Raw genomic sequence first — 72,089 nt, forward strand, 5'->3', positions numbered from 1 at the left:
GCTTTCAGTGGCTTATTAACGCCATCACAAAAAATTTCAATAATTATACAGTCCGGAAGGGTGGAATAATTAGCAATGGCCAAAAACTCACAGAAGTATTGTTAAAGTGTGCGTGGTACTTGTTTGATCCTGAAAAGAACAACAACTCAATACTCCGTGCCAACGGAGGAAAAGTCTGGGGCTTTTATAGGGCTTCTGATTGGCCACAGGTGTATGGCGCAATCAGCATGGTGGATGATGGGAGATGCAGTCCGGGGTGTAGTGCAACAGTCTGTGTGTAATAATGGAGCGAGAGCGACATCTGGTGGTGAGCGGTCCGCAGAACACCGACCAGATTCGTAACACCTAGAGAATCAGTTGATTACAAGACGGATCTCAAATCTCAAATCTCTAGAAAAGGCAGTATCCTTTCAGCTATGTTCCTTATTAGAGAGAAATGGTATATGTGAGAATTACCAGTCAGAATTTAGATGGTAGTGCAGAGACTGCTCTCATCAGAGTTACAAATGACCTGCTCTTATTCGATTGAGGTTGTATCTCTCTATCACTGCTTCTGAATCTTAGCACTGCGTTTGACAGTATCGACCACAACATTCTTTTGAGTAGAATACAAAGTTATGTTGGCATTAGTGGAATTGCATTTGCATGGTTCAAATCTTGCTTATCTGACTGCCATCAATTTGTAGCAGTGAATGAAGAGGTATAATATAGGTCACAAGTACAATATGGAGTACCACAAGGCTCAGTACTAGGACTGCTGCTTTTCAAGCTTTACATGTTACCCTTGGGAGATATCATCAGGAAACATGGTGTTAGCTTTCACTGTTTTGCTGATGATACTCAGCTCTGTATTTCTTTGCGGCCCGACAAAACCCGTCAATTTACAAAATTAACGGAAGGCGTAGCTGATAAAAATCTGGATGACTTGTAATTTTCTACTACTAAATTCTGAAAAAACAGAGGTATTAATTATTAGACCAAAAACCTATGCATGTAATAACGTAGAACACTGTCTAACACTTGATGGCTGCATTGTTAATTCTTCGTCATCAGATAGGAACCTAGGTATGCTATTTGATAACAATCATGCTAATGATAATAATCATGACAATAATTAAAATCCTTTGAAAACCGTGTTACCTAGTGTCGTTTGGGAGGCAGACACAGTCTGTTAATTTAAATTTAGATTAAAGACCCATCTCTTTAACCTTGCATACACATAACACACTATCATATTTTTATAATTCAAATCTGTTAAAGGATTTTAAGGCTGTATTAATTAGGGCAACCTGAATCGGGAACACTTCCCATAACACCCAATGTACCCGTTACATCGCAAGAAGAATGGTATCTATGCTAATATTAGTCTGTTTCATTCTTATTTCGAAGTCACTATAGCCACTATACCCAGATCCAGGTCTGTTTCCAGACCAGATGGTCACTTTTTCCTTCATTAGATCAAGTAAGAGAGAAAACAGTGTAACTGTCTGGGATGATAGACTTGCCTTCAGATTTACTAAAAAAAGCACCTCGATTTCTGGTATGGTATGCAATCCTTCCACTGAAGTTTAATTGTTAAGAAAAGTTTGACAATCATGAATTAACAAAGCTGGCTGATTCATAACAGTGGGACACATAACACGCTAAGAAATAGATGGCACACCACATACACTGGCACCATATTGAATCAGTGATCATGGTGGATGAACTAATGAATAGAAAGATCCTTTTTTTATTATTGTATATTGTGTTCATTAACATAGGTTTCAGTATTTTGTAATAAAATATCACATTATATATAAATATTTGGCTGACACTTTAGTTTAGAGACAAGTTCTCACTTTTACTAGATGCTTATTAGCATGCATATTACTAGCATATTGCCTGATTATTAGTACTTATAAAGCACATATTAAAGGGCACCTATTACGCCCATTTTTACAAAATGTAATGTGTCACATAACGTCTTTGTAGGAGAACACAGGAGACAATTAAATAGTTTAAACAGTCTTTAATAGTGAAAACGCAAGAAAAGTTAGGTGTGGACTGGACGATGACCTCCGCTTCGCCTTGTCCAATGGAGATCCCTGCTGGACCCTACAATATATCAACCTCATACTGTGTGCATGCGGTTCAGCGTACACAGTAGGTGAAGCGGAGGATGACAGCAACCTCGTTCAGCCATACCTCGCAGACATCTCGCAGCAATACCCAGAGATCAGCCAACCCGCACCCCAACTTACGGAGCCAGAGCCCGAGCCCACCGTGGACGGAGAGCCAGAGCCGAGAGTGACGGGGCCATTGCCAATGAAAGCGACAGATCGCTACGGAGCCTGAGCCTATTGAGTCGGCCACAATGCCCACGACGGTGGATGTTCCAGTGGGGCGTGAGGGTGCTGAGGACAGCACCGCCCACTGCACCGCCACTGAGGGTGAGCAATGTCTGGATCTGGGACATTTAAATATGGAGCAAGATTTGATTGATTTCACTGAGGATATAGAAATGGAACTACCTGCCTGCCTGGAACTATCTTTCTGCCCTGAATGCTATTTGGAACAAGATTTGATTGATTTCTCTGAGAATATATATGTGGAACTTCCTGCCTGCCCTGAACAATCTGTCTGCCTTGAACTGTCTATTTGCTTGAATTTCCCACCCACCCTCCCTCTGTTATCTCCATCTTTTAGCCCTGCTGCTTCAGCTCTGCCACCGCTGTTTCCTGACAGCCCCCTCAGCTCACCTTCAGCCCACAATCTGTGCGGTGGGCTCGCCGCAGGTCTGCCAGTCTCCATCAGCGTCATGGCTGGAGGATCCCCTGTCTTCGCTTCCAGCCTCAGAGTTCCGTACTCCGCCTCGGCCCTCCAACCCAGCGGCTCCACCCCGGCTCCCAGCTCCCTCGTCCACCTCAGCCCTCTGTCGCTCCGGCTCCGCCGTGGACCTCCTGATCTCCGCCTCCGTCTCGGTCACCAGAGCCTTGGGTTCCGCCTTGGCCCTCCGGATCCTTGGTGTCACCCAGGATCATCGGCTCTCTGTCTCCGGCTCGGGCTCCTCCCGGGAGGGGGGATTAATGTCACACCCCTGTGGACTGTTTATGTTGGTTTCTCCCTCTTGTGCCCGTATTTGGTTAATCCTGTTTCCTGTCCTCGTTTAATCATCATTAGTTAACCTTGTATCACCTGTGCCTTTATTATGTTCATCGTAATCACCTGTCTTTATAAGCTGCAATCAGTTCAGTGTTTGTCGTCCAGTCTCGTCAATGTATGCATGCATCTACCCTCCTGCTGTGGATTTTGCTGTTTTGGAATTACCTGTGGAATATAATAAAGACTTTATCTTTGACCTTCGTCTTCGTTCGCCCCTTCCTCACACGATACGTGACACAGGGGAGAGGGGGTGGACACCCTGACGGGGAAGACACAGGAGGCCTCCAGGGCGGATCAGGGTGATCAGGGGACAGTGTTGGAACAGGCAGTCCAACGGGCCATTGCAGGTCAGGCAGTCTCAAGAGCCATGGCGGGTCAGGGAGCTCTGGAGGCCATGGCCAGTTCTATGCTGTCTGCCATTTTCTCTGTGATCAAGCAGCTCTAGCGACAACAGTCTCTCGTAAGCAATGAAGGTGTTTTGTGTTTGGATGTAAAAGTGATCATAAGAGTCTTAATTTCTCCCGATATGAGAGCCACTGAGGACACAGTGCATTAGTTTTGTTTTTGATGGTAATGCGCCACCAAAGACACAATAAATGTTAATAAGATTTAATAAGACGGGTCCCTGTCCCAAAATGGGTCCCTGGGAACAGAGCGGTTTCTGACAAGGTAAAAAAGTTGTTTTACAAGACCATTAAGGTATTTTAACCAAAGTATTTTGCAGACATTTCATGAAGACCTTAAATAATCTTATAAACTTTTGGAAAATGGGCATCCAGTGTCCACTTTAAAGACCATTTTACTACATACTGCGGATTGAGAGAGATTTTACTTTTTCCTTAAATAATACTAAGACAAAACTGGTGAATAAATGGTCCTATAAATAAATTAATAATAATACTCTGCAGGGAAAAACAGTGCACAGTAAATATTTTTTAATATTTTTATCATATTGTGAATGATTGGAATACATGGTGGAATTATATCAGACAGACATCCAACAACATCTTGATTAATGGAAAGTTGCATGGATGAAAACACATCCATTTGAATCCATGTCAAGCTATATGAATCTGTCATGGGAATTCTGATAAGGTGTCAGAAGCTTTTTGTCATGTGTTTTCTTATTTTTTTTTTTTTTTTTTCAGAGATTTACCTATGGAAAATTAAAGATAGTTTTGACATATAACTGACAGAAATGACAGAAATTAGAGAAGTCAGTGTGAAAACATGTCTTGATTAACTAATGATTTTCTCTGTTGAACGGAAGGAATCCAGCTCAAACTGTGTTGATTCAGCATTTCCTTTGGCAGGATGTTAGAATTAAATTAATTCCTTTTATGTTAAACCAGCATTACAGCTTCACCGACACCTGAATATTCAAGAAACTGTGACCTTCATGTAGTGATTTATTTCTGAAGGCATTGCTTACTAAGGGGGTGAGAGGTGTTACAGAGGAAGGCAGTATATGAGGCTTATTTTGGTAGGTCTCCACTTGTAGATTGGTCTCTACAGAGAGAGCACTGCTTGACCACAGTCTTGCTTTGGACTGCAAACACCAGGCACAAAACATACATTCATGTAGATGCCCATGAAACGGAATAAAACAAACAGAAAACAAGAACTTCCCTTCATTTGTTTGCTTTCTTTAACCATGGCTTTTACTCTTGGCAGTCAAATGTCAAACACATAAATGACTGCTGTAATGTTTGTTTGAAATACATATTGGTGAATTTTGGGAAAGAATTACCCAGAAGCCATGTTTTTAGGTAGGTGCCATGGACTGTAGGCTGTGCTATCACATTACAGTTTAAAGAAACTGATATTGGATTAAAGCTTAAGATCAGTAAGACACAAGCTGTGTGCAAAATAAGTAACAGCTGTCTTTCTACCTCACTGCCCATTTAGCCATCAGGACATCACATCTAATGATCTAGAACTAATTCAAGTCCAGGATCAGACATGGACAGGGTAAGTCTTCATCTGAATGATTCACAAGAGCATAAGTATGCTTTTCTTTTTGTGTCAGTGTCACATGAACATCTGCAGGTGCACAGTGTGTTCCAGTCTAGAGACACAATACAGAGCAGATCATATGCACAAGTCGGCACAGAACAAAAAATATACCCGCAATGTTTTGGAGTTAATATGATCCTATAAATGCTCCACGGTACCATAAATATATGGTCTTGCAATTGGACTCAAGACAGTACTACAAATATGAGTACTACAACACTGCTGTAATGCTTATTACAGTCAATGACCCCATTGAACCCCCTAACACACACACATACACACACAATTGTGGGACAATATTGACAGTGTTATGGGCACTATGATAAAATTAAGATACTGGCTTCTGCATAATTTGTAATTTGTCTAAAATGACACAGTTGTGCCACTTCCTCTTAGATTGTCTTAAGGCACTATTCAGGCAACTCTCAGTAGTGTTCTTCAGAGTGAGGAACAAATAAAGTGTGGTCCTCTGATTATTAAAATTAAAATGATTAAAATTATGATTATTGTCTCTAATGATGAGATGTCTAGAAGACAACATATTTTACATAAAACACAAGAAAGTCATCTTATTAAAGATCTTTTATGGACTAACCAACTAAAGTGTGGTAGTATTTGATTTATTTATTTATTTATTTATTTATTTTTAACTCTCTAGACTTTAAGTCAACTCAAATTCATTTCAAATTCACCCAGTGGACCTTGCATGATCACTAATTAGCTCTACTTAGATTTTGTTTTAGTTGGCATAGATGTCCTCAGATAGCCCACTGCAACACATCCAAATTGTACATAAGATTTAACTTTATTCTGTCCTTTTACACATTCTGTCCTACGGTACATATTTGAAGAAGTTTAATTATAGAGATATAACTACATGCACAGTTTGATATTATCATCAGATGGTGTTATGATTACAGTTGGGAATTTATCCAAGTAAGCCTTTTTCCTCTCTCCCCTGCAAAGAGATGTACTGCTGCCAACCGGTTTTCAGTTAAAGTTCCTGTTCTTTTTATTTAAGGAATCAGTTATGGAAATCAATAGTGTTTAGGGCCACATTGTTATCAGTAGATTCATTCTACTGACAGAGGAAGAACTCCATATTAATGTAGTGTACTGTATGTAAATAAACAGTCTTAATGGACTCACAGCTGCCCCTGGTAAATCTGGTTACTCGTGACATATTTGCAAAATGGGGATCTTTTATCAATTAGTCAGAGGGCTGACAACTGAAAAAGCTCTAACAAGAGTTTTGCATGTGAATGACAGGACACAGTTGAATGTTTTTAATACCTTTATACACACATATTAGTCATCCAGTAGATGTTCTCCAAAGAGAGGTGTAGATCAGTGTTCTAGAAACATTTCTGGGGTTGGTGTAAGTCTGCAGAAATCACACTTCTGTTTATAGAAGTGGCCACACATTATCTCAACACTTAACGGATGTCATAATTGTGCTTTTAGTTAAAGTCATCTTAAAATCAATGTGTATACAGTGTATTTTTGCACATGCATGTACATGTACATGTAATCCTGCACACTCCACTGAACAAGCAAAAAACACAAGATAGAAGTGTTTTACATTTGTCATATCTGTGCATAGTTTGGCGTATAGGGGGCTAATCATTTGATGTTTGTGTGTACAGTTACTATGCAAAAACATCATTTTTATAAAGAGCTTGATTTTGCAAGAGATGTGTAATGTTTTGAATATAGAACAGAATTATGAGTTAGGATGTTTCTGCAGTACAGCCCATAGTCCTTTGTTTATTTTACTGACCTTTTACTGTAGCTTGTGCGTTAAGCAGTATAAAAATGGAAAATACAGTAGTCTTCAATGATTCCAAAGCATTGTCATTTTATGATGAGTGATTTTATGATGGCTTTGAAATGGTTTGTAGACTGGCCACATAGAAGCACTGATGGTTGACCTCTTAACACCCACATCATGTCTGCGCATATATCTGTGAAGAAATCCACAATGCCTTACCACAGGTCGGGAAGCCGATCCACGCGTCACTGATGGCGTTGAGAGCTACGTCTGTTTTAGACTGCCTACATGTTGTGGTGTGTCCTATCCCACAACCTTATGAGGTGTGGCCTATATAGCTCCCACTGTTGAAGTAATGAACCACACAGTATGTCAGTAAAATATGCAAAAAGACCACCAAAAGTTCCTAGGGTCTCATGTGAGCCAAAAGTTTATTGCATAAAATAGTGTCTGTTAAAAAAAAAAGGCCCAATGATGAGTGTTTTCTGGAAATGTCTCTATCTCGAGATAATCGTGACAATATACAATACAAATTCACTACTACTAGAGAAGACAATGTGGTTCTCAAAACTGATTAAAATATTTCGATACTGAAATAAAACCATAAAATATTTTGATATATTAATCATTTTAAAATACTAAAATACTAAATTAACTCACCCATACATTATCAAAGTGAAATTCAAAAGTTGAGCTTGTCATTGAGATGAAGGCGTCACCTGGGAAGGGGACATTACAGTGACATTGCAGATCATGGGTGTGCTTTGGGTAGAATCTCCCAGGACACAGTCTGTACTGATTGCATGACCACACAAAATTGCAAACATGCTTTGTGGCTATGTCACAAATTCAGGACTGTTAAAGTACTTTAGAGCTGGTGTCTCTGTTGTCCCCTGTGACCTGAAGCACGTCACTTGGCAGGAATCTTTCATCTCTGAGCTGTCTTATATCGAGGGTGCAGATTGACTTTTCTTAGCCAAAGACCACAGTGAAATTAGGATGCTGGCAATAGTATCCTAAAATAATAGGAAAGCATATAATTGAGAAGTGCTTGTCAAAGTAAATTTACAACAGGCTTATTTATTTTACTCAGTCAAGCCACCAAAGTAGTTTACTGTTAAGGTCATGGTTTAAAATATTTTACAGCAGTATTCATGAACAATGTTTTGGATTTAAAAACAAACAAACAAACAAACAAAAAATCAATTTCCTACACTAAAAAATCTGCCTCCCCTTTTTTAGAACAATGATTGATTTTGATTATGATAATCCTTCCTGAAGAGTATAAAAGTTGTTATCAAAAAGAGGAACGTAAGTGTGTTGTGAACACCAACTTTCTACATTTTTAACTTTCTACAATTTCCCCACAATGGAGGATAAACCTGTATACATACACATACTGTTAAGATCTGTTAAGATGGTAACACTTTACAGTAAAGTTCCATTTGCTGACATTAGTTAATGCATTATGTATTAAGAATGAACAATGGACAGTACAGAATTTATTAATCGGTTATAATTTAACAATGAAATAATATATAATATGATATAATGTTAATTTCTACATATACTAATGTATTACAAATGAACACAAATAAACAGTTAATATATATAGCGAATAAATATAGTATATTTATAATTTAACACAAACGTAATGCTGTAAATGAAGTTGTTCTTTCTTGGTACCTACTGCATTAACTAATGTTCCTTTTTTAAATAAAAATGTTTTATTGAAAATTGGGCTGGGTTGGATTGATGATAAGGGTATAGTGGATGTCATAATAGTCATAATAATGTCATAATAAAAGTAAATGTGATCACTTCACAAAATGTTTGCATAAAAGTTAGCATTGTTTTCAAATAGTTTTACAAACAACCCTGGTTGTCCTTATTTAGGAAGAACTTTAAAGCGTGAAAATGTGATGAAAGTTCTTATCAAGAAATGTCTTGTTGCTGACATAAATAGGAGGAGACCAGGGATGGTTGTAACATTTTTGACAAATCTGTCTGTATCTTGGAGTTCTTTTAAGCCAGTGCATACAAAATGTGTCTCAAACTACAGTAGTTACAAGTGCCTGGTTTTAAATGGCGTAGCTTTTATCTTTGCAGCACAAACAGAAAATGCATGGTTTAGTTTCAAACACGAGGAGTGAAATGTTACAACTCACCCCATAGTCTGGCTTAGTTGTAACATACCCTGGGGTGAGATGTAACATTATAATATCCACGAGGGTAACATAATGCAACAAGGATAATGAAGGAAAAAAAAGATTCTGAAAGCTTTTTATTCAACACTGACTTTTAAGCATTATTAGTGGGTGGGTGGGTGGGTCAGTGAGTGTGTTACATTAGCATTATGATAATAAAATTGAATATCGTGCATGTGTGTGTGTGTTTAAGAATGTTTGTTAATATCAGACATAGTAATTGAGCATAATAAAACTGAACTTGAATACTTGAATATTTAAAGACATCCTTCGGATTTACTTTCTCTTCCAAGACCAAGGCATACTGAAGTTAAAAGAAAACATAAAAAAAAACAAACAAAAAAATTGCTTGGAGTAAGTCATAACATGTTTCATTGATGTTACAATTAATCCAGAGTCTTGTAGCCATGCTACTAGCTCACCTTACAGCTAACAGGCAAAACATTTGCAATGACAACTTGGATAAAAATAGCTACACAGACACCCAATAAACATGATTTAACTTTGATAAGTTTAACAACAAAATTAAAAAATTACAAAAAAAAAAAAATTACAAAAATAAAGTATAAAAAGTTTTTTTTTTTTCCCCTCTAAAATATGCTGTCATCCACAGGGCTCCACTTCCCCACGTGGAATAAGGACTAAATTGAGAATGTGTGAATTGAATTAGGTGATTTGTAATTTGTTCCTTATTTGAGAAATTGGAACACTAACCCGTGTTACAATCATCCCCGGTCACCCCTATAGCCTAAAATATGCCCGTCACCACATTTTCCGAATAATATAAAAATACGCATTTATTTCATAGTTTCTTCGTCAAAATAGTATTTGCAGCAGGTAATAAAGATTTCCAAGCTGGAGAAGCAGCCAGAGGATGGACTCCAGTGCCATAAAGTGGGTGGGCACATTCTGACCTTATCCCTTAGCTATAAGTTTGGAAACGATCTTGTCCATGCGGACTTTGCGAGACGCATGAGTGTGCTAAATATGCCTCCACTGACAGCAGTGAAATTACAGATGGTGAGTATGATGATGGTCTGTTTGCGACACTTAACGAGACCTTTCGCTCAGTTTGTCTTTTCTGTCATTTTTTTTTCATGCTGTTTTACATAATATGAAACGATTATGAATGAAGACGAAACCAGTTTAAAGCACGTTATGTGATGCTGTAACCTTCAGGGACATGTGATTTTTAGTCGAGAGGCTGAGGTGAATGAAACAGCTAATCATTTGGTCTTTTCGTTCAAAGTATATAAAAACGTTCGCATTTTGTGAATCAAACCGGCTTGTTCAGAGTCAGAACGCGCGAAAAATCAAACGTACCTAATTTTTAAGATGTCCTAAATGCCGTCTGCTTACTCACTTGGTTTTGAGACAGAGATATAATTTACCTTGCTTTATTTACTCAGAATAAGCCTAGGCTTCACAGTGAGGTTATTGTGTTGAGTGTATTTGCATGGCTTTGCTGTCAGTGGAACATCTCTTTGAAAGGAAATGTTGCAGCACTAGGTGTATATATATTAACACTAATATTAGAGTAATCTATCTAGATATATTGTTAGGATTGCACTCGATATTGTTTGTATACAAGTAGTGTAATAATAAAGTATTTACGTAGGTACAAAAAGCTTATTTTTAGGTATACTAATTAAATATACAGCATAAAGAATCTTGTAATTTTTATTCTTTTTATTATCTTTCTTTTTCTATTATTGTTGTTGTTGTTATTATTATTATTATATGCAATAAAATATTTTTAACATTATATATAATAAATAGCATAATATTGGCATTTTTTTTTTTATTCATAAAGATGAAGATGTGTTAGTAAAGATAGGAAACAATGGAGAGGAGAGTGTGAAGTCTTGTGAGACTCACAAAGTCTCGCAATGAGCCTACCCCTAAACCCTACCTCTGTCCATACCCATAATGCGAACACAAATTGTTATAGACACAAATATAAATCCCCTGTTAAATTTACAGAGCATTAAGTGTGACCACAATGAGTGCATTGATCATATGCTTTATATTTTAATATAGGTACCAAGTTAGATACTTGATACAAAGTTTGATCTGTATGGTTTTGTCTCTTTCAGGTTAGCCCTGTGTTTTGTTTTTGTATAGCTCTGTATGAACTGTGACTTGTATGACCTATAATTTTCTATGATGTGCATTGTGATGTCAGTGAGTTTCCTGTGATGTGCTTTGCATGTGTAGCTCTTTGTGGTTCTGCAACATTATTTGCATGAATCCATGTTGTAGATAATTATCAAAATTATCAAACATCAATGGACTTTCCATGTGTCTTTTTTAGGAAGACTATATATGGCTATATAATGTGGAATCCCATGAAGGCACTAGAATAATGGTGGCTGAACTTTGGTTTAGTATGAAAAGAGTGGGGTTGTTATCTAAGAGAGGTTATCCGTTATTGGCAAAGTGTGAAAGAGTCTGAACTTCCCTAAATGATATCTCTCTATTTGGCTGTTGCCACAGTATCACCTTGAGGACATATAAAGAGGTAGTTCTTAAAATAAGCACTTGTTTTCATCCATTTGCAGAGGCCATGACTACATTAAATAAGTTATAAACACAATGTCAGAAACAAATAATAGTGAAAGGAAGCAGAAAGTGAGTTCTTCCTCATTAATTTAAAGCTAGTAGTGTCAGTCCAGCTTAAGGCCATTTATAGTGCTTACAAGGCGCACTTGGGTAAAAATCCAGTGAAACACAAGTTATAGTGCCCAGTAAAAATGCCTAAAGCTCTGTAGAAACAAGCTAAAATGGCCTGGCAAATGTGTTTTTATCTCATGTTTGCTTTTGTTACACTGTCGGTTAGATCATTTTTTTTTTTTTTTTTTTTTACTCAATTAAGCCTTATAAGTCCAATTGACATACACTGATAGAATGTCCATTGACCAACAACAGTAGCATCATTATAATACTAAATTTGTGGATGGGTTTCTTGCATTTATATATTCATGTAATTTTCAAATATTATAATGGAGGTATTATTTGTGTATGCTAAGTAATGCTTTTTTCATAGTTATATACTCCAGTGAATTTTATAATAAATGGATGTCTGGACTATTCCTTTAAACATCACAAAGTTTAAAATGACATTTGTAGCTCGTTTGAATTAAAAGCCAGTGGGACTTTCCTTCTGTGCATTATATGCATGGCTGATGGCTTAATGATGAGGATGTAGGGAGAACCACAGCCTTGTTTGACGCTAGGTGTCCAAGACAGTAAATGGATAGTCCACAGGGCCTAGAGAGAGAGCTGACAAGATTTTTAGGAAGTAACCTAATTAGAAAGACCTGCAGATCCTGAAACATCCAACTTCAGTTTTTGACAGCTAACTTTTAACTAACTTGTTAATCAGGAATAACTGGTGATCATTTGAAAATTAGTCATTGTGTAGCTATGTATGTGCATGTTGAATGGTCTATAAAGAGTGTTAATAAATATCTTATCAGTATTACACTTGCATCTTTTAGGATCCAAATTTAAATTTCAGTATCTTGTTTTAGGCTTCAACTCTTACTGTCTTAGAACAAAAATATTTCTCTGAGAGCCTTCTGTCTGCCTGAGATAAATGTAGCTTACCTTGAAATCAAGCATTTGTTTTCAGCACTGACTCAAGGTCACTGGTTTCTTTGTGAGTTTCCTTTAGATCATTTGAACGGTGTAATTATGACTGTCAGAGACTCCATAGTAGTATGTAATTTGGGTTAGAGTACTGTACACATCTTCGTCAAATGGCAACCTTGGTCAGAGTGCCAAAAGGCTAAAAGTTCACCCAGTTTTCCACAGTTTGACTCTGTATCTGTGGCATTCATCAAGCTAAATAATGAGTTAAAGGATTTAATGATTTCCTCACTGAGTTCCACCACCTGCTGTGGAGAACACAATTTTTGGTCTGGAGACTCAGCAGATGGATTTATGGGTAGCTTGGCATCCTATAACGCCACCCCCCCCCATGGGTCACACCATGGCCTGTGCGATATCCCGATCACATTGTTTGTCATGGCAACAGTGTGAAGGGAAGTCTGCAGACAAAAATATTCTTTACTGATGCTTTGTGGAGGGTATCTAAGCCATATGCAGACTTTGACTCTTACTGGTTCTGTGCCAATGCATTACTAAGCATAGCATGATAAACACACATCGCATTCATTCATCATTGCATACAGTTTTTCAGAAAACACTTTACATATACACAAAATTTCAAGCTGCATCTCTGAACTGTATTTCTATGTTTTTTCTTAGTTTTTTGCCATGTGTTTTACACGGGCCTACCAAGAAATACCTAAGTACCAACACAGAGACCCTGTGACCTCTAAGGTGCTGCTTTGTGACCAGTGTCCACCCGGCACAGCTGTGGAACGCCACTGCAGCAAGGAGGAACCCACTGTTTGTGCCCCTTGCCCAGAAAAACGCTTTGCAGAACAGTGGCATTGGGGAGACAGCTGTCAACATTGTACATCTGTCTGCAAGGAAAGGCAGATTGTACGAAGGGAATGTAACAGCACTCATGACAGGCTCTGTGAGTGTATACCTGGATATCACCTAGTGGTGGAATTTTGTGTCCGTCACACCACCTGCTCACCTGGCTTTGGTGTCGTTGTGGAGGGTAAGTACACTTATTCAATATGCTAGCAGACTATACTGAAATACTTTAGTACTGAAATAATTTACACCAACATACTGACATACTTTACTTTCTCAGATCACCTCAGTCCATTTTAGATATAATTTTTAGGAAGCTAATAATTATATTTAATAATAAAAATAAATTATAAACTCAAGACTCAAGCCAGTAAACTGACCCTGAATGAAACCCATAATGCAGCCATGGATTTTTTTTTTTTTAAACCATTTTTTTTTTAACCATTTTTAATCCAGTATTCTTCATGTACTGTATAACCTGTTTCAAGGTTAAGAAAACAAATACATTAGGAAGAAGCATACATGCAGCCAGCCAGTACATCCGTTAAGCTTTACTTGGCAGCTGGTTGAACATTTGACAGCATGTACGTGTTGTCAGGGTGCTTGTTAATCGTGCTGTATGTTTTGTCAGTGAGAAATATCCACAGTGGCTGATTTCCAGTAGAACAAGTGGAAGTAAACAGTTCCCTGTTAGTAATGGAGAGTGTGAGTGACATGGGTATTCATTAAACAGAATAACATTGCTGGCTGCTATCACTTTGGCCAGCCCCACCCAGACTCCAGCTTGAGTCTAATGGGGCTGGTCTGTCACATTCTCAAAAATTATGTTCAATTTTAAGGACTTTTTCATTACTTTTTTCATTCAATTAGGTCCAAGATTATGATTATCATTTAGGATTACTAACTTCCCAGCTCACATGCATTACATCCAAAAAGGGATGCTGCATTATTAATATAATAATATTATAGTAACACAGTGAAGATGGCATGATTATGATTTTGGGATTTTTGTAAAAATATGAATAAAGGAATTTTCCTTAGAAAATTATTACAGATGCATTAAGGGGTATATATTTTTTTTTTTTCAAAATGTAATTTTAAGTAAATGTTAACTAAAAATATAGGTTGGGCAGTTCTACTTTTGCCATAAGATAGTGACAAAGATCCATGAATACTTGACTTGTTTTTGGAACCTCTGTGAAGTCCTATTCTGGCTGATATTGTCTGACATTTTATAGATTAGCATACCATTAAACCCAAGTATTAAACTTTGTTGAATAAATTGTCCTGCACTGTTTTGTGCTTTGGACATTAATGGTGTTCGAATAATGACGCTTAAGAGGTATATTATTACTATTTTAAGCAATCAGACATATTTGAATTTTTACTTGGTGAAAAATAAAAACACATTGACTCCTATAGGGTACAAAGGAAATCAAGTTGTAATGTAAATGTATTCAAGAGTCATTTACCAGCAGTTATCATTTAGCATGATAGATGGCCAAAACATCTCCATAACTGTGCTTTCCATAGAACATCTCCTTTATAGCCAGTTCTTCTAGAAGCTAGTACACATTTTCACATTATTTTGTCAATTTCTCATACTATGTGAAATTGTTACTATGAAGTAAAACTTTTAATGTAATTTCGGCTTATTGTTACTTATTTATGCAGTTTCTAATAAAAAGTTTAAAATTAATTTGAAATTAGACACAGGCTTTATGCACAGGTAAAGAATGAGAACCATAAGAAAAATATATTACACTTAGTTCCTTATTAAATTGCTGAAATTTATTTATGTAATTAAACGCCACCAATAGGTAACATCTGAACTTCACTAATAGGTCAAATTCTGTTTAGTCATTTATAGATCTGACTCATTTTTGACCTAAACATGTGAGTGGCTGGTTTCTGTTAGTCATGTGTGAATGACATTTGTCTAAGTGAGTAACCCTTAAATAGACATCTCCAATTCTTGTAAAGTACTCTCACTTCCTATGTTTCATACACTAGACTACATGGATGTTCAGGTTAAATTAAATGAGATTCTTTTCAGATACTACTGTATCTGAGGAGTACAGTAGTATCTGCTCACAGAGGGTACATCCATAAGATATTATGTTCTCAAAAAACTTAATGTAGGAGTTTTAGTAGTATTTTTTTTTCTTTTCCTTTTTTTCAATAAAATTATATATATATATATATATATATATATATATATATATATATATACATATATATACATATGTTCTAAAATACTAACATTCCTTAATTCCGCTACAGTATGTAATAAATATACCCTTTCAAAATAATCTAAAAACAAAGTAGCACAAAATAGAACTTGAACAATGTAATATAAGAGCGCAGGATTATTTCTACAGTATGTTATTTATTCAGAGAAATGCATGAATATGACTGCTTTGCATATAAGTAGACCTAGATTTTGCTATTCAAAGTATTCTGTATTCTAAAATTACATATTGCAATTGTGTATTGAGAGTATATGTATATGTCCTGCAGGCACACCAGATAGGAACACTGTGTGTGAGAAGTGTTCCCAAGGTTATTTCTCCAGCACACCTTCATCCACTGAGTCATGCATACTCCACAGAAATTGCACTCAATTAGGCCTGAAGACTGTAAGACCAGGTACAGCCACCCAGGATACTCTGTGTGAGTCTGAAAATAAAGAGTTCACCTTTGACTGTTCCCATCAGCACACAGAGTGTCACGCCGGTAAGTAACATTTTAGCCCTTATTTTATTCACTGAAAACATTACTTTAGTAAGTAAGATAATTACTGCCAATTTTGGTGAATAATGGACTAAATTTGTTTACTGTGCTGTGATTGATTTAAGTACACTGCTCGGAATTGGCCTTGTTGGGCCCTGTGACTGTATATTACTCTGGTCCCCTTATGGATTTCAATTAGACATACAATCTTGGTCTTACCAGGGGGTTGCACTTTTGTATACTGCTTTGGTGATAGAGACCACAGGGAAAAAGAACATAAGCTGTATAGTTAACAGGAATTTGCCATGAACCCACACAAAACAGATACAAATCTGGTAAATACAAAACGAGGAAGAATTACAAGTTAAGTCAAGTCAAGTCACCTTTATTTATATAGCACTTTTAACAATTCAAATTGTGTCAAAGCAGATTTACAGTATTAAACAGAAAAATACTGTGTCAATAATAAGGACAATAGTAAACACTTTTCAGTTAAAGTCAGTTAATCATTGAATTCAGTGATGTCATCGTCCAGCTCAGTTCAGTTCAAACAGTCTTAGTGCAGTAAAGTCGACAAAATCACTGGAAATTAAGTGTCCCCAACTAAGCAAGCCAGAGGCGACATAGCAAGCAACCAAAACTCCATCGGTGACAGAAATGGAGGGAAAAAGCCTTGGAAGAAACCAGGCTCAGTCAGGGGAGGGGGCAGTTCTTCTCTGACCAGACAGTTCATTGAAATCTTTGGAAATACCTTTGTTTTGCTATTGGAGAAGATATTCATAAAAAATTGCCTATGCTTTTAACATACCCTCATTCAAATCCCATTAGATATGTATTATAAATTTGTTATTATTAAATGTTTAAAAGAAAAAAAGGCACCGTCATGTAACTTTTTAATAGTCACTGTTTCCAAGATCACCAAGAGACTAAAGTTAATGTTGGTCAATAAAAACACATCAGGAGATAAAATACACACTTCAAAGCTTATTCAGCTTATTCTTACTTCAGCCTCTGGGACCTTTGCAATCTGTCCCCTTTTTACTCTGAGCTGCTATTCCCCTGTTCTAAGCATTTACACTGTCCGAGCAAGATGATGCATGGTATATATATCTTGAAGGTGAAGATGCTTGATGTGGAGGTCCTGGGCTGGTGTGGTTACATGTGGTCTGTGGTTATATTGCCAAATTTTCTGAAACACCTTTGGAGACGAGAAATGAACATTCAATTCATGGGCAACAGCTCTGGTGGACATTCCTGCAGACAGCATGCCAATTGCACGCTCCCTCAAAACTTGCGATATCTGTGGAATTGTGCTGTGTGATAAAACTGCACATTAGAGTGGCCTTTTATTGTGGCCAGCCTAAGGAACACCTATGCAATAATCATGATGTCTAATGAGCATCTTGATATGCCACACCTGTGAGGTGGATGGATTATCTCGGCAAAGGAGAAGTGCTCACTAACATGGATTTAGACAGATTTGTGAACAATATTTGAGAGAAATAGGCCTTTTGTGTACATAGAAAAAGTCTTAGATCTTTGAGTTCAGCTCATGAAAAATGGGGGCAAAAACAAAAGTGTTGCGTTTATAATTTTGGTCAGTGTATATATTCTTGTTTAATATTTCCTGCATGATTAGGAACATAAATATATTTTGTCACAGGTCAATTACCTGTGTCATAAGTAGGGTTGGGCCAATAGATGGCGCCACTGTCTATAGCAGATGGCTGACAGACATCACAATGTTGAGCTGGCATCATGATTCCTCCCCCATCCGCAACCTGCAGAATTCGAATACTGTGTTTGGAAAAGAAATTATGCATACTACGGAACCCTAAAGGGAAAAAACATGAGACGGGAGAAAAAAAAGATATTTCAATATGTTCTCTCACAGTTGTATTGTTGGGTAATTATACTGTATATAAATTACAGGCATCATGGACCAGTCTTAAGTCGCTGGGGTATATTTGTAGCAATAGCCAAAAATACATTGTATGGGTCAAAATTATAGATTTTTCTTTTATGGCAAAAATCATTAGGAAATTAAGTAAAGATCATGTTCCATGAAGATTTTTTTGTGAAGTATATATATCCTATTGTAAATATATGAAAACTTAATTTTTGATTAGTAATATACATAAGAACTTTTTTGGACAACTTTAAAGGCAGTTTTCTCAGTATTTAGATTTTTTTGCACCGTCAGATTCCAGATTTTCAAATAGTTGTATCTCGACCAAATATTGTCCTATCGTAACAAATCATCATTGGAAAGCTTATTTATTTATTCAGCTTTCGGTTGATGTATAAATCTCAATTTTGAAAAATTGACCCTTATAACTGGTTTTGTAATCCAGGGTCACATATACTCTGTGTATTGTACAGAGTGGCAATTCCTTTTCAGTCAGTCACGTTCGACGTTACGTCAACTGATGTCATGTGGTCTCACTTGGGAGCACAATCACCTCTGTACTTAAGTAGAAAAGGCCAATGAGAATTGCCAAGTGGAATTTGCATGCAAAGCCACTCCCCCATACATACAGGTAAGATGGTGGCGTGCATTCACTCATTGAGATTTTTTGCTTTAAAGCCGATCGCTATGAAGAGCTGCTTCTACAAGAAGAAATTCCTTTACCAGTTGCCACATGACATTCTTAGCTGCAGGAATCTTTCCCTCTGTGCATTCAGTGGAGTGATCGCCCTGTCGCGCACAGATAAGTGCCATGGTCCTACCCTGGGCATACCAGCTAAAAGACCAATTTCCTACAGCTTGCACGGTTAAGAGTGTCTTACAAGATGTTTTTTCGACCGTGTGCTTCTGTGCTTATAATTAATGCAGGAACTGAGCACCATGACTGATTTTGCTCTCCGTGCGACTAAGGTCACGGCGTGGTCCCTCGGTCAGGTGATGTCTACTATGGTAGTCCCGGAGTGCCATCTCTGGCTGAACTTGGCGCAGATGAGTGATGGCGACAAATGTTGCTTTCTTGATGCACCCATCTCCCAGGCCGGCCTCTGCGGCGACACAGAGGACTTTGCCCAGCAGTTCTCGGCAGTACAGAAGCAGACGGAGGCCATGAAACACATCTTGCCCTGGCATGATGTTGTGAACACCAGGCCACCGAGTGCCAGGTCTTCGACTGCCTGTCGCCGAGGGCACCCCCCTGTGGCTTCTACACCCGCTCCGCCCCAGGAAACACCTGAAAACGGGAAGTGCCGGGGGCTTTCACCACCGCTGCTGCCGAGAGTAGCATTGTAAGCTTTCTCATTAAAAGCACATTTTTCTTCATCTCTGGGTCTATCACACCGGGCTCTGATTGTGAGTGATGCACTGCTTCCTCACACTCAGACTGGGGGAATTAATTTGCCATTTTCGCGGGATCGGGAAGAACATGTGCCTGTGTCCAGGAGCCTGTCTCTACTTCGGTATGCTATGCTTCCTGGGTTGAGTCACCCTTCTTTCCACGGCTGCCCCACCGTGGCTATGTTGGTAACTGCTCCATTGATCCCACTTGTACACAGACTGGGGGATTGGTTAGCTCTGCGCAGCCCATCTCGTTGGCTGATCCGGGTCGGTCCGACTCGGCTATGGATTCGGTCAACATGACAGCACGTCTCACGAACGAGTAAACGCAGTCAGTGCTGAACTGCCTGGATTTATTCAGGGGCAAGACAACTGTCCCTCTAAAACTCTTTTAGAGGCTCCTGGGGCATATGGCAGCTGCAGTGATGCCACTCAGCCTGTTACATATGAGACCGCTACAGCATTGGCTGCACGGCCAGATCCCGAGATGGGCATGGCACCATGGCACTTTTCGCTTCCAAGACGGGCTGGGCTGGCGTATGCAACGGGCTCCTGGACAAGACCTCTACTGCAGTGACATATCAATTGCCTCGAGTTGCTGGCAGTGCTGCTTGCCCTTTACCGGTTTCAACCGATGCTACAGGGCAAGCATGTACTAATCCCTACAGACAACATAGTGACGGTGGCTTTCCGTGGAGCCTGTGTCCTCCCATGTGTTGGATAACATCAGGCAATTTGAAGGAGGCTGGCTCAATGTCGGTTTGCAGTGCCATTCCCTTTGGATCTGTGTGTTTTTCTTCCAGTTGTTCCTCCTCAGTGAACTCTGGGTCCTCCGTTTCCCCACAGTCCAGACTAGATGGAGTAGTCTGTATACATTTAGCATTCACATCAGTCTGCATGAACAAAATAATGGCGTTAATGGAATGACTCACGCCTTAGATATCACCACTTTATTACATCAAAATAAAACTTGAAATGGCAATCAACTTGTTGAATTTGAAGGTACATCTCTATGTTCTGTGACCAGTGTTTTTTGTTTGTTTGTTTACCACTAGTGCATGCCAAGTTCAAGATTAGGTGTAAGGACAATTCTCACAAAAAAAATATATTTTTGCATTAAAAAAATAATAATAATTAAGTAATGTATTATATAATAAATTTAGAATTTATTATTTTTTTTATAATTTCTTAATAAACTAGACTTTTCATAATTCACAATTTATGTATACAGTGCAATAGTACAACAAAACAAAAACCTCTGAAGAAAAAAATAAATGTCACATTTGTTTAGAGCATTTTCTATAAATAAAGTCAAGCTGCAATACTAAACAGGCAGAGGTGTAAAGAATACCAAAAAAACAAAAAAAAAAAAAAAAACATACTTGAGTAAAAGTACAGATACCTTACAGTAAAAATGACTCCACTACACAAGTCACTTATTCCAAAACAACTTGAGTAAAACTCTTACCCCTGGTTTCAAAGACAAGGCTTAAGCCTAGTCTCAGACTAAAATGTAAAGCCTTCTACACACTGCATGATTTTCGGCTGTCCCAAATGAAAGATTGGCATCGTGAAACAATTGTGGCGATTTCTGTGATCGTGGCTCCTAATCTGTGGTCCTATGTCGCACAGTGAGAGAGGTTCAAAGACACTCATTATCGCGGTCTTGCGAGCAAAGTTAGCCTACGATCATTTTCTGAGAGTGTCAGCAATTCAGCCTGGTCTTCGCACGGTGTGTTTGCTGCCACGACCCACGTTAACTGATCAGCCAATAAAAATGTGATATGAAATCAACGCGACATGGCGTTAAAACTTAAAACTGCTTACCTTATTACTTCCTCTTTCACCGCTTCTACTTTTTGTCAGCACACATAAAAACTACAACTGCCAAAGTGTGATTCATTATGCTCTTTTTGTTTACCACTAGCGCATGCTGATGACGTTATATTTTTCTGTAGTAACGTGTGCCGTAGCCTACGAGTCAATAGTCATCATCGTACAGTTAACATGCACGTCGTACCCAAGTTTATTAGACCCATGTCACACAGTGTGATCAGCAATAATTTTATGGGATTGCTAAAATTGTGTAGTGTGTAGAAGGCTTAAGTCTGAGCTGTTTTAACTGCAAGAAACTTGCACTGATCGATCTTGAAATATGCCAGTGCCCTTGTTTTGACACCAGTAATGATTATTTATTCTTTCTTTTTTTTTTTTTTTTTATTAAAATTACTTTAATGTCCTAATTGGACATAATAATGGCCTACTCCTGTCTTAGTCTAAGCCCTGTCTGTGAAACCAGCCCTTAGAGTATTTGATTTTAACAGTATTTAGGTATTTTACTTGTACTAAATATGGGCTCAAAGATTCATTAGTCAAAGAGACATGCCAGTGAAAAACTGTAACGTTGTGGAGAAGCTAGAGAAAACAGGCAAAGGTGCAGGTATTTGATGGAAAAACTAGAACAAACAATAAGCCAAAAACCACAGGGAACAAAGAACAGCATGATGTGCGGTACTCCACATAATGGGACTTGACGCTGATTGAAATATATCCAGAGACAGAACAAACAGTCTAAACAGTGACAGCTAGCAACACTGTGGCTGAATTAGAAAAAAAAATCGCTACCTTTCATACTTTGGTGGTGCGTTGCCCTATCGTCCCTGTCCAATAGTGTTTGTGCAGTCACATCAGCAAATGTTAAATGTTAAATGTCCCCAACTAAGCAAGCCAAAAGGAAACAGTGGCAAGGAACCCAACTCCATCAATGACAGAAATAGAGAAAAAAACCTTGGAATAAACCTGGCTCAATCGGGGGGCCAGTTCTCCTCTGGCCAGATGAACCTACATAGTATGGCTGAATTCCAGGCTGCAAGTCAGACTGTGATTAATATTTTTCATAATATTTCATCCGATTCCTTGTCCTTGAAGAGTGGGATACATTACACTAGCATTTGGTGGGAGGGGAGCTGAAGCTCTAGGTGCTGATCCACCATCTGATCTGGATACGGACCGGAACCTGGTGCCTGCAATATGAATGAGACAGACAGATGACCCTTTTTGAGTGATTAGCATAAATGCCATTCCATTTATGATGTAACAACTACATTGGATGTTATGGAAATGTTCCTGGTTCTGGATTACCATTATTTTTTATGCAGCCTAACAATCCTTTAAGAGATCTGAATCATTGAAATATGATGGTGTGTGTTATGTATATGCCACATTAAAAGATGTTCCAGAGTTTAGGTACTAAATTAAAAAAAGGATATACTGCCCTCAGCTGATTTTGATATTCTAGGTATTTTCAAATGGCCATTTTGAGATTGCAATGGGAGAAGGACTATAATGCAATAAGAACTCACTCAAGTACTGTAGAGCTAAACCATCCAGGGCTTTGTAAGTAATCAGCAAGATTTTAAAATGTATTCAGTGTTTAATAGGAAGCCAATGCATTGTTGACATAACTGGGCTAATATGGTCATACTTTCTGGTTGTAATAAGAACTCCAGCTTTACAATAACCTACCCTTGAGGTCTTGAATGCCTGAATTAACCTTTTACCTTTTTTTTCGAATAACCTTTCCCATTTGACATTGAGAGCATATGCTCAAATTTTGATATATTTTTAAGATGGAAAATGTGGTTTTAAAAATGTTAGAAACGTGGCTTTCGAATGAAAGAATGCCATTAAATAGCATACCAAGGTTCTTTACTGATGACACAGACTGCTGATGACATAAAGATTTCACGAGTATTCTAGGTTATGTGTGGAGGTTTTTGGTTCAATAATTAAAACGTCTTTTTTTTTTCTTTCTTTAGAATTTAGGTTGTAAAAAAAAAAAAAAAATACTAGTCGTCCAATTGTTTATATCAACAATGCATTCCATTAGTTTTGTGAATTTTTTGTCCATGAAAGAAAAAAAACAGAGCTGAATTTGTATTTTCAGCTTGAACATTTTTGGGACATATTTTAATGGCAAGGATGAAATATTAATATTAAGAAGTGGCTCTACGGTATCTCAAAGACCTTTTGCAGTAGTTTAGTCGTTATAGGGTCTAACATGCATGTTGTTGGTTTAGATGATTTTACAGGTTTGTACAATTCTTCTTCTCCTATAGCAAAGATTAAATTAAATTGTTCCTTAGATGGGACATAGGTGCACTTATAATGTTACTGTGATTTTTACATCAATACATTTTAAAATAAAAGTGCATTTTCTACACTGATTTTAGCCCTCTGATTTAAATGCTCTGTTGTAACGGGGTGTGTCTGCTGTGAGACTATGATTGGCTGAAATACGAAATAATTAGTACATGTGGAGCTCTCTTGAAAACTTGTACTACGTTTATACTATTACAGTTGTTGAGATTAACTAAATGTGAAACGTGTTGATTATAGCATTATAATTACATTTACTCTCGTCACAAGAAAGGTTAGAAGATTCCAGACTGTTGAGTGCATGAATCTCGTCAACTTAAGTTTTGCATTTACGAATGCTTTCATCATAACTAACAGTGCAAACATGATGTAAATAAGAGATTCATTGTGCAGTGTGGACTGTCATTAAATAAAACTGCTGTGTGATTGACAGCTTCAGCTTTTATAAAAAGGAAGCATTGCTTTCTATAACACATTTTTTCACACTACCTAAGAGAAACAGTGGGCATCATTTATCAATCTAACGTAGAAACGAGCACAGATCCAAGTGCACAAGTCAACTTATGACAGAGTTCACGTGTGATTCATGAAATATTCATATGCTGACAGTCCTGTTGTACGAATGTTTGTACACAGTGTTGCCAACTAATTTTCAGGAAAATTTGCTAAAGGCAGGTCAATTTGATGCTAAAAGTTGCTAAATGGCATTGTGACGTCATTAGATGATGATGTCATTATGTAACATGACGCAAAACTGCTGCTTTGCGTAGAATACTCATTTGAAATTGCTCAAATCTCAGCAAAGAATATTATTTGAAATATGTTATTTTAAATTTTTTTGTAGAAATAAACATTTAATATATAGCCTATTATATGTAAAAGCAATATTTTTATTATATTTTTATTTTTAAATACAACATTGGATTATTGAAAAGTTAACCACTTTTGTACAATTGCATTTTGTGTGTTTTCCAAATAACTAGTAAAACTACACATGATTAACAATTATAATTTTAAGCAGTAAGTTGGTAGTACGATAAATGCTACACTCTAAGGAAAGTCCATAAAATAAGGCACAGTATATTTCACAAGGATAGTTATATGAAGGACATATTTAGATAGATAGATAGATAGATAGATAGATAGAAAACATTTGGGAAAAAAGTTGCTAGGGTAGTCTGAAAAGTTGATAAACCTAGCAACAAAATTGCTAAGCTGGCAACACTGATACGTTGATAAATGTGGCAGCTGAAAACAATCATCATTTCAATATCACACCCCTAAAAACACCCCGGTTTAGAAGCCTTGCCCCTAGAGTTTACGACACAGAGAAATGAAACCCAGCCAAAAAGAGGAAGTAAACTCATGAAAGAGAAATTAATTTTACTCTAAAAATACCCTTGCATTTGCAAACAATGGCATTAATTTATACAGTATGTATATTAAATGCCAATAAACACAACAAAAAATTTATAAACATTATATCCTATGTAGTTCTCCTCAAGTAAAACACAAATTAGGCTATAGTGAATACAGAATACAAACGTTGAGCTAAAATGAATAAATGAGTAAAGCAAAACTAAACAGCATTGGGCTCACAAGCCTCTCATGACATCCAAATGTTTCCATTTTTTGCCATGTAACATTTGGTTGCTAAACTATTATCGATGATGTAAACAAGTTTTTGTACTTCACCTGTGTTCCAACATTCATGTAAATCATCCTTTACATGCGCAAAAATTTTTATTTTACAGCAGACCTTTTAAATTGTGCAGTGTAACTTTTATGTTTGGTTGACTGCATTAAGTGCATTTTAGTTTGATTAATGGCTGAAACTGTCAAGTTAGCAACACTGAAATGTTGTGTGTGTGCGTGTGAGGCACGTAGCTGCACGATCAGTTACATTTAATTAAGTAAAGATATAAAGAAAACAAATAAAAAGCATTAAGGGTGTCACAATGAAAGTGGTGACGGCCTATACTTGTTGCAAAATGTTTTTGTTTTTGTTTTGTTTTTTCTTTTGGTAATCTGTTAAATATTTAAGAGAAATATATATTTTCTGAGAACAAGAACATCTGACTGTGCATGAATCATTACATATCATAAATCACTGTTCACAGTTTAGGGACATAAAGTGACAAAGTCTGAATTAAGTCGTTGTTCTTCGTTTCAGTAAAAGCTGTTTTTGGACAAATTAGGAAGTTTTGACCTCTGAAACTTACAATATGTTTTTACAGTATTATGACCTCTTGCATGCCAAAAGATCAGGGAAAATTTCTCAATTCATGATCCCTTCTGCATATTGTACATATAAAATAGAAGAATCATATCTAAGTAGTCTCATATTCATAATTGTGACAACGTCTGTTTACGGTGTCTACCACTGTAATAGATATTTACATCTACCAATATCTATACAGTATATTGAGAGAGAGAGAGAGAGAGAGAGAGAAAGAAAGAGAGAGAGAGAGAGAGAGAGAGAGAGAGAGAGAGATTGAGATTTACAAATACTTTATTACAACTATACGAACATAAAACAATCAGCAATTCTCAAAAAAACATCACATTAAAACAACAACTTATTGAGGATTAAATTATCCTGTGTAACAGAGTAGAGCACATCCTTATAACACTATATACTGGAAATTTTTTCTAGATCACTCACCAATTTATAATAATTAAAATCAATTTTTATACGCGCTTTTAACATTTTGACAAAAATACAAACAACATCGACATCCAAGGAACCTTCTATCTTGTTTCGTCTACTCATGTAAATGGCCATCTTAGCTCTTCCCAAAATAAAATTGAACAATTGGCATTGTTCCCTCTTTTTCTGGGAGTATCTATACCCCAAAATAAACAACTGCTTGGAAAAAACTATACCAAAGAAAATAAAAAGACACTCTAACATTGAAAACAAAGGCATGAGACGACAACAATCCATAAAGCAATGAAACACAGTCTCACAAAAAGTACAAAAAGGACAATCATGAATAACATCGGAGTTCATAACTGAAACAAAAGAATTAACAGCCACAGCTGAATGAAGGACCCTCCACTGTAAATCTGCCACTTTCTTTAACAATGGGGGTTTGTAAAGTGCCCTCCACTCAGGTCCAACATCGTCAGATAAAGCTAAGCGGGCTCTCCATGGAGTGTCAGCTCTCTTATTCAGCTTTTCCTTATTCAAAATCTTCACCAACATTCTATATACTACTTTTCTGTCAGCGTCATGTGCACATACATTTGAATCAACAATTTTTAACAAAAGGCCACTGCAGTCCTTAAAATCTGGAAAAATGTTCACCAAAGGAAAACAATCATCAACACAGGGTTCACAAACACCATCATGGAAAGAGTGCAATAATGACTGTTCAGAAACCGTTAAAGCCCCTTTCCACTTTTTGAGCAAAGAATCAGTTACCCGAACAGAGGTCACACTTAGGTGGGAGGCAAACAAATGAGCATTATCCATCTCTGCTCCTGTGTACTGAATTACATGTCCCAGAGTCACTATGTTAGCCCTGCGGAGTTTTTCCTGTAGACTGGGGCCTATCTGACAGGCCACACTCAGACGGGGCCCATGCACAACCGGCTCCTGAAAAAGCCAGTACAGTGAGCTGTGAGGCTCTGGCCTCTCCTTTCTGAACAGACTCCACATTTTAAATAATCCACGATAAAAGCTTGGTAGTCCCAAAGTGTTGAGCTGTGTTGGTTTCATTAAAAACAAGGCTTTGTCCAGTCCAAATCCACCCAGATTTTTCAGAATAGCACATGCCAGTGGTCTCCACACCAAATCTGTCGGACCATACAGAAACCTCTGCAGAAACTGAAAGCGAAAAGTTGCCCCTCTGCTGTTCAGATGAATTAAACCTTGTCCTCCTTCATCTTTTGGCAAAAATAATACACTTTGCGGCGTCCAATGCAAACGATCCCAAAAAAAGTCAACTAGAAGTGTTTGGATCTTCGGCAACAAGTCCAGAGGGGGATCGACACACCACAAACGATGCCATAAAGTAGATGAGATCAGATTATTAATAATCAAAACCCGACCTCTATAAGACATCTTAGATAAAATCCATTTCCATCTGGAAATACAACCCTTCACCCTCTCAAGAACATTTTCCCAGTTTTTAAGGACAAAAGGCTCCTCACCCAAAAACACACCTAAATACTTTATACCCCCATCCGTTTTCCAAATTAAACCTGCCGGCAACATAAGAGTCTTTTCAAGCACTCCTCCTAGACTGAGAGCCTCACTTTTACTCCAGTTTACTCTGGCTGAAGAAATCGTGCTATATTGATCTATAATATCTATTAGCATATCAATATCTTTCTGGTTATTAACTATGACGACCAAATCGTCTGCATATGCAGATAACTTTAACGGTATGTTAGAACCTGGTAAAATTACACCTCGTAAAACAGATCTGAGTTTCTGTAATAGAGGTTCAAAAGCCAGAGAACAAAGCATTCCAGACAGGGGACAACCCTGTCTAATTCCTCGCTGGACCTGAAAGGGAGCACTCAAAACGCCATTGATCTTTAAAACACTCTGAACATTACAATACAGCGTTTTTATTTTGTTGATAAAACCAGAAGTAAAACCAAAAGCAACCATTGTTTCCAATAAATATTTATGCTCAACTCGGTCAAACGCTTTCTCTTGATCAATAGAGACCAATCCAATTTTGAGATCAAAAAGCTTAGCAACTTCCAAAAGATCCCGAATAAGCACAATATTATCAGAAATCAATCTGCCAGGAACACAATAAGTCTGATCAGGGCCAATAACTTGATCCATTACTTTAGTAAGTCTACTTGCCAGTACTTTGGAAAGTAGTTTATAATCAGTACAAAGTAAAGACACTGGCCTCCAGTTTTTTATAAGTTGCAAGTCACCTTTTTTTGGCAGCAGTGTAAGTACAGCCCTTCTACAACTTAAAGGCAAATGTTTGTTTAATAAACTATTGTTCAGAACAGACAAAAGATCCTCTCCAATCACAGACCAAAAAAATTTATAAAAATCGACCGGTAATCCATCTAAACCTGGGGCTTTGTTGCTCTGCATACTTTGCAAGGCTGCATTAAGTTCATCCATAGAGATATCTGCTTCCAACATTGCATGATCCTCTTCTTTGACCTGGAGAAGTCCAGTATAAAAACTCTGAGCTATCACTTGCTCATCTTGATGCTCAGATTTAAATAAATTACTATAAAAACTAACAGCATATTTACGAATGGCTGTATGATCAGACAACAAATAACCCAAATCAGATTTTAAACTCTGAATAAGTCTATTTTGACTATTCTTCTTTTCCAGTCCAACAAAAAGTGCGAAGGAACATCCATTTCCATTATATTCTTAAAACGGGATCTAATTAATGCGCCTTGCGCTGATGCTCCTAGCAGGTTATCTAAAATGGATTTCTTAATCTCAAGAGCCTCAAGAACATGTTGATCTTGAGTCGTCTCTACTTGAGCCTGAAGTTTCTGTACTTCAGATTCCAGTTCCTTCACTGAATTCATTAACACTTTGGTTACATTACAGTTATACTGCTGGCACAACTGTTTTATTTTAACTTTTCCCAAGTCCCACCACTGCTGCAAGGACTTAAACTCAGTTTTTTCACTCTGATGGTTTTTCCAGAAAGATACAAATATTTCTTTAAAATTTTTATCTTCTAATAACATTGTGTTAAAATGCCAGTAGGCACTGCTGGGCTTCACACATTTAATAAAAACACAAACTACAACAAGTGAGTGATCCGAAAAACCAACAGGATTTATAAAACAATTTTTAACAACATTAAAATGGTGTTTAAAACAATAAAAACGATCAAGTCTGGCCATATACAATAAATTGTTTTTACAGTGTGTCTAAGTATACTGACTTTGATTGCCATTTACGCTTCTCCAGATATCATACAATTCATGAGTTTCTAACAGTTAATTTAGTTGACTGCGAGAGGCCAAGTGCGGCTCCACATGATTCCTGTCTAATCTATTTACTGTGCAATTCCAATCCCCACCTATAAATAAAAATTCATCATTACTACATCTTTAATACTATCTTTAATAACATCACTTAAAATGTCTAGGAAAGGCAATCTTTCTGCACCAACAACTGGAGCATATACAATGATAAAAACAAAAGATACATTTTCATACACTGCTCTGATTTTTAACAATCGACCCTTAATAAACTCTACACACTCAACAGACTGGGGAATAAACCTTTTAGAAAAGAGAATCCCCACTCCACAACTATTACTCGTATTATGACTCAAGAAAACATTACCCTCCCATTCTCTCTTCCAATCAACTTCATTAACAGCAGTGCTGTGTGTCTCCTGTACAAAAATAACATCCAATTTTTTAAGGGAACACAGTCTGAAAAACAAAGCTCTTTTTCTTTCATCTCTAGCTCCGTTTAAATTCAGACTGCCTAATTTTAACTCACTCATAAAACAAAACAAGAAAAACAAAACAAAACCAAAAAAAAAAAATAAGAAAAATTATACATAATCGCCATCCTCTAATTGTCTCTTAGCCTTCAGAACAACTTTCTTTAAGCGATACAACTCTTGATCAGTGAAGGATTCTCCTCCATTTTCAGTTCGTTTTTGACAACTCCTAACTGAATCAATAAAAAGTTGTAAATCAGGAAAAGCTGTCTCAATTTTTATATTTCTTGCTCCTTTAGTATTTTTTAGGAAATTCTTGATGCTCGCCATAGTGTATCCACCTTTACTTTGGGATAATGACTGTGAAGAGGCTAAAGAGCCTTCATCAGAGTCCACCGCAACATCACCGCAACATCAAAAGATTGTGAGCTGTCTTGAAGAGGAAATTTCTTTATCTTAACAGAAAACTGACCCCCATCTCCAAATTTTCTCTTTCTTTCATTGTCTTCGAGGTATCATCAACAAGCATCTCACTATCATCAACCACAGAGCACCCTGCCCTTTCCATGTCCTTCTGAGCGCCAGAGGAGACTTCTCTTTCCATTTCAGACTCCTGTGGGCTGTTCTCAGCTAAGCTAAAAAGCTGACCATTGCTTGTCCTCTTCCCTTTATCTGAAACATTTTGATCGTTTTCCTGAAGAACACTTAATTCCTTCTGTTTTAGTCCCTGATTTTCAGTAGGCTCAATCTGTTTCTGTTCCTGAGGATCATTTTGTTCACTTAATTTTTCCTTTTGAGATTTGGAACATTTATCTGTTTTTTGTTCATGATTTTCTAATAAATCCTGTTCTACTCCTTGAGCTTCATTTAATTTTTGTCCCTGAGAAACATTTTGTTCATGTTGTTTTTTCCTTGGAGTTGCATTTGCTTTGCTCAAAACATGTCTCTGAGTGTCACTGGATTTATCTTTTTCTTGAGATTTGTTTGATTCACCTTGTTCTACATTCCTATTTATATTTTCAGTATTTAATTCTGGACAAGAACGAATGAGATGACCCTTGATTCCGCATCCAAAACATTTCATTTTTTTCTGAGGAAACATACACACTGTAATCATAGTCTTCCACTCTAAACTTGAGCACCAAATTTAACTCTTCATTATCTTTTAGAATCATAAAGACTTGTCTTCTAAATGAAACCACATGCTTTAATTGCGGAGATTTGCATCCGAGAGAAATTGTTCTAATCGGCAACATTAGCTACCCATGTCTCGAAAGTTCTCTCGCTAACATTTCATTTCCGATAAACGGAGGAACTTGTGACAAAACAATCCTTTTCGCAGGACTAACAAGCGGCACTGCTTGAACAAACGTGTCTTTAACTTCTACACCTTGTTCAACAATCATTGCAACTTTATCCACACTGTCAACAAAAATCACAACTCCATTGTTCATCCTAGATGCAGATTTAATACTATCATAACCGACTATTTCTCCGACTGCCAACACGCAGTCCTCCACAGAGCAGTCTATAGTCAGACACAGTTTGCATGCGTGCCGGCGTGTGAGTGCCTCCAGCCCTACACCTGCAGCTCCACGCGCCGGCATGACGACCGCTGGCCGCCGCCACACAAACACTAGCTCGCTTAAAACACACCAGTAAGATACCAATGAATATCCAAAAACAAAAACAAAAAACAAAAAAAGTTAGAAAAAAAAAGGATAGAAAAGGAGCACTCACGCCAAACGCTCACACTCACGCCTCCGCCCACTTGCTCAGCACATGCGGACAGAGAGAGAGAGAGAGAAAAGTAATTGTTATATTGGAATTTCTCTGTAGTGGTAGATGCCCCTTATTTACATTTGAGCCTCTGCACCTGAGAAACTCTCTGCCCATCCTTGTATGCACTGGATTGAAGTTAAATCAAATAGAATACCCAAGATGTGTCACTCATATGGTTTTGAATGCTCAATATGGCCACTTTATCGAACGAAGCCCCTCCTTCTGAGTAAAAGAGCCAATCGCTATTCAGTAAAGTTATTGCATCTCTGCAGCTGCCATTAGAAGTCACAGTTGTTATAGAAACAGTCAGCATTCTGAGACACACGCTTAGGACTGTGCATCCACACTGGCTAGTCTAGCCTAAGTAATAAGCTTTTTTTAATGCTATTTAAGCAAAAGAAACAACTTTTGTGAGACGGTTGTTGTTAGATTTCATTGGTAATTTCAAATATGAAATTTAATTGTAAGCTTGGAGAACAGTTTTGGAGAATTTGATGTTTCCCCATTCAAAGAGATAGGAGCTGCACTTGCTTGCCTGAGAACTTTTTGAAGATGGCCACTGAGTAAAATGACTTGACTTCAAGAGACTTTGGTGAAATGTACTTGAAGTATGCACCAAACACTAGAAAAAATACAAATATCAAATCAGGAGTGCAGATAACAGATACTCAATATACAATGACTCGAATTAAACCAGGCGGACAAAAAACTTGATTAGGACATTCCTATACTAACCTACACATTTAGCCATGACACATGACTAGTTCTATAATCCTGAATACCCACGGATAGGTTGGAGTGCAGTTTAAAGATGTGGAAGGTCAAAGCTTTTTTCAGCATGTAGGAACATGTTAATTCAACATAAAAAACCTAAGGGCTACAATAGTACAAAGTAGCTGATACACTAACATGTTTTGTGCACTTCATGTTTCTATAACCATCCTGACACCTCTCTTTCAATGCCTTCTAGACATTACATTATGTGAGGAAGCCATATTTCAATTCCTTACATCACCACCTTTGGCTTCTGTCCCTGTGGAGCGTCTTTCTGAGAGCCTTCCAGGACGCAAGGTGGACTGGAAGAGTGTTGAGAGGCTGAAGAAAAACTGCAGTCCTCAGCAGCAGGCACTACATCTGCTTCGTCTCTGGAGAGAACAAAATAAGGACCAAGACAAACTCCTCAGCATCATCCAAGGTTATCATCTCTGTTTGGTTTACATCAAAACAAGTGAGAAAGTACAAGTGTTAGTGATCATGAAGCCTATTTTTGTCTTATGTTGTGGGAATGTGGTTTACAAGTAATCCTGTTATTTAAGGATTTAAGAATATGAAACCCATAATACTTAAGTTAATAATAAAAGTCCATAAAAGGTCAAACTATAAATAAATAAAACTATAAATGTAAATCTCATTCAAACCCCTAATCAGTATATCAAATATGAACTCATCAGTGCAGTGTACTTTAAGTTAATAGTACTAACATGTGTCATCCTATTTCTCCTAGGTGTAAACCACTGTGAGAGGAAAGTATCTCGCTGTGCCAATGTAAAAAACCTTACTCTGGAAGACCTGTTAAGCTTGATAGAGAGTTTACCTGGGGAGAAAGTGAGCGAGGGGGATGTTCGTGCCATGGTCCGTTCCTGTCCCTCACAACGTTACATCCTGCAGCTCCTACACCTGTGGAAGATTCAGAATGGAGGTCAGGACCTGGCCAAAGCTTTATCTCACAGTCTCCGCAAACTAAATTTGAAAGGTGCCCGCCGACCCCTTCTTAAAATTCTGAAGAGGATCAGTCGGATTATTAGTGCGTCATCCATACACCGTATGTATGAGAAGATGATTGTTAACATGATCCAGGACAACACATGTTTCAAAACCAAACTGTACAATGACTAATTATACTTTATCGAAAGACAATATAAACAAGTTATTTAAATGAAGAGAAGTTGTACATAGTTTTTGACAATTGTGAGCTAAAACTGGGCAGGGTTGATAAACTGATTTGTTGTGTGGAGATGTAGATTTTTTCTTTTCTTTTCTCGTGGCCTGATATTCTTGTTTTTAGAGTGGACTGAAACTAAGAGTTTGATTCCAAAATGAAGATATAAGCCAAGTTCTACAGAAAAAAAATTAACTTTAATTCAGGATATTGCTTGACCTGCTAAGTCTCTGAAAATGCTTTATTGAAGTTGTAAATAATGAAAGTTGGTCATGAATGTATAATACTATGGAAAGCAGTTATGTTATATTTAACTGTAATTATATGTTGTCATTTTTTGTTTTGTTTATAAAATTTTAAAAAGAAAATATTATTTATCAATTTGTCAGAAAACTGGAATCTAGAAAGGCAGTATATCATTTCTTTTTGATTTAAGGATTTAAATGTAGTTGTGACTGTTTTGAGTAGATATTGATCTTTACCACCACATATTCTCATATTGAAAGTATTCTCAAATGTATCAGGTCTGCCACATTGTATGAAAACATTTTTATATACTTTGTTGTGTTTTATTGTGGATGCTGAAGACCCTTTGTCCATACGGGGACCACTAGGGCTTAAGGGTTCTCATTTAGTCATCTATTGTTAGCCTACCAGACAAGTGCCCAGGGACTTTGCAGGACCATGTTCTGACCCTGTAACCATGACAAGCTTGTAAAACTGTGTGCGTTGGATATAGTAATTAAGGTAGCTAATAATGTAATCTTAATTATAACTTAATCTCTCAAACACCCTGCGATGTGCTTATTGTTTGATATCCATTTCTCATTCTAATATATGACTTTTTTTACTGCCAGTGTAAATTTTCTTGTTTTTTTTTTCTTTAAAAATGAATTTATTCTATCAATCACTCTTTGCGTTTGTACATTATTTGATTCCACACTATTATATTCACTGAGAATATGGAGGTATCATACAGAAACAATATTCAAATATAGTAGGAAGCAGTTGTGACCACTGGAAAAAGAACAATCCAACGAACATCTATGTATAGACACCATAACCATTAGTGGAGGAAATTAATGAATAAAACAACTAAGAATAGAATGACATACATAAGGGAAGGAGCGTGGTGTACAGTATTAAAGGGCTTGTTTCTTTTTTACAGGTTTTGTGTTTACTTTAGATCTTACATCATCTATTACTTTTCAAGCCTTTTGGAAATCAAAGATAGGAGTGCGTTGGTGGGGGGGAGTGCAGGAGCTCGATGACTAATGAGTTACAAACAAAAAATGTTAATGTCAGATATTTACCAATGGTATTAACATTGCAAATCATTCCCATGAAAATACCAACGTTGGAATGCCTTCTTCCTTTTAGATCCTGCCTTCTGCCTTTAAATCCTATAAAGTTGTACTTAACATCCCAGCTTAGGAAAACTTGTCAATATCACTTCTGAGTTCTGTACAGAAATTCTTAGTTTTTATATTTCTGTTTCACTTTGTTATTCTTCCCTTTTTGCTTAAAAACAATTACATGACAGGATTCTACCCAGTGGCACAAAAATGGTATGCAGTACATGCAGTGCATATACCGGCACCGCACTGAGGGGGCGACATTTTGCCTAAATAGTTCTGTAAAAATCTCATGAATAGAAAAATTAAGTACATATCAGCCGCCTTTGACACATTACTATCACAGACACTGTCATATGACCAAAATGAATAGAGAAGAGAAATGTTCTGGGGAGCAAAACAGAAAAGACAAAGGAAAAAGAAAAAAACAATGCATTAATATGAGGACAGCAATGTCCAAGTGAGCTAAAAGAGATTTGTAAGCTTACCCTATTATTTTTTTTTTCACTGTGAGTAATTAAGTCATTTAACATTTAACGTTGTTGCCTTAAGAGGGCAACGCAATTAACATTACTATCAACTCATTTCTGTGTATCTCTACTGCTCAAAAAAAAAAAAAGTCACAGTATATTTGTGAATGGGTGTTTGACTTACAAGGACGCAAGCTAGTCAGCTTTCCCCAAAAATTGCCATTTTAAATTTAAAATAGTCCATCTGTGTGATTCATTTAGATCCAGTTAGTTATTTGATGAACTTGTTACTTTTTAAATGTTATAACAGTGTTTTTTTTTTTTTTTTTAATGTCTAAATATAAATTCAAAAGCAAAACGTGAAAAAAAAAAAAAATTGGAAATGGTAAATGAGACAGTGAGTGATCCACTGATATTGCATACCCCTCAGCAAATGTGCAGTTGCGCCCCTGCTTTTACCTTCCTATGCAGCAGTGTACTGATTCCAACTTTAGATGGAAGTTTTGTGCACTGTTGGTAGTGCCTAATGGTATGATGGCTTTTCAGGTTAACTGCTGTTCCTGTCCTCGTAAGAATTTATTCTAAACAGTTACAGTGGATTGCCTCAGATATATATATATATATTTTTTTTTTTTTGTCATTCTCACATGGTTCTCACATGTTATAACTGTCATTGCTTCCACTTTCAATGATATTTACCACTGAGAAGTCAAATGACCTTTACTTTATCAAAGAGCTGTGCATGAATTGAATTTGCATCTATGGTATATCAGAAAATTACTCAGTTAAAAGTGGAACATGGGAGGCCTAATTATAGATCACATATTCATAAAGATAACATTAATTCATTGATAAGCTAATGTATTACTGGAAGCAATATGGTAATTATTTTTTTTATTATTATTTTATTTCACTGGATAAAATGGTTGTATGGTTCTGCGTATCCTCATAATGAATTACTTGTGTGGTGGATGTGTAACGAACTGAATCACGCAAATCAAACTTCCCAGCAGTCCAGCCTCTGTGTGGGTGGATGAGGATACATTTAAAGAAATGAAAGCCCTTAGTTCTTCCTATGTTGTCAGAACGAGAATGTAAAATGGGTCCTATTTATGTAAGTACAGCAGAGTAATACTAATGAACTTGAATTAAATTTGTAATTTTTTTTTGTGTTGTAAATGTAAGTAAACATTGCTATGGTGTTGTTTCAGTGTACGTACACTGTACATATAGAGAAGATACTGAGTAATATTAGGTAATTGCTTGGACTTAATATGGGTTAAAGTTAGGTTTAGGGTAGGATTTAGAGTTCATACCTAAATATTATAGTAAGTACAGTGTGCATATAAACAGAACAGACTAAAACAATGAAGCGCTACCAAAAAGTTGTAATTTTTACAAAAATATATAAAAATAAAAATAAAAATAAATAAATTGATAATAATAATAATAGTAATAATAATAATACAGTAAAAACTTGCTTAAATGTAAATTACCTACAATTATAATTTATGTAATTATATTGTAAAATACTGTGAAATAATGGTTCAGGAATTACCTTATAATTTATAACAGAAAATGTAAATAGTATTTTATAAGGTAATATTTAATGAATACATTTACAATATTCATTATGTTTTTATTATGAATTTAATTGACATTTTATTTTATTGTTTATAGAGAAAATGCCTTTCCTATCATTTCCTATCACCATGTTTTTATTTAATACTGTTTCTTCTTTTTTAATTATGCACATTGGAATGTTTATGTAATATTTTACAATGTAGTTAAAGTTTTCTGCATTATTTTAGTGTGTTTCCTTGATGGTGTTTTGTGTTTTTGTGGTTAATACTGTGCTTTGAATCTTTAAGCTGTGCCAATTTGCTGCAAAGTCTGATTTTGATTAAGTTATTTTGTGGTTTTCCAGTGTGGTTTTTCATTTTTGCTATGACAAAACACAGTGTTACAGAGTTACTGTAAATGTATTTATTTATTTGATATTCTAGAAATATTGCAGTATTGAACAACAATTGGCTCTAGTACTGATGCTGCTATTACACAGTGAAACATCGACAGTAGAAGTCCTCACTTACCAGCATGAAGACCCGCTCACAAGGAAGATACTCACATGCACACACTGCCCCCCCTGGAACCCACATGAGTAAACACTGCACTGCAACTGAGGACACTGTCTGCTCACCATGTCCAGAGGACCATTTCACACAGTTTTGGAACTACTTACCGAAATGCCTGTATTGCAGCACTTTCTGCGTAGAAAATCAGTACATTAAGAAAGAATGCTCTACTACTAACAATAGGGTTTGCCAGTGTAAAGAAGGCTATTTTTGGCAAGCTGACCTCTGCATCAAGCACATGGAGTGTCCATATGGATATGGAGTCCAGCAGAATGGTATTTTAGACATTTCTTGAACGTTAAGGTTTTCTGTTTCGAAATTACGTTTGTGAAAAGTTTTTTTTTTTTTTTTTTTAAATGTGTCTATAGGTACCTTACATGGTGATACAAAATGTGAGAGGTGTGCGCGTGGCACCTTTTCTGCGGTCACGTCCTCCACATCACCGTGTGTAAAACAGACTGATTGCAAATCGCTAGATCTTCATGTGGTACTGAGGGGAACTGGCTGGCATGATAACATATGCTCAACATGCAAAAATCTCCAGAATGATGGTAAATTGTCTAATTGTTCATTGATTACTCTGATTCCAAGTCATACATAATTCATATTGTAAAAAGTACCTGATCTGACCCTTAACATTTACTTTTGTTGGTGACCATTAGGTTGATTCAGTAGTCCGGTTCATTCAGTGCTATTAAATCTGTCTTACATGAATTTATTTCTTTAGATGTTACCACATGAAGACAATTTAATCTAGAACATGTTAAAAATTAATCTTATTTATCAATTTTCATCATAACTTTATTATATTATATATATTTATTATAAATGTTTTCACATGACGGTATTCTGACCTTCAGAGGACAGCATAGAGTTATTAAAAAGACATGTCCACAAGCATACTTTCTGCAAAGATTTTCTGGTGAAACCCACCTTGGTCAATTACTAAACACAAAGTACAATAGAAATATAAAGTATTCCAGAGAGTTGTGTAGTAAGAAAACACAAAAGTGTGTTTTTCACTGCATGGCAAATACTTTTATAAACATTCTTAACTCATTAGCTTAGTGTTACACAAAAAATAACAACATATGGGTTCGGAATCTTGGAATTGGAATTCTTATTTTTACAATTTATTTTTTGTTTGAACTATTTAAAAAGCTGTTTTAAGCTTATGTATATAGCACAGCAAAATGTCTGCACATGAAGGCTAACACTGTCTGTTTGTTTGTTTGTTTGTTTTTTTGTTTGTTTGTTTGTATGTTTTTTGTCTAGGTGGTTTATCTATACTGAAAAAGTTCCTGCCAAACTTCTTTGCTCATGAAAAAATACGCCAGTCCAAACTGTACAGATTTGTGAGACATCATCTTGGCCAGAAGCTGCAAGGGAAACATTCCATCTATTCAAGCCGATCACTCTTACTTCTTCCCATTTCAGAGTGGATTAGAGGTGCTAGTATAGACCAGGTCAAAAAATTACCAGTGCAACTCAGAGATAGCAACATCCACAACAGTGCAGACAAGCTCTCAAAAATGTTCAAAGAGTTAGAGGCCTCATATAGTAATTGTAATAAAGCAAAACATTGAGCTTATTAATGAGCCTATATATATATATATATACATATATATATATATATATATTTTTTTTTATTTTTTTTATGTGAGTGTTTGTGGGCGGAGAGGAGAGGGGATGGGCAGAATTCCTGCCTAAAAGCCACTAAAAAGAAATTTTGTTGATGTGCATTGTGTTGCTTGTGAATGTACGTATATAGCTCTGTACTTTTTTTTCTCTTGATGTGATGAACAGGCATGATATTATGTTTGGGGGATGAAAGAAGCATTAATCTCCTTTGAACCATAAATAAACAACTTGTTTGAATGTTTCAATGAGTTGTGCTTTCATATTTAAAAAAAGCTCAGAACACAGAATAAAAGGCTTCATCTCCACATCTGTCCACACTGTCTGAAAATGCAGCATTAATAATTCCAGTTCTTCAGCAGATGTGACAGAGCAAAAGAGTCACTATAAATGCCATGGTTCATTTTGGGAGTTCCACCAGAGTGTGGCTTGAATTATCTTCTAGTGGTTCAGAGTACCACATTTCACTTATCTTTCGCCATGCTAAACAAGTGTAGAAACCATTAGAGGGAGTTCAAGCAGCCAGCTTACCACAAATGGAAGCAAGAATGTTTCAGAGTATTTTAACACATGGACAACTGGTAGGTATTATGAGGCTTTGGTCACTAAGCCATTAAAAAGTGCCCTTTGGTGACACATCAGACTTGTTCCTCTTCCCTTTTTTGTATGTCTGTCTGTCTCTCTTTGTCCCTTTCTCTAGTGAAATTGAGCGTAACATTTTTTTAAAAACCACCAGGGGAACTCCATGTTTAGTTTACACTATTCCTGTTTTTTTTTTTTTTTTTTTGGCCTGACTAAAATTAAAAACTAAGGACGAAGAAAGAGCCATATTTTCATAGCAGGACTTTCCCCTAGAAACAGGCCTCAGTTGCAGTTACATGTGGACCAGCCATCTGGCGAGGTTCTTTCAGGTGTAGTCTTATTGTCACTTGGTTCTTCAGACTTTATGATTGCAACAGACACTTTTGACTAATAATTAATTACACTATACTTACTATAATTATTGGAGCATTTGCGTCCATTTCACATACAATTGTGAGGTAGTTCATATAATGGATATTGAAATGTAGTGCACAAGATAAAATAATAGCTGAATTAAAAATAAATAAATAAATAAATAAAAAATATTTAAAAATATACATAAACTTGATTCTTAATACAGTGTGCCATACCTGCATGATCATGACTGTTCTACAGTGTATATACTGTCTAATTTTGAAAGTAAGCACATTTAAAACTGACTTGACCAGCTCTGCTACTGCAATTATCCAAATGACTGAATGCCAGCATTTAAATATATTTAGTACCTAGTATTTATTATTATTATTATTATTATTATTATATTATTCAGTCGATTTTTAGGATAATACTGCCATCTAGTGGCCCATGAAAAATTCTCAGGACATAATTTTGGGGCGCAATACAAATAAGGGAATCACACAAAAGGCATTGTCTTGTTACTGTTATTGCACAAGTAATAATCTCATTAAATTTAAAAAACAAACCCTAAAAGCTTGAAGAACACTAAATGGGCAAACAAATGCCAATTTTGCTTTATGTCCCTCTGAGAATTGAAAAAAAGAAAGAAAGAAAGAAAGAGAGAGAAAGAAAAAGAAAGAAAGGAAAAAAGAAAGAGAAAAGAATAAGCGAGTATGGGTAATTCTTAAAGGGGTCATTGGATGCAAACTTCACTTTTACATGTTGTTTGAACATTAATGTGTGTTGGCAGTGTATGTACAAATCTACCCTATAATGATAGCAGTCCATGCAGTGGTTTTTAATTAATCTGTAAAAATAATATCCCCTTTTTCAAATCTTTTTTCAAAAAAAATGGCGTCACACCGACAGAGGCCGCTCCCACGATAGTTGATTGACATGGGCGTCTTACCTCAGATCAGATGTAACAGTCCGACCTCCACTGTTTAGATTCCAGAGCAGGGATGTAAGTTAGACAAGAATATCTCCGACTGAGCGATTGAGGTGTTGTGTTGCTGGATGTAATAATGAACATAGTGGTCGTCGTTTACTCCTGACATCTGAGCCGCTGAAGCTGCAGTTGATTACATTTGTTTGTGAAGGGAATGCACCTCCCGATCTACATAAATGCGTCTATGTTCACGCAAATCATTCGTGATCCAGCTTCACCTACAGCAGAAGTGAACATAAGGTTTTTTATTTTTTTTTTAATGAATCTCTGCAATCACCTTTCCTAATAGTTAGCAAGTTTCACAGCTAAAGTAAATAATCTCTCAGAGCAGCGGAGAGAAGAGAGGGGTGGAGCGAGCAGAGCTCATTTGCATTTAAAGGAACAATCCTTCAGAATGGGATGATTTTTGCAGAGCTCATTTTGACAAGGTAAAAAGGGTGTTGTTTTACACAACCACTGAGAACTTTTAACCAAAGTATATTATAGACTTTTCATTAAGACCCTAAAGAATCATATCAACTTGTGGAAAATGGGCATCCGATGACCCCTTTAAATAATGTTAAATGATACAATCTCAAACTACTCATGGCTGCTTGGACTCATCTTTTTCAAAAAATGTTATTGTGCAGTGGTTAACAGGGCACAGGGCCTCACCAATGGGCAAATCACAACCTTGGATTTAAGGTTCTATCTGCATTTGGAGCGGTTTTGTGATATTAAGCTTTAGAGATTTTGTTTTCCATGTAGTAAAATTGTATGGGGAGCAAGTCTCTTAATAATAAATAATTTCTTCTTCTTCAAGTCAAGCTGTGCTAAATATTTTGTCCAGCACAGATGGTAATTTTAGGTAGGAATATGGTGGGTAATTAAACACATTATTGTAGGAACTGTTTATGTAGCTACTGAAATACATCTGACCAAGACTTCATTCCACAGAAAGTGGGACAAGTAAAACTGCTTTCTCTCTAGAGATCAGTATGTCTGAGATAACCTGCTAAATTTGTTGCAATTAAGACCCCATCAATTAGATTAGACTATTTGGCTTTAAGGCTTAATATTGTAACATTTAAAACATTTTAAGACATTAAACTGCAAGAAAACAGACAATGTTTAAGTTGCTTTACAAAGTTTACCCCCTAAAATGCATGAATGTTTCGCCAATCATTACATAATCGGGTCTTCAGCAACCCGGACAGTCCCGGCGCCAGGACACGCGACCCGCTGGGGCTCGTATGATTTTCGGGGGGGCTAACGGAGGGAGGGGGGGCTTTCTATATGAATAAAATACATCGTGAGATTTTAACTGATTATTACCACTTTTCTTACACACGGGTGCATTTAACAAACTCACATGCATCAGCAGGCATGTAGGCTATTTAACAAATGTCTTTTTTTGCTAGTGATTTATTTAAATGTCTGAAACATTATTTGTATGTGGTTGGAAAATACTGAATTGTGATATAGGCTAAAAGCACTGAGCGCGTCTATCTGGCTCAGCACCAGACACGGCCCAAAAGCATGTTTGAATTTAGCAGTGAAAGTTTAAATACACCTATGATTGTCCGCATCTAATGGACAAGTTTTGGGGGTTAGAGTGGGTCAAATTGTATCTGAGGTGGCACAAATCAGATTGGAAAGGTACCCCTCGGCTGAAATCGCATTCGGTTTAGCTTTTCGCATTTAAAATCGTATTCCAGGGGTGGAGTCGGTCCTTCAGATCATTGCAAAGCCCCCCCAAGCCCAGATGATATTATAAATTTTTGCAGATGATATTATTTGTTTTATGCCTGTGGTAATTACGCATGTAAAACACGTTATCATTGTGTATCAAACAGTGCCACTTTGAGAAAAAAAGGTGAATTACACGCATTGAGTCATCATAATTATTGTTGTGCAGAAATAATATACTTACACTATTACGTAGCCTACCTCAGGTCACTAGCAGACCCTATACAATTTTTACAAAAAAAAACAAACAAACAAAAAAAAAAGGTAATAATGAATACATTGAGGAATATTAAGAAGGTGAAGAAATGTGTGCCTTGGATTCTAACACTTGAGGGCATATTCTACCTTTTGCGATGAGTTACAATGATAATGCTCCGCTTGTGCTTGTTCCTATTCCCGAGGGATGCAGGGCAAAGAGTTTGTGTCTCAGCAATCTGCTTACCTTTTACTATCGGATTGCCTGATGTTGTGAATAAATACTTGTGTTGCAATAACGATGAAGTGTGAGCACTGTGTCATTTTAACTCTGAGCATGGTAGTGCTTGCCCATAGCGCTTCTCCCGGAGGGTGGTTACATCTCTTTCAGTTCAGTCTGTTTCCTTGCGTGAACCCTGAACTACTCTCTTCCATCAATCTTGCACATTAAGCAGAGTGAAAATCCGGCAGAGGAACTCGCTATTAGAGCCCAATACAAGGTAGGTTTCCTCATGTGAACTGTTGTATTGGGTTGTAGCGGCTCCTCATGCAGCCCCATATGTGTATTCTCCATGTGGTCGTCCATTTCAGTAGTTCCCTACCAAAAGCTACACTCAATGCTGCGTTTCAATAATGCTAATGAGAGCATTTTTTGTTCGACCGGTTGTGAAGCAGTTCAATTCCTATTCGCATGTTTCGTGAGAAACAAACCACTGCATGCTCGTTAAGATTGCGCTTTGGTTTGGCTGAGGCTGGAGAAGCGGGTCTCCCCTTCTCTCGTCGCCAGATTGGAAGCTTCTCGCGCCCGCCTCCAAAGCTCCTCCTGTGATTCTAAAACATATGAGGAGTTACTCAAGGTGGCGACTCGCAGTAGCCGGATTGAGGCTTTGTCAACTGCAGAAGCAAGAGACACCCAAAAGCTCCAAACTAGATGACAGTTTTTTGTCAGGTGGCCAGTGGGAGGAAGCAAAGCTATTGGTGATCTCCATTCAACCCTTGTCTTTGTGCCCTCGATGTTGACTATTTCTTTGACTATCATGGATTCAAGGGCTACATGATGATGCCCCAGGTGGAAGAGACACTAGTGGGCTATCTCTCCCTTAGAGATACATCATCTCTCAAAAGCCAATGCTTCCTACCAAGCCATGTAGAGCAACATCTACACTTGGAGAGAAATAATTTTCACAATTAGAATTAGTGCCCCTTTCAGAGAAATTGGCAGCGTGGAAGCTACTGCCAAATATTCTCCCCTTGAGTTGTAAGGACATAAGAGGGCTCAGGGTACGATTTGTGTATCATTTTCCGCGTTTCAACAGCATGGTCCCCACTACCATGAAAGCGGAACAAGCGAATTCTTGACACAGGAGTGGCAAGCTCTGCTGGACAAGGAGGTCGTAGAACATCACCCCTCCTACACAGAGTTGAGCCGAACAATTTTGCCACAACGCAAGAAGTTCTAGAGGTTTCCTTTTGGGGGTAAAGTTTACCAGTAATGGGTTCTTCCATTCGGCCTAGCCTTATCAACCCGCACATATGCAAATTGCAGGGATGCAGATTTAGCATCAGCGACTGGCTGATTTGGCCCAGTCTTAGGAGTGTGCACTTCGATATCGGTATGTCGACCTTGCTCGTCTTACTGTCTGGGGTTGAGACTCAACGCCAAGGAAAGCGTTTTCTCTCTTGCCCAGGGGACGATGTATTTCAGGGTTGTACTGGATTCAATCATAGAGTGGGTACAGCTGTCTTCTACACGTGTTGGATCCATGCTAGACACCCTAAAGAATTTCAGGCTAGACCAGAAAGACTTTATTTTCAGAAAGTTCTAGCTCTCATGGTGACTGCATCCATGGGGTGCAGTCTTGGATGACAGTCCAGCCCAAGGGATCTTGAGAGGTCATATTCTCGATTGGCACATTAATTGCCTCGGAATGATGGCTATATTTCGTGCCCTGAAATACATCCTCCAGCAAGGGCTACCTTGTCCTAATGAGGGGGGGCAGTACTGTGGTAGTCACTTACAAAAGTCACCAGGGCAGACTGCACCCGTGCTGCCGGAACAGGCTAGCACAGCAGGTTCTGCTTTGGACACAGGATTAGTTCTGGTCTATTAAGGCGATTTATATTCTGGGGCATGTGAATGTGGGAGCAGACTCGCTCTCCAGATAAGCTGTGATACACAGGAAGAATTTATGAAGCAGAGATTTATAAACCTCTTCACTGTTGCTTCACAGAAAACAGCACAATGTCCACTCTACTTTCCTCTGAGTCCTGGCCATGGTTCTCCTATCTCAGGCACAGGGGGCAGTATTTCACCCCCAGCCTGAGCTTTGGAACCTTCATCTATGGCCCCTGAAGGGGACCACATTAGATGTCATGCTGCTTATTAATAGCACCTTTTTGATTGACCAGTGTTCTGTTGTCAGATGTAATATCCCTCCTTGACGACTCGCTGCAGGCGATTCCAGTCAGGAGAGTTTTCTTATCTCAGGCACAGTATTTCATCCCCAGCCTGAGCTCTGGAACCTTCATCTCTGGCTCCTGAGGGGGACCACATGAGATGCTGGATTTCCAGCAGATGTACTACAGACTATTATGATTGCTAGGACTCCTTCCACTAGAAGTTATGCCCTCAGATGGTGCTTTTCAGAAGTTGGTGTATGACACATCATGCAGATTATTCACATGTTACCTCCCCTTCAGGTAAGATCTCTGTAGTGTCTTGTAGTAAATTTCACTCAAAATTAGCCCACCCAGGGATGCCAATTAATGTAGTGAATTTGCTTTGCCAACCTAGGGAGGCGAAATAGTGTAGTGATGGGTACTCACATTACAGATGACGTTATGATTCTTGGATCATATGTCAATTAATGTGTGGTTATGAGTACATCACATAAGAAGGATTGGTGGGATCTCTAACTTGTAGAACCTTCAACTGTATTATCAACACAAGGAAGGCACAAGTTGTAATAAAATAAGTTTTATTAACAAAAGATAGACAAGAGTAATCAACAACTACTAAATGAATACCATGAATGAAAAAAGGAATAAGGTGCATAAGATGCATAAAATGCAAGTGATTATGTTGGGTGTTGCTATGTCAGAGCTACGTTATCTGGAAAGATAAACTGTTGCTACTCTGAAACAAAGAAGGTGAAGAACCGTATTATGCATCAAACAAATACGTGTAAGATTTGTTTTCAACTGCAGTCAACTATGTAACACCTAATGTAAATTAGAAAATCATATACTGATAATATACAACAATGTATAGGTCTCCAGAAGAGGTTTGGAAGTGATATTTGCGTTCGCTGTGGCTGAGTGAGTAGTCCGGTGGTGGCGACGACTTCCACTGGTTGTGCTGGTGGCAGTACAATGGGGGAAGGAGCAGGAATCCATTTCGACAGCCTTGAACATGAAGTATTGTAGGATCCTGATCTCCTGGAGCACCAAAGGGTCCTCAGATCTGGAACACGCAGATGTGGCCCTGGATTAGGTGCTGAAGGTCCTTAGCTTGGAACACGCAAGCAAAAGTACCTGAAGTGAAGGTTTGCTCGCCGGAGCTTAACCTTGTTGCAAATGTCTGTGTGTCTTCTGTCTCTCTGGGCTAAAGACTCAGAACTTGGTCAATCTGCTTTGTCTCCCTAGGATGGAGACTCAGGACGCTGCATCTGTTGTTGTCTTACTGGCCGAAGACGCTGAACGTAGATTATCTCTTTCCTCACAGGCTGGAGGCTCAGAACGTGGTCGTATCTGTTGTTGTCTCACCCTTGCGGGTCACAGACTGAGAATTGGTGTAACTGTTATTGTCCCTCCCCTCATGGGACTCAGACTCAGAACTGAGGTTGATCTGCTACCGTCTCACCAGATGGGAGACTCAAAACTTTGTTGTCCTGTTTGTGTCTTTTCCTTCATAGGTAGCAGACTCAGAACGTTGGTGTTTCTGCTATTGTCTCACCTTTGCAGGCTGGAGACTCAGAACAAAGTTGTTCTGTTACAGTCCTTTCCTTGTCGGGACTCAGACTCAGAACTGGTGTTTCTGCTATTGTCTCACCTTTGCAGGTCGGAGACTTAGAACAAAGTTGATCTGTTAGTGTCTTACCCTCGCAGGGCTCAGACTCAAAACTTTGGTGCTCTGTTTGTGTCTCTTAGACATGCCGGAGACTCAGAACAAAGGTTGTTCTGTTGCTGCCTTCCTGGTAACTGGCCAGAGACTCAGAACTTTGTTGTTCTGTTACAGTCCTTTCCTTGACGGGCGGCAGACTCAGAACGAAGGTTCGAGAATGATCTGTTGCAGTCCCTTCCCTTTCAGAACTCAGACTCAGAGTGTCTTTTGGAAGGGTACCTTTATCCTCTTCTGATGAGGAGGAGATTGCAATTTGGCACTTCTCTATTTCCATGCTGTGATTAGCTGGTTCCATCAGAGTCGGGGACACGTGGTTGATCACCCTTCTTTCCTCCTGTGGAATTTATTTGCATAGCCCAAACACAAAGTTAGAAAAGTGTCACTAAAGTTTTACTGGTGCATTTCTCACTTTCCAATCCTTAACCAGAATGCATTTGGCAATGTTATGAACACATTGAGTCCAAACATGATGGAAAAAGATTACAGCTGAGTTTGTGTAAGATGTTGCACTATACATTGCTGTCACTAGGAATACTTATTTCTCTGAATAAGCATAAGATGTGTGTGTTGTAGTGTGCATTAGTTTAAGGTTTAAAAACCTAGTTATGAATAGATTTGGATGGATCTTTGTGATGGATCTCCCTCTGTCTCACCCAATGCTGCTGCATCTGGAGGTACTAAGGAATTTTTATGGTCGGTCACAGGGCAAAACCTTAGGAATCAGTCTTAAGGTGGGTGGAGGGCAGAAACTGCATTTTGACCAATAGGAAGTTCTGTCCTTCCTGGGCTTTGTACCAAAGGCCTTCTTTGTGCCCTCTAAGAAGTGTCTGGCTGTTGTCCTGGCATCTTTATCTGATGGCGTTGGACAGTTTGCTTATGTTAGTTCACCAAGATCCAATCAAAATGTAGCAAACCTCTGACCACTGTTGTAGTCAGGGAGGGCCCCACTTGCTATAAACTGGGCCCTAGAATGTGCTGTCCGAGCAGTGAGTGGATTCTCTGATTGGCCATTGCATTTCAGAAATCAACATTGCTCAACGCTGCAAACATGTTATAAATAGAAACTCTGCCTATGCTTACACCTGTTAATTGTTTTTTACATTGTTTCATGTGCAATGAATAGCATTTGTTTTAGATATTTTATGTTTAGACAGTTCTATTTTACGGGAGTCCCGCAAATCATTTTATTCAATCGCATCCCGCACATGAGTCTCTGCCCGCCCGCACCCGCACTCGCCCATCAAGTCTTCTACCGCGCAAGTCTTGTACTCTCCGTTGCGTCGAGTCCAGTGGATTAGAGACCACTCTCCCTGGAGTTGACGCAACAGAGAGCGGCGCAGTATGACAATAGAAGCTGATGCGTTGCTCTCCGCACCCGGTACGTTGTCAATAAGTTTTAATGTGCTGTGCTGCCAGAGGTTTTAGTTTTCAGAGGTTTTAAATTAGATATGGAGTTTTTTAACGGTTGAAAAAGGGTTTCTTCCCCTCTAATTGACAATGCACAATAATGTTCTTGCCTTTGACAGAAATAAACTAAAAATAATGATTGTATTTACAGCTACAGAATAGGTGCTTTCCGCTCTCCATGCAGACTATGTTTTCATTGGTAGTATCCACCTCACAGGCGCTTTCCAGTCAAAGTAGGTCTCAGGTAAAGTACGTTGCGTGTGCTAGCCAACACCCTTTTTATAATCTACATGATAAATCACACTCTGTCAGCAATGATGTAATGCAGCGGTAACGCATGCTTGTAACTATACTCAAATTACTCATATGGAAATTATAACGTGTTAAATTACTCCGTTACTAAAATAATAATCAAATTACAGTAACGCGTTACAAAGTAATGTGTTACTTCCCAACACTGTTCTGGAGAAGGTTCAGGAAAAATTGTCCTAAAGATAACTTAAAGGCTATGTTAAAGATCTCTAAAGAGATTTAGCAGGAAACCAATTCCTTAAATGTCTGGATTGACATAATCTGGTTTGGCACTCTTTAAGCTGTAGGCTAAGTGTACCTGCAATGTTTACATAGTTCCTTGCAATGTCTGATTAAAGAATGCTCAACTTGTTCACTTGGTACCACATATGACAAAATTGTTTCTATTGTCTAATTATCAGGAGCAAAGCTCACTTAACCCTCTGGGGTTTGAGGGTGTTTTGGCACCCTGGAGAAGTTTTGACATGCCCTGACATTTGTGCTTTTTTCAGTATCTTAAGAACATTAAAATTCTGATTACACTGTAATCAGCACAAACTGAGCTACAATAATATGCAAGCAACATTACATGCACAGTACATGTTTGTGTTTTTGAGAAAACAACGTTTATGCGTGGTTAGTGAAAAACTAAAATCTTTAAGTCACTGAAATAAGGCCATGAAACACATTCAGAACATTAGTTCACAAGACTTTTGAGAACTGAATGTGGTAGGCTAGACTTTTTTCTACAAGACGATGTGAAAATCATCCCATTCGCTCGTTTACAGAAAACAATATTTAAATTTAAATTTAAATTTGAAAAATTTAAATTTGTTTTGTGATTGAAAGGGAATATGCGAAGGGGTGACAACGTCCATGAATATTTAGTGATTCACACCTGAGAGACAAAAGGCCCTCCTCTAATGGCCCATCAATGAGACTCTTGACTGTCAGGTAGAAACAATGAGAGATTCAAAGAATAGTGTTTTAGACTATTTGTATTTTATTTACAACATAGTATCATCAAAACACATAATGAAGGTCAAAAGTACATTACTGACTACACTGATCTAACCACAGAGACGTGAACAGACTTTGTGTCATTCCTGAAAACTGTTTTCTGAATTCTGTTCAACAAGTGAAACAAGTAAATTATACCTGATATTTAAGTGATTGCTGCTTCTTTCCATGGATTTAAGAAACAAAACTCATCATCTGTAGTCCAGAAATTTTACAATAAAATATCAGTGTAGTTGAACATCTGATCTTAAAAAATGGCATTTTATGTCTGAGAAACTAATTATTTTTGTTTAGCATGTTAAACATCTATTCATGAACAGAGTATTAATAATAAACTAATATTATCATATTGTTATACGAAAAATAAATAAATATGATTTTAAACACAAGCTTGCTTTGTATGTATTATACAATACAAAACCATGTTATGTCTGGGAAACTAATTTATTATTGTAAAGCGCGTCATAAACATCTATTCGTGAACAGAGTATATGACAGTAGTTTTGTCTAAACAATCTTACACTCTATCATTCAGTGTTACAGTGTAAACACTATTACTTTTATGTCATGTCATTTTTATTTTATAGAACATTAAAAACATCCTGGCGTCATGAAACATTCTGATGCAATGATATGAAACATACTTCATAATGTTTCATTTGATTGCACATGTAGACAGGAATTATAATTTGGAAAAAAAAATCAAACTACTATAATGTGTACAAGTTATATCACAGTAACACAACAACTAACGTAAGTAGGCTAATAAAAGAAAGACTTACTCGTTCGGTGGATCTCACTGTGCGTCGCGTCGCGCTCTTCCTCTGAGTGAAATATAAACTTACTCCTCACAGTGCATCTTCTTCCAGTAACAAGATGCAAGTAGCCGAGATAAACAATGAAGTCAAGTCTCGCTGCTTTGTTTACGTTGTTGTGGGTGGTACACCGCTTGTGCCTCCACGTGGCAGATTATAATATCAAAAGTGTAAGTAGCTTGTGGGTGTGATCAAATTAAAAAAAATTGGGTCTGACGAGAAAGACTGGACATGGGGTTGGTTTCAAACAGATTACTTTAACACATGATGTTTGTTTTCAATAAGACTTACTTAATTTAAAAGTAGACATGTCAGGCTTTCTATAGATATATCTCTGATGTCTCTGTGTCAAGTATTCGCTGAGTTTCACTTTATTTTAGTGACGCATTTCTTAATGACGAACACAGAGAACAACGCAGCAGACTGCATACCCTGTTTGTTTTCTTTATTTCACAAAACCACAGAGTGTTGTTGTTATTATGAGCGTACATAAAAGTAGACTCCTTACAGATTGAACTGATGTATTGTTTTTATCTGTACGATCAAAAATGACGGAGTAACTGAAGTTCTTTTTGGCATTATCAGAAAAACTGCCACAAACCGGCCGAGCAGTTAAATCATAGGTAAATATTGCATTAATATACAGACCAAATAACGAGAGTGACCATTTTTGACATTCATTATCCATTCATTATACACTGTGGATGCTGCAGTTCAAGGCGCTGTATACTGACCAGCAGTGGAGGTTGTAAATTTGAGTGTTCTGTCTAAAGTCTGCAGCTGCTCCTGGAGGGCTGCATCACAGGTCCAATCAAATTATTCCTCTCTTTGGAAGGATGAGTTTTAAGGGAGACTGGATGGCTAGAACTGACAACAACAAATTAGAACAACCCTGACTGTGATCTGCAATGTTTTACTTTACATGTGGCAAGAGAACTAGTTAGTCGATAGTATCACATGGGGCTTGACCCCCCTTTTCCTGACATCCAAAGGGATTGCCATGGGCATGCAAAATCATAACTTTGTAGGTTATAAACCCTGACTGGAAAGTCTGAAACAAATCTGATGTGGAAAGTAAAGAACGCTTCTTTGGGTTGATGTCTGATACGATAGAAGGACTGAGTGTCTGCTGACACTGAGAGACCCTGTTCAGGTATGGGGTGTCCCCCTTTCCCCATGTCTCTTGTCCACACTCTGATGTTAGGTGGAGGGGGAGAGGCCCCAACCTGGTTATGCTGAGAAGACCAGGTCTCTGTCAGTGGAGGTGCTCTCTTCTGACTTGAGGTCTTTGAGGGCCTTAAGAAGTAGGATCTGGATCTCTGCTAAGTTCTCAACATCCTTACTCTCAGTTCCTCTAGATTTCCTACTTCTGTAATGACTATAGTGTTTGTGGCCATTCTCATAGCCATCTCTACTCTTCTTCTGTCTTTGCTCTCTGTCCTCCCACTGCCTGCTCTCCTTTCTTTCATGCCAGTGACTATAAAAGGTCCCCTGAAAACTGAGAACCTAGGGCTCTGGGTGCTCTGCTGGAGATTGCTGGAATGAGCAAACCTGTTCTGGGGAAGTTCTGACACTTTCCTGTTTGTGCCTACCCTCTCACTGTCCCATGCCTCAGTTCTCCTGCAGACATACAGTCAACATCTACCAGAAGTGTGAGAGGTTTCCTAAAAGTGGGGTATAGATTACTCACAAACAAACTCTTAATCATGACAATTCGTCATAATTGTTAGCGATAGCTGGGCTCTGTTTATGAAACCATGGATGGTTCATGTGGTGGTCTTTCTCAGAATAAAGACTTTGTCAGCCATGCTGGCCTCAGGGAAGTATGTCAAGACTGCATTAACTTCCTTCAAATACAACTCTATGTTGTTATCAGAAGTTTCAGGGTTAAACACATCAGTGCTATGTGCTAATTCTCTAAGAATATGCAGATGGCTCTCTCTAGATGGCTGTGTACTAGGAGACTCAGCACCTCAGCTTGTACTGTACTCAGTGGTTCCTTAGGCTGGATTTGGGTAACGTTTGAGTTTAAAGGTTGTTGTGTGAGCAGATCACAAGTCTTGATTTCTATTTCTCGTTGCCATTTCAGCTCAGAAATTTCAAGCAAAGCCATCCTTAACTCAGCTTTGGTCTCATTCAGATTAGTATTTACTGCACTTAATCTCTCTGTCTGTACTGACATGTCTTTATGGGAATGGGTCAACTCTGTTTGCAGACTGGCCATGTCAGTTTTCAGCTTTTTCAGCTCTACTTCCTGACTGTCAGTGAACGACTTTAAGCTTTTAGTACCTTTTTAAAATTTGCATAGTTCAGCTCTTAATTTAAATTGTCCTTATGCAAATCAACCAAATCAACAATGAATGTCACACACAGACAAGGGGTGCGATATCTAGCACTTGTCTGTAATTTGTCAGAGAGCGTTACCCTTACCTGACACGTTCAGATAAAAATTCTAGAAAACTATGATAGACTTACAAGGTAGGAATCCTATGCTATATTTCTAGTAGCAATTAGTTATAATTACAGCTTGTGCTAACAAAAATTGAGCAAAATATTTGCAAGCCAAATCAAATCACAATCGAATCACAATTCACGAGTTCACACTTACATATAATAAACTGAGTAAAGTTATGCATATTTGGCGCGCTGTCCGGGACGGGGCTCCAAGCTCAGTAATCATTCCCGAGTCCGGGGCACTGCCCCTGCCCAGGGAGAGGGGTCCGAGCTAGGCATTTTAGCCCGAACCCAAAGCGCTCCCTCAAAGAGGTGTGACGTGGACGCTGAGGCAGAAGTAGAATCCATTTGCAGAAGTTTATTGTAAACAACAGCAAACATACACGTAGAAACAGGCGGAGGGTCAATAACCAGGAAAGCAGTCCAAAAATGTAAACGTAAATCAAGCAGCAGAGTGAATACACAGGCAGTGGGTCGAATACCGTGAAGTCAGTCCTATCCAGCAAACAATCCGACAGGGGTAATCCGTAAACTCAATAATCCAAAGACAAAGCAAGACAGCAACAGGTAATCCAACAAAGTAATACAGAAATGCTCGGTAAGGCAGGTGAAACTGGCAATACTTCGCAAGGTACGAAGCACATGGGGCAGTCTTTAAATAGTGACAAACAGGAAGTAGCAGTAGAAGCAGCAGAGGGAGCATGCAGGCAGTCCTGGGGTGAGGGCTCCCTCTGCTGGCTTGGCGTTACAGAATCCCCCCCCCCAGGAGCGACTCCTGGCACTCAAAACAACAACAGTCCAGGTGGGTGGGGGAACAGAGGCAAAACAGGGGGTGGGACGGAGGGCCAGGTCCATGTAGAGCAGGTGGGCCTGGATCGTGAAGCAGGGACAGACAGTGAAGCACTGGAGGACCTGGATCGTGGAGCAGGGACAGACAGTGAAGCACTGGAGGACCTGGACCATGGAGCAGTGGCAGACAGTAAAGCACTGGAGGACCTGGACTGTGGAGCTGTGGCAGACAGTGGAACCTTGGAGGACCAGGGCCGTGGAGCTGTGGCAGACAGTGGAACCTTGGAGGACCTGGGCCGTGGAGCTGTGGCAGACAGTGGAACACTGGAGGTCCTGGGCCGTGGAGCAATAGCAGACAGTGGAACCTTGGAGGACCAGGGCCGTGGAGCAGTGGCAGACCGTGAAACACTGGAGGGCCTGGGCCGTGGAGCAATTGCAGAGTAGGCGGAACAGGCAGAGCAGACAGGAGCAGAGATATCCACAGTGGGACTAATGACATGCATAGCAGAGCGATGTGTACTTGAATGATTTCTTTGGCCTTCTTGATTGTGACATGGCAGGCAGAGAGTTCATCCTGGGACGCCGCCCCCATAGGAGAATCTACAGCATGCGCTGACACCTCGGGGGGCATGGGCGCAGATGCTTGGGCAGATGAGACAGGGAAGTCATGAATGGCCTTCATGGCCGTGACAGGACGGGCAGAGAGTCCCTGGGGAAACGCCGCCCTTTAGGAGGTTCTGCAGCCGGAGCTGCTGCTCCTGGGGGCATTGGCGCAGACTCTTTGACAGAAGAGGCCTCTGGAGCAGACTCGTGGACAGACGAAGCTTCGGGAGCAGACTCGTGGACAGACGAAGCTTCTGGAGCAGACTCGTGGACAGGCGAGACCTCTGGAGCAGACTTGTGTACAGGCGAGGCCTCTGGAACACAGTGTGCAGCCCACACACTGAAAATTGCTACGGCCATTACAGGCAGCACAGTAGATAATGGGGTGTCTGGTGATCTTGTGGGTGTGAATGTTATGGACTTATGGCTTGCGAATGTGGGCTCTGCGTGGCTTGGGAGCGTGGGCTCTGTGTGGCTTGGGAGCGTGGGCTCTGCGGTTTCAGCTGAGATGTGAGGTGGTTTGAGAAGGTTAAAGTGGACCTGGTGAGGTTTTGGTAGGACAATAGTTTTTTGTCTTGACTCGGGGAGGCCTGCCGTGGCTTGACTTGGTTCATGATGATCAACTGTGGCTTGGCTTGGCTCCTGGACGACAGCCGCAACTTGACTTGGCTCATGAAGAACAACCGCGGCTTGGTTGGCTCATGGACGACAGCCGCAACTTGACTTGGCTCAGGGAAGACAGCAGCAATTTGACTTGACTCGTGAAGATCTGCTGCAACTTGGCTTGACTCAGGAACAACATGGCTAGACTCAGGAACAACATGGCTTGACTCAGGAACAACATGGCTTAACTCAGGAACAACATGGCTTGACTCAGGAACAACTGCTGTAACGTGACTTGACTCGTGGGGCACAGCTGTGACTTGGCTTGACTCGTGGGGCACAGCTGTGACTTGGCTTGACTCGTGGGGCACAGCTGTGACTTGGCTTGACTCGTGGGGAACAGCTGTGTCTTGGCTTGACTCATGGAGAACCACAGCTGTGTCTTGGCTTGACTCATGGAGAACAGCTGGAACTTGGCTTGATTCATGGGGAACAGTAGCTTTGGCTTGACTTGACTCTGTTGCTTGACTTGACTCTGTTGCTTGACTTGACTCTGTTGCTTGACTTGTCTCTGTTGCTTGACTTGACTCTGCAGCTTGACTTGAATCAGGGGTAGCTGCCGCAACAAGAGGGAGCGCCATCTTAGCTGTCCGTACAGCCATTAGGGGTGAGTCCAGCACGTGGGTCATCATGTGGTGTGACTTGGAGACAGCAACCATCTTATGGAGTGGCTCTGGGATGGCGGCCATCTTGTGAACTGGCTTGGGGAAGGCGGCCATCTTGTGGACTGGCTCTGGAATAGCAGCCATCTTGTGGACAGGTTTGGGGATGGCGGCCATCTTGTGGACTGGCTCTGGGATGGCGGCCATCTTGTGGACTGGCTCAGGGACGGCTGCCATCTTGTGGACTGGCTCTGGAATGGCAGCCATCTTGTGAACAGGTTTGGGGATGGCGGCCATCTTGTGGACTGGCTCTGGGATGGTGGCCATCTTGTGGACTGGTTCTGGGATGGCAGCCATCTTGTGGACTGGTTGTGGGAGGGCGGCCATGACGGGTGCAGGCCCTGGAGTGGCAGGCGTGGCGTGAGCAGGCCCTGGAGCGGCAGGCGTGGCGTGAGCAGGCCCTGTAGCGGCAGGCATGGCGTGAGCAGGCCCTAGAGCGGCAGGCATGGCGTGAGCAGGCTTTGGCTTGGTGGATGTGGCTTGAGCAGGCTTTGGCTTGGCAGGCATGACGTGAACAGGCTTTGGCTTAGTGGACGTGACTTGAGCTGGCTGTGGCGTGGCAGGCATGACGTGAACAGGCTTTGGCTTGGTGGACGTGACTTGAGCTGGCTGTGGTGTGGTGGTTACTGCGGGATTGCGGGGCCCCTCGTCCGCAATCCCAACAGAGCTGCTTAACCGGAGTGCAAGATCTATGTAACTTTCAAGAGTCCAATGTGGGGTATTGCGTGGCATCAGATATGAAATGTCCTTACATAAACCAAAACGGAAGAGATCTTTAAGGGATGTATCATTAAAGTTCACCTGATAGCACAGTTCACAGAAGTCGGTTACATAGTCCTCTATTGGATGGTTTCCTTGTCGGAGATGGATGAGACGATCTGCTGGATCCATGGTTGGACGTGTATTTGCGACTTCCGCTGGATTCATGGGAGGCGAAGTATTCTGTAACGTGGATGCTGAGGCAGAAGTAGAATCCATTTGCAGAAGTTTATTGTAAACAACAGCAAACATACACGTAGAAACAGGCGGAAGGTCAATAACCAGGAAAGCAGTCCAAAAATGTAAACGTAAATCAAGCAGCAGAGTGAATACACAGGCAGTGGGTCGAATACCGTGAAGTCAGTCCTATCCAGCAAACAATCCGACAGGGGTAATCCGTAAACTCAATAATCCAAAGACAAAGCAAGACAGCAACAGGTAATCCAACAAAGTAATACAGAAACGCTCGGTAAGGCAGGTGAAACTGGCAATACTTCGCAAGGTACGAAGCACATGGGGCAGTCTTTAAATAGTGACAAACAGGAAGTAGCAGTAGAAGCAGCAGAGGGAGCATGCAGGCAGTCCTGGGGTGAGGGCTCCCTCTGCTGGCTTGGCGTTACAAGAGGCTAATTATTGCAGGACAGCAGCAAGCGCGGGGCATCGATAACCCCCCCAAACCTGCAGAGCTTGTGAATAGAGGGGTGTGGGATGTCGCTTGGAAAGAATCGTTGCAGTGGTGTCAGGAGGGAGGATGGAGCTCTTGAGGAAGTGGGCATTGCTGTGGCGGTGGTGGGAGGGATCAGCGGGAAGCAGAGGTACAGGCTCCTGGGGAGCAGTCACTGCTGCGGCAGTGTGGAAGTAAAGAAGTGGCTCCTGTGGGAGTGGATACTGCTGTGACAGTGAGGGGGTAGAGAAAAGGCTCCCGCGGGAGTGGACACTGCTGCAGTGAGGAAGAGTGAGTAAGTAGAGAAAAGGCTCCTGCGGGAGCAGATACTGCTGCGGCAGTGGTGAAATTGAAGGAAAGCTCCTGCTGGGCAGGCACTGCTGCGGCAGTGGGGAAATGGAGGAAAGGATCCTGCGGGAGCAATCATTGCTATGGCAGGGTGGAAATACAGAGAAGGCTCCTGCGGGAGCAGACACTACTGCAGCAGTGTGGAAATACAGAGAAGGCTCCTGCGGAAGCAGACACTACTGCGGCAGTGTGGAAATACAGAGAAAGCTTGTGCTGGGTGGGCACTGCTGTGGCAGTGGGAAAATAGAGAAAAGGTTTCTATGGGAGAGGGCACTACTGCAGCAGTGTGGAGATACAGAGAAACTCCTGCTGGAGTGGACACTACTGCGGCAGTGTGGAAATAAAAAGAAGGCTTCTGCGATGACAGTAGGAAAACAGAAAAGACTCCTGCAGAAGCAGATGCTGCTGCGGCAGTGTGGGAATGTAGAAAAGGCACCTGTGAGAGGGGACACTGCTGCGGCAGTGTGGAAATACAGAGAAGGCTCCTGCGGAAGCAGACACTACTGCGGCAGTGTGGAAATACAGAGAAAGCTTGTGCTGGGTGGGCACTGCTGTGGCAGTGAGGAGGTAGAGAAAAGGCTCCTGTGGGAGCAATCGTTGCTACGGCAGGGTGGAAATACAGAGAAGGCTCCTGCGGGAGCAGACACTACTGCGGCAGTGTGGAAATACAGAGAAAGCTTGTGCTGGGTGGGTACTGCTGCGGCAGTAGGAAAATAGAGAAAGGGCTCCTACGGGACGGTCACTACTGCGACAGTGTGGAAATACAGAGAAGTTCCTGCTGGAGTGGACACTACTGCGGCAGTATGAAAATACAGAGAAGGCTCCTGCGGCAGCGGGCATTGCTGCGGCAGTGTGGGAGTATAGAAAAGGCTCCTGCGGGAGCAGTCACTACGGTGGCAGTGGGAAGGAATAGAGAAAGAGGCTGGCACTGCTGCGGCAGTGGGGAAATGCAGAAAAGGCTCCGGCGGGAGTGGGGTGCTGCTGGGACGGTCGGAGTGATGGTGTTCAAGGGGGTGGCTATGGTGGGTCTGGAGTTCGAGTGAATGGGGATAGACTAGCGTTAAAGAGGTCGGCTGATCAGGATTTGTTGAGCTTTTTTGATATGGAAGCGGTCTGATTGCATGTAGGTCTTGAAGGCCCCTGGCTTCTGAACACTTGTGATAAAATCCTAATGCTGCTGGCTACGGGGGATGGTTCCAAGGTGGGAACGGTTGGAGAGATGGGTAGGGAATGGCGGAGGATAGAGAGAAGAAAGGGTGAGCACACGAGGGGGAGGAGGAAAGTTAGCTGCCGGAACCACTTGCGGAGGCATGCTCACTCTTGGGTTGGCTCCGGGAGCGATAACCTTTTGGGGGGTTGTGGTTGTTGAAGGGGCTGTGGGTACATCTGTGCCGCTAACGGAGGCTTGCTCACGCTAGGGGCAGATGGTGGGGCTGCGGTCCATGGGTAGGCGAGGAGGCTGGGAGTGGGGTAAGGAAAAAGCTGTGGATTGGTCTGCACCACTAGCGGAGGCCTCGCGCTAGCGTCTGCTATGGAGGTCAGCTTGCTTCGGCTGCTGTAGGTCATGGGAAGAGAGTGGACATCCTGAAGAGCCTATGTAGTCCATGCCGCTGGTGGAGGCAACCTCCGCTAACGTCTACTATGGAAGCTGGAGGCAACTGAAAAAGAAAAAAGGGAGTTAAAATAGAAGTAAGAGAAGGAAAGACATGTGAGGGCCTGTGCTGCGAGAGGAAGCAGCTTTGCGTTTGCTTTAGCTGCTGTAGCTGTAGTCCATGGGGTTTATGACATTCAGGAAAAAGGCTGGAAGTCTGTGTAGCCTGCACTGTTAGCAAAGGCGGCCTCGTGCTAGTATCCGCTACGTCAGCTGGAGGCTGCTGAAAAGGAAAGGAGGTTAGGGTTAGTAGACGGAAAGTCTGAGATGTGAGGGCCTGCACTGCAGGCAAAGGCAGCTTCGTGCTTGCTTCTGCTGCTGTGGCTGTAGGCCACAAGAAAAGGGGGTGGTTTGTGGCTTTGGCGGGACATGCTGAAATGTCCGGGTAGCATGCAGTGTTGCCGAATTAGCAATTTTGTTGCTGGATTTAGCGATTTGATGGAGCCTGAGGCTCGCCGGCGGTGACTGGCGTAGAAGAGTAATCCTGGGGCCAGCGGATTGTTGCAGAGGATCCGAAAATGGGTCTGTGATATAATAGCAAAAGGAGCGAACCGAGTGGTGCGAGATGAGAAAAAAGACGGTAAGACTGCTTTGGTTATTTGTAGAGATTCTCTCGTGCTGACTCAATAGGGAGTGTGATTACTGATGATGAATTGGCCGTGTTAATTACCTGTGCGTGCTCCTCCCGAAATTTGTTAATAAAACATCACTTCTATACACTTTGCAACCAATTCTATTCATAAACAGTACCAAAGAGCTGAGCAGGGAATCTATTAATCAGGCTTAGAGGAAACACTGTTGCTATGCAATTGGTTTCTGACTCAGTAAAAGACTTAATTTCCTGCTAAAGTTACTTCTATTGTTATCTTTTAGTGTATTGACTTGAGTTGAGAAAACAGAAGGCTCATTTCATTCTAAGTTAGCCCACCCAGGGACGCCAATTAATGTAGTGAATTTTGCTTTAGCCAACATAGGGAGGTGAAATAGTGTAGTGATGGGTACTCACGTCATAGATGACGTTATGATTCTTGGATCACGTGTCAATTAATGTGTGGTTATGAGTACATCACATAAGAAAGGATCTCTAACTTGTAGAACCTCTTACTATATTATCAACACAAGGAAGACACAAGTTGTAATAAAATAAATTTACTAAACTACTAAATGAATAGCATGAATGAAAAAGGAGTAAAGTGCATAAGATGCATAAAATGCAAGTGATTATGTTGGGTGTTGCAATGTCAGAGCTACGTTATCTGGAAAGATAAGCTGTTGCTACACTGAAACAAATAAGGTAAAGAACCTTATTATGCATCAAACAAATATGTGTAAGATTTGTTATCAACTGCAATCAGCTATATAATACCTAATGTAAATTAGGAAATCATATACTGATAATATACAACAATGCCAAGGTCTGTGGAAGAGATTTGGAAGTGATATTTACGTTCGCTGTGGTTGAGTGAGCAGTCTGGTGGTGGCGATGACTTCCACTGGTTGTGCTGGTGGCAGTACAGTGGGGGAAGGAGCAGAAATCCATTTCAACAGCCTTGAACATGAAGCGCTGTAGGATGCTGATCTCCTGGAGCACCAAAGGGTTCTAAGATCTGGAACACGCAGATGTGGCCCTGGAGTAGGTGCTGAAGGTCCTTAGCTTGGAACACGCAAGCAAAAGTACCTGAAGTGAAGGTTTGCTTGCCAGAGCTTAACCTTGTTGCAAATGTCTGTGTGTCTTCTGCCTCTCTGGGCTAGAGACTCAAGACTCAAGAACGCAAGTTGAAACAACATAAAATTATTAAGACCAACATGAATAGGAAGTTGTGCTAACCTAAATCCAAGTTAAAACAACATAAAATTAGTGAGCCCAACAAACATTTAGTTGTTTAAACTAACCATTTTGTTGAATAAATTTATAATTATAAGTTGTGCAAACTGAATAAAAATTGTCTAAACTAAGAATCTTGTTGAATCAACTTATATTTTTAAGGCAGCCAGGTTACTTTTTCAAGAATAGTTCATCTTACTTGTTAAGTTTATTGAACTGGCTGAACTATGCAATTTGCCCACACAACTAAGTTTAAATTTATAATTATAAGTTGTACAAACTGAATAAAAATTGGCTAAACTAAGCATCTTGTTGAATCAACTTATATTTTTAAGGCAGCCAGGTTATTTTTTCAAGAATAGTTCATCTTACTTGTAATGGTAATGCTAAATTTGTTCAGCTGGCTGAACTATGTAATTTGCCCACACAACTCAAGTTTCTATTTTGTCACAGTACTGCAGAAAATAGCCTCATGGACATGCAGAAGAACATGCAGAAGGCTATTTTATTTGAATTCAAAATAGACAAAATAGACAGCCTCCTACTTAGTATTTCTTAGTATTTAGTATTTCCCTAACTTTAAAAAACACAGATGAACATTGACATTTAATTTCTGTGTAAAAACTGCAGTAAATATTTACATTCCTTTCACTAATGCATATTTAATCAAAAGAATAGATAGGGATTCTAAATTTCCCAGCTCAATATAAGTCAGAGTTCAGAACATGCATTAAAATGCATAATTTGTTTAAAAAAAAAAAAACAGCCTACTTCTTGCAGAGTACATTGTTTGCGTAGCCTGTAAACACACTAAGAACAGCTGCTCCAACCAATTTTTGGAGAACATTGAAAGTGTGCTTCATCTGTTTTGGGTAATCACTGTTAACAATGTAAGGAAGACCCATCCAAAGCACAAATGCTTTCGGGATGTCACAGATATCAGTGAGGTCAAGACCATCTTCCAAAATGATGGCAACATCAATAGTTTATTTTGGAAGCATTTCCCATTGCTCCTCCTCAGTCACAATCAAGATGTCCATTTCTATGCCCTTTTCTAATACTTCAATTTCCTGAGATGGCTGAAAAAACAACAAGAAAAGAATTAATTCTTTACATGCAAATATAACATACTACTGTACATTATTTAAAATATAGTAATACATTCTTTTAAAAATATTTCAAAATAACAACACCACCACCAACAAGCAGCAAATAAGGCAAAGTGAAAAAAAAAAAAAATTCAAAGTACTGTCACTTTAATGTTACATTTTACATACAAAATATTTTTAGTAAATAAATATTTACTTATATTGTCAGTCTTGGCCACACGTTCACAAGAGTATCATGACACTTGTGTGGTGCTTCTGACGCAGGAGCCGGCATTCTGATGTAAAACATGCATTCTCTGCGCCTTGTTTACGAGCAGAGGAATATACACACGTGTTGTGGTACTCTCATGAATGTGCATCGAGGACTGAAAAAAACTAAAATAAAATTTGAAAATCTAATATAAAATTACATTAGTACCAAACAGTTGTCACGCTGTGTAGACAGAGATGTAGGGAGACGAAATATAACAAAAGGGCTTTAATATAATCCAAAAAAGGGTACATCCAGACAGAAACAGCAGGAAACCACACACCAACATAACTTTAAGATCCCACGACAAACACACTGAACTGAATCCAAGTTATAAAGGGGTGCTAACCATACAAAGACAGGTGTGGGTGATTAACCAATAAAGACTTAACAAGGAACGCAACAGGAAAGACCATATAAGGGCACAGAAGGGAGAAACCAACAAAACAGTCCACAGGGGTGTGACAACAGTTCAAACGGTGCCTTTATGTAGATCTTTGAAATGCACTTGGCAAAGGGAGCAACATAATTTCCTCATTATCTTCAGCTGGCATTTTCCTGTGACAATGCAGCACAATGTCTGTGTAATAAATTTCGCTTTTGCCAACCTAGGGACGCCAATTAAGGTAGTGAATTTAACTTTCGCCAACCTAGGGAGGTGAAATAGTGTAGTGATGGGTACTCACGTCATAGATGACGTTATGATTCTTGGATCACGTGTCAATTAATGTGTGGTTATGAGTACATCACATAAGAAAGATTGGTGGGATCTCTAACTTGTAGAACCTCTTCTGTATTATCAACACAAGGAAGACACAAGTTGTAATAAAATACATTTTATTAACAAAAGATAGACAAGAGTAATCAACAACTACTAAATGAATACCATGAATGAAGAAGGAATAAAGTGCATAAGACGCATAAAATGCAAGTGATTATGTTGGATGTTGCTATGTCAGAGCTACGTTATCTGGAAAGATAAACTGTTGCTACTCTGAAACAAATAAGGTGAATAACCTTACTTTGCATCAAACAAATATGTGTAAGATTAGTTATCAACTGCAATCAGCTATATAATAACTAATGTAAATTAGAAAATCATATACTGATAATATACAACAATACCAAGGTCTCTGGAAGAGGTTTGGAAGTGATATTTACATTCACTGTGGTTGAGTGAGCAGTCCGGTGGTGGCGACTTCTTCCACGGGTTGCGCTGGTGGCAGTACAGTGGGGAAAGGAGCAGGAATCCGTTTCGACAGCCTTGAAGATGAAGCACTGTAGGATGCTGATCTCCTGGAGCACCAAGGGTCCTAAGATCTGGAACACACAGATGTGGCCCTGGATTAGGTGCTGAAGGTCCTTAGCTTGGAACATGCAAGCAAAAGTACCTGAAGTGAAGGTTTGCTTGCCGGAGCTTGACCTGGTTGTAATGTCTGTCTGTCTTCTGCCTCTCTGGGCTAGAGACTCAGAACTTAGTCAATCCGCAGTGTCTCCCAAGGATGGAGACGCAGGATGCTGCATCAGTTGTTGTCTCGCTGGACGAAGACTCTGAATGTAGATTATCTCTTTCCTCACAGGCTGGAGGCTCAGAACATGGTCGTATCTGTTGCTGCCTCAAAAGCTGGGGACTTGGACTTGGTATCTGTTATTGTCTCACCTTTGCAGGCCGGAGACTCAGAACGGAGGTGTTTCTGCTATTGTCTCACCCTGATGGGTGGCAGACTCAGAAAGTGTGTTTCCTCGACCGGCTGCAGACTCAGAACTGATTGTCCTGTTGCAGTCTCTTCCCTTAACGGACGGCAGACTCAGAACTGATTGTCCTGTTGCAGTCTCTTCCCTTAACGGACGGCAGACTCAGAACATGTGTTTCCTCGACCGGCCGCAGACTCAGAACAAGGAGTGTCTTTTGGAAGGGTACCTTTATCCCTTTCCGATGAGGAGGAGATTGCAATTTGGCGCTTCTGCATTTCCATGCTGTGATTGGATGGTTCCATCAGAGTGGGGGGACACGTGGTGGCCCACCCCTCTTTCCTCCTGTGGAATTTTTTTGCATAGTCCAGACACAGGGTTAGAAAAGTGTCACTAAAGTTTTACCGGTGTATTTATCACTTCTCAAACCATAACCAGAATGCATTTGGCAATGTTACGAACACATTAAGTCCAAACATGATGGGAAAAGATTGAACTGTCATGCATGCATTCATTTGTCCATTAACAGCTGAATTTGTGTAAGATGTTGCACTACACGTTGCTGTCACAAGGAATACTTATTTCTCTGAATAAGTATAAAATGTGTGTGTTGTAGTGTGCATCAGATTTAAGGTTTGAAAACATTTATGAATGGATTTGGATGGATCCAAATGAGATCCATGATCTCTCTTAGTTTCACCCACTGCTGCTGCATCTGGAGGTCCTGAGGAATTTTTATGGTTGGTCACAGGCCAAACCACTAGGAATCAGTCTCAAGGTGGGTGAAGGGCACAAACTGCATTTTGACCAATAGGAAGTTCTGTCCTTCCCAGCTTTGTACCAAAGGTGGTCTTCTTGCGCTCTAAGAGATGTCTGGCTGTTGTCCTGGCATCTTTATCTGATGGCGTTGGACAGTTTGTTTATGTTAGTTCACCAAGATCCAATCAAAATGTAGCAAACCTATGACCAGTATTGTGGTCAGGGAGGGCCCCTGCCATAAACTGGGCCCTGGAATGTGCTGTCCACTACATCTGTCAACAGATGTCGCTGTTTTAATGGCATAGAAAATGTATTTTTATTGTTGTTAGCATTACTGTTGCAAATAAACATACATTTTATATGTTTATATGTAACAGCGACATTTATCCAAGATTTCTTCTATTACCAGGAACACATCACTGCAGACTGATGGTGCTCAGTTTGGTCACCCACAACTATAATGCAAAAAGTCATATCCTTGATGAATACCTCTTGAGAACCTGTGTGCTTAAATAAAAACAAAGGGAAGCATTAAAATATGCCTTATAATATTAACAGTCACAGTACCCAGTAAATAGTGCACTAAATAAATAAATTTACTTACAACTTTGTCCAAGCTCTACAATGTGATAGTCATTCCCATGTCTGGATAGCACTGATGGATACAACTGCAAAAGGACTTGCTGAGGTCCATCCACAAGTTTGTTGAATTCTGTGCTGATCTTCAGTCATTCCAGACTATCACAAACATGAAAAAATACAGAAATTTTAAAACAACACTACAAATAAAACCTATAGTTTTATAATGTATTTGTCCAGTGAGGCACTTCAATAACTAAGAGAATAGTTTGTACCGGTTTGTGTCAGCAATATCAAATATACGCACTTCAAACGAACTCTGAGGGAGCTGCTCATTCGCGCTCTGTTTGAACAGTCTCTCTCTAATGAAGCATTGGCCTCAAATAACACATACCCAGTGTTGGGAAGGTTACTTTGGAAGTGTAATAGGTTACACATTACAAGTTACTCTATTTAAAATGTAATAAGTAGTGTAACTTTTCAATTACTTTATTAAAGTAATGTAACTTTTTACTTTTGATTACTTTTTGATTACTTTTCTAAATTTCTAATATTTTCAACTGTCAATCATTTGAAACATTCAAACCAGAGTTAACCTTACAGTAGCACTCAGACTGATTACTGTCAGACTTAAAATTATGCTAAAATTAGGCTTTATCACTTGAATAAAGATTTGTCACACCCCTGTGGACTGTTTTGTTGGTTTTGCCCTCTTGTGTCCTTATTTGGTCTTTCCTGTTCCGTTGCTTGTTATTACGTCATTGGTTAATTGCTCTCACCTGTCCTTGTCTGATCAGCACTCTTATATAAGTTTGGTTCAGTTCCTTGTTTTTTGTCTGTTCTTATGTTGTCGCTGATGTTAGTAATGTTAGTTTGCATCGTGTTGGCATGTGTTTTCCCTGCTGTTTCAGTTTGTTCCTGTTCCTAGTTTGGATTATCTTATTAAAGCAAGTTTAATATATATTTTCTCGTCCCCGCGACTCCTTCCCACACACGACCCCTGACAGAAGAACGGACCGTAACCAAAAATGTTCTGGGCTGAGGATTTCCTCCTTAATATCCAGCAGGCGGACAACCCTGGTGAAAAAAACAGCATATGCTGGTAGGTATGTTTTGATGCTGGAATGCTGGTTAGGTAGGTTTTGATGCTGGTTTAAGATGGTCCTTAGCTGGTTTAAGCTGGTCATATTGCTAGGCAAGGACCAGCATGAACCAGCATAAACCAGCTAAGGACCAGCATAAACCAGCAAAGGACCAGCTTAAACCAGCATCAAAACCTACCTAACCAGCATTCCAGCATCAAAACATACCTACCAGCATATGCTGTTTTTTTTTTCACCAGGGAAGCCTTTGGAGCAGTATGTGGAGGAATTTCTGAGCATGTTACATCTGGTGAGTTGGAGCAACTCGATGATTAATGCGTGTTTTCAGATGGGGCTAAAAGATGACCAGTTGTTTTGTTCCGTGACTTCTGACGATTGCCGCAGACCTGTAGCGGAATTTATTAGCTATGTCCTTGCTCTCAGTAACACCAACTTCTATGTCGATGTGGAGGATTCTAATCCCCCCCATCCGAAAAGATGCTCCAGCTCACCACCAGCCAGCGTCCTCCACGTGCTGCTCCAAGAGGCTTACTCCCTCCGTTCCTCCCTCACTCTCCCCAGTCCTCCAGAGCTCCTCTGGAGCTTTTATATTTGTCGCAGCACCCCTTGACAAGAAAATTGGGGCAGACACTGTGTAATCAATAAATCAATCAATCGATCAAACAGACATTTTGACCAGCTAAGACCAGCCTGGCTGACCAGCTAGAACCAGCTAAGACCAGCCTGGCTGACCAGCTAAGACCAGCCTGGCTGACCAGCTAAGACCAGCCTGGCTGACCAGCCTGACCAGCATAAACCAGCTAAGACCAGCCTGACCGGCTAAGACCAGCCTGGCTGACCAGCTAAAACCAGCTAAGTCCAGCTAAAACCAGCTTGACCAGCTAAAAAAAGTGGTCAAAACCCCTCTAAAACCAGCTTGATAAACCAGCTATAACCAGGCTGGGAGACCAGCTTAAACCAGCCTGACCAGCTTAAGATATCAACACGCTTCAAATGAACTCTGAGGGAGCTGCTCATTCGTTTTTCTTATAACATGCATAAAAATGACACTTCGAGTAATCTTGTTTTTCTCCCCTTAATTTTAATCGTTCATAAGTCAATTTTATTTAAATTCCCACCGTTCTAAATCCATACAGTTGTTCGTTCCTCTCCGTCTCGTGCTCTGTTTGAACGCTCTCTCTCTAATGCAGCACTGGCCTCAAATAATACATACCATAACTGTATATTTATCATTCTCCATATAAGTTCAGCTCAGTACTGTGTTGTTCTGTTGCAGTCCCTTCCCTTTTGGAACTCAGATTCAGAACAAGGAGTGTCTTTTGGAAGGGTACCTTTATCCCCTTCTGATGAGGAGGAGATTGCAATTTGGTGCTTCTCTATTTCCATGCTGTGATTGGCTGGTTCTATCAGAGTGGGGGGACACGTGGTTGCCCACCCTTCTTTCCTCCTGTGGAATTTATTTGCATAGTCCGAACACAAAGTTAGAGAAGTGTCACTAAAGTTTTACTGGTGCATTTCTCACGTACCAAACATTAACCAGAATGCATCTGGCAATGTTACGAACACACTGAGTCCAAACATGATGGGAAAAGATTGAGCTGCCATGCATGCATTCATTTGTCCATTAATAGTTGAGTTTGAGTAAGATGTTGCACTATACATTGCTGTCACTAGAAATACTTATTTCTCTGAATAAGCATGAGATTGTATTGTGTTGTAGAGTGCATCAGTTTAAGGTTGAAAAACCTAGTTATGAATAGATTTGGATGGATCTTTGTGATCTCCCTCTGTTTCACCCAATGCTGCTGCATCAGGAGGTCCTAAGGAATTTTTATGGTCGATCACAGGCCAAAACCTTACGCCGGTTTCACACTGCACGCGTACGCAGGACGTAAGCAGAGCAGAAGCAGCGCACAGCCATTTTGCTTTCACACCAGCAGCGTTTGCAGCACGCACTTGAACCGCATCTTTTGTACAGACTTCGCTATAATGGGTAAGCTGGCATTGCTTTATTTCCATGTTTTTGAGGTCAAGAAGCTTATTTTATTACTAAATTATTTTTTTTTAAACTCTTCTACGATGAGACGAGTGTCGTCCATGATGGTCTTCTTGGCAGGTGCACTGTGAAAACTACCCGCCTGTGACACGTGCATTTGTTTACAAGTGTCATCATGACACCTGTTCTTATAGCAACATGTAGTTGTAATAATAAATATAGGCTATATATATAGGCTAATATAATAATTACAATTAATCAGTAACGTCAGAAAAAAAAAAAAAAACAGTATAAATTAATTAAACTTGTTTTGGAAGTTCGGGAAAAAAATACTTTTTATCTTGTTAATTACATAATACTGTGTTTACAACACGGAAGATATCATTGATGTACTTTTTGGGGTAAAACTGCTACTTTTTCCTGTGTATTTTGGCCATAATCAATACATTGCCACTGAAAGCAAGCGTAAGCGGCGCAGCAAAAATAGACTCGGGTCCGAAACGATCGCTGCACTGACGCTTCTGCTCTGCTCCTGCTACGCGCTGCCACACCGCCACTGCGGGCGGTGTGAATGCTCTCATTCGTTAACATGGGTGCCGAAAAAATATGCGCTGCTCATGTCCTGCTTACGCGTGCAGTGTGAAACCGGCATTAGGAATCAGTCTCAAGGTGGGTGGAGGGCAGAAACTGCATTTTGATCAATAGGAAGTTCTGTCCCTTCCCGCGCTTTGTACCAAAGGTCATCTTTGTGCCCTCTAAGAGATGTCTGGCTGTTGTCCTGGCATCTTTATCTGATTGCGTTGGACAGTTTGCTTATGTTAGTTCACCAAGATCCAATCAAAATGTAGCAAAAGTGGAAGCAAAAAGCGAAAAAAGGCATGTAAACATGGGGTTTTATTATGGCAAAATGGGTCTTTATTATGGCAGCAGTGGCTATGCAATACAATTTTAAAATGTGTATTACATACAGATATATACGTAACTATATCATGTATAAATACAACCATAGCACATCTATTTTCCTATTTTTTAACAGGAGATATAAATAATCAAATAATAAATAGGATTATATATTATAAAATATGCTTATAATAATAAGAATACACTGTACATTTTACACAATAATAAGAATAATTTTGCAAATAAAATTATTTTATTTACAGTGCATGACAAATTATTAGGCATGTTGATTTTCAGGTCATTTTTTCCCCAAGCACATTTTACCAAACCACATCAGTCTTAATAACTAATATTAATTTTGTATTTAATTATTTATAAGTGATATATAATTGTCCATGAAGGCTGGAAGTGAAAAACTCCTTATATTCGGGTGTGCATAATTATTAGGTATGTTTTCTTTTACAGATTATATGAGCCAAAGACATTTAACTCAGACTGAAAAGTCAAAAATGATTAAATGCCCATGAAAAGGGTGCAATACTAATGCAATACTAGAATTTGCGAAGTTAAGGTATGACCATTGGACAGTGAAAGGGAGTTAACTAGTTAACAAATGTTCGGGAGCAGGGCCATGCCTCTACTCACTTCCTGAATCCTTCACATATCGGGTTTGTCTCTTTCTCTCAAACCCATCCTTCCCTCCCCTTCCCCATTCAGCTAAGATAATTTTCTTCTTTTCAGGTTGCATCGGCGAGGTCCTAATCGTCTGGCCTAAACATACAATCTTCCAGTCCATCAATTCCAGATGCCCAAATCAACCTGACCATCTTCCTATCACCTTTTTATCCTCTTCCTACTCCTCCTTAACATTCTTAACAATAAACTATTAATTAACATATTTGGTTGAGGTGTGGTCCTTGCTCGTGAAATGCTCATTGGGTCATCACAATCAGAAAAAAAAAAAACAGGTGGAGAAGAAAAGACACGTTAACTGAAAAAGAATTAATAATAATAATAATAATATGTATGCAATAATAATAATAATAATAATAATAATAATAATATGCAATATGTCAGGTAGGTTCTCAGAGATTTTGGCTGGGTAAAAAAATCCTAAAAACCCACTGTCACTTGATAAGAATAACTGTAACATGGAGAGGTAGACGTGAAGCAAGCGGATCCAAATGCAAGCTTTTATTAGATTTGGACAGAGACAAAGACATGGTCACAGACAGGCAGGGTCGAATAATAGCAGACAGGTGCAGCAAAGGCAAGAAGCGAGAGTAGTCCGTGAAGCAGGTGAGGGTCGATGAACAGCGAACGTAATCCAGGGAGCAAGGCAAAAGGGTAATCCGATAAACGAGCGAGATATTCACAAGGCAGGCGGTGAGACTGACGAAACGAGAAGACCAGGCTAGAAGGCTAAACTAGGGAACTCAATACGCAACAGCAATACAAATCACCACGATACTCTGTAACATGCAAGGGGAAGTCCAAGGCTTAAATACAGCGCCTGATTGGATACAGGTGTTAGCACAATCAGCGCAATGGGTGATGGGAAACGTAGTCCGCGGTGTGATGCAACAGTCTGTGTGATGTGAACTGTTAGTGGGATGTCAGAGAACCTGACACATTGCTCTTATGGAGACTCCAGGTAGGTTGCAGTTCTGGAAAATAGTGGCACTGGAGACTAAATGGTTCCTGATGGTTCCACACCTAATTATTTGTGTGTGTTTTTTCTGACTGTGCTGATCCAATGAGCATTTTGCTGTCCAGTGGTCATGCCTTGACTTTGCAAATTCTAATATTGCATTAGTATTGCATCCTCCTCATGAGCATTTAATAATTTTTTTCTTTTCAGTTAAATCTCTTTTTTGGCTCATTTTATCTGTAAAAGAAAACATACCTAATAATTATGCACACCTGAATATAATGAGTTTTTCACTTTCTGCCTTCATGGACAATTATATGTCACATAAATTATTAAATACAAAATTAATAGTAGTTATTAAAATTTATGTGGTTTGGCCTGAAAAAAAATGATCAGAATATTAGCGTGCCTAATAATTATGCACATACAGTATAGCAGACAATCACATGAACTCCTCCACTGTGAATAAATGGCCATCGGAATCCATATTTTGTCCATATGAGAAACAATTACTGTCCGAACAGGGCTTTTGTCTTTAATTGGACGTACAGGTCTGGCTACACCATAAGAGGTGAATCACAATGCACTTTCGTTCCATTGATTTCCATTTATACA

At 39.4% G+C, this 72,089-nt stretch overlaps 2 protein-coding genes across 2 annotated transcripts; both read left to right on the forward strand.

Annotated features, from left to right (window-relative positions):
- Window positions 1-10,082: 10,082 nt before the first annotated feature.
- Window positions 10,083-34,755, forward strand: LOC127179119 (tumor necrosis factor receptor superfamily member 11B). Its single transcript, XM_051132417.1, has 5 exons — window positions 10,083-10,158; window positions 13,411-13,774; window positions 16,111-16,326; window positions 32,945-33,169; window positions 33,479-34,755. The coding sequence occupies exons 1-5, from the start codon at window positions 10,111-10,113 to the stop codon at window positions 33,868-33,870; spliced, it is 1,245 nt and encodes a 414-aa protein (XP_050988374.1). The 5' UTR covers window positions 10,083-10,110; the 3' UTR covers window positions 33,871-34,755.
- Window positions 34,756-36,800: 2,045 nt separating this feature from the next.
- Window positions 36,801-39,722, forward strand: LOC127179130 (tumor necrosis factor receptor superfamily member 11B-like). The gene is made up of 4 exons (XM_051132430.1): window positions 36,801-36,852; window positions 37,745-38,148; window positions 38,242-38,424; window positions 39,149-39,722. The coding sequence occupies exons 2-4, from the start codon at window positions 37,836-37,838 to the stop codon at window positions 39,457-39,459; spliced, it is 807 nt and encodes a 268-aa protein (XP_050988387.1). The 5' UTR covers window positions 36,801-36,852; window positions 37,745-37,835; the 3' UTR covers window positions 39,460-39,722.
- The last annotated feature ends 32,367 nt before the right edge of the window (window positions 39,723-72,089 follow it).

Source organism: Labeo rohita, chromosome 16 (assembly GCF_022985175.1).
Source record: "Labeo rohita strain BAU-BD-2019 chromosome 16, IGBB_LRoh.1.0, whole genome shotgun sequence".
Taxonomy (NCBI): domain Eukaryota; kingdom Metazoa; phylum Chordata; class Actinopteri; order Cypriniformes; family Cyprinidae; genus Labeo; species Labeo rohita.

What these genes read in the sequence shown, in the direction of transcription:
- LOC127179119 (XM_051132417.1), top strand. Translation starts at nt 10,111, where the DNA reads ATGAGTGTGCTAAATATGCCTCCACTGACAGCAGTGAAATTACAGATG. An exon ending in GCACACAGAGTGTCACGCCG is followed by an intron (nt 16,327 to 32,944) that starts GTAAGTAACATT and finishes AATGCCTTCTAG; the next exon opens with ACATTACATTATGTGAGGAA. An exon ending in ACTCCTCAGCATCATCCAAG is followed by an intron (nt 33,170 to 33,478) that starts GTTATCATCTCT and finishes TATTTCTCCTAG; the next exon opens with GTGTAAACCACTGTGAGAGG.
- LOC127179130 (XM_051132430.1), top strand. Translation starts at nt 37,836, where the DNA reads ATGAAGACCCGCTCACAAGGAAGATACTCACATGCACACACTGCCCCC. An exon ending in ATATGGAGTCCAGCAGAATG is followed by an intron (nt 38,149 to 38,241) that starts GTATTTTAGACA and finishes ATGTGTCTATAG; the next exon opens with GTACCTTACATGGTGATACA. An exon ending in CAAAAATCTCCAGAATGATG is followed by an intron (nt 38,425 to 39,148) that starts GTAAATTGTCTA and finishes TTTTTTGTCTAG; the next exon opens with GTGGTTTATCTATACTGAAA.